The sequence below is a fragment of the Culex quinquefasciatus genome, chromosome 2 (genome assembly GCF_015732765.1).
Source record: "Culex quinquefasciatus strain JHB chromosome 2, VPISU_Cqui_1.0_pri_paternal, whole genome shotgun sequence".
In the NCBI taxonomy this organism is placed as follows: Eukaryota; Metazoa; Arthropoda; class Insecta; order Diptera; family Culicidae; genus Culex; species Culex quinquefasciatus.
In genome coordinates, this window is record NC_051862.1 from 192,289,140 (window position 1) to 192,361,228 (window position 72,089).

At 37.8% G+C, this 72,089-nt stretch overlaps 2 protein-coding genes across 2 annotated transcripts; both read right to left on the bottom strand.

Moving 5' to 3' along the window:
• Positions 1-23,000: 23,000 nt before the first annotated feature.
• Positions 23,001-26,402, bottom strand: LOC119766449. The gene is made up of 2 exons (XM_038251005.1): positions 26,001-26,402; positions 23,001-25,886 (listed from the first exon to the last, which is right to left on the bottom strand). Exons 1-2 carry the CDS (start codon positions 26,400-26,402, stop codon positions 23,001-23,003), a joined length of 3,288 nt encoding a protein of 1,095 aa, XP_038106933.1.
• Positions 26,403-26,419: 17 nt separating this feature from the next.
• On the bottom strand, positions 26,420-28,317 carry LOC119766450. Its single transcript, XM_038251006.1, has 3 exons — positions 28,083-28,317; positions 27,363-27,932; positions 26,420-27,291 (listed from the first exon to the last, which is right to left on the bottom strand). The coding sequence occupies exons 1-3, from the start codon at positions 28,315-28,317 to the stop codon at positions 26,420-26,422; spliced, it is 1,677 nt and encodes a 558-aa protein (XP_038106934.1).
• Positions 28,318-72,089: the final 43,772 nt, after the last annotated feature.

The following is a 72,089-nucleotide window of genomic DNA, read 5'->3' on the forward strand; positions in this document are numbered from 1 at the left end:
GTTTGATTGAATGTACGTACAAATTGGGTCCTGATTGATGTTGTAATTAAGGTTGTACATGTCCACAAATTCAAGTAATTAAATTAATTAGTTCTATTATTGTGCGATTCAGAGGAAAATAAATTTAATACAATTGGCGGTGGTCACCGTTGAAATCACATTCAGAGAGTTTGTTTCTTGACGAATTAAATTGTATCAAAATTTTATCAAGCGATATCAGTTCCTTTTGCCATCTCTAAACAAGGTCTACCTTGCCCTTGCTCAAACATCAATTGGCCAAGAATCAATACCATTCGAAGGCCAAGTGAAGATCAATGAGAGCAAAGTGAGCGTTCAATTTACATCAGATATATCATGGCAAGTGATATGCTGGATGAACGATGAGTTACCACGTGCTTTCTACACGATGCGAGATTGTGAGAGTGAGTGCAATCGGTGACGTCACAATGCTCACTCATTTTCTCGCGACTCAATCTTCTGCGAGAGAGAGTGCAAGAAAGAGTATAGAGTGAAAGTGGAGAAAATCGGAATGAACTCGGCGGAGCGTCACTCTATCTGGGCTCTCTCTCCAGTTCAGCTGGAATCGTTGCGTGCCTCGAAGGGTGTCATTTTGGAGACAGTTTAAGCGTGATGGTGTAAGCCTCCCCGACTTACTCAATGTCGCGTAATTGAAGCTCCGGCTGGTAATTACTCCTACCCAACGATAGAGCACCGTCTGTAAGAAGCAAAATGAAATAAAAGAAATGTAAAACCCTCGAACCAGCGTTTTTGCAATTTGGACCATTTTGAATAAAAGATTAAACCGAAAAAATAATAATCATCAGTTCCAATAGACAAAGAGCAATGATGATGTTGTATCGCATTTAAAACCATTCATCCACTTTTGTTGTTGTACGCTTGAATTATTATTTTTACTCAAATATTAGAAATAAGCTAAAATTGAAGCCCTAGCAATTCAGATATTCAATCCATTTTTAATTACAACACAAATAGCGTTGAACCACGGTATCCGATAGGTGCCACGATTCTCCCATTCACGCTGGAAATAATTACCGGAAAATATTATATCGATTACATCGCCTCGTTAGGTACAACACTTTCGAGGTATTGGTTCGTTTTATCGCTCGACACGATGTCGATCTTTGTCCGGGAATTTCAATGGTACATTTAAGCGATGTATTATTTGACTACAAAAGACCTTTTTTATTAACAATACCACAAAACAATAACAACACAAGATTAGCAAATATAATGATTTTGAACAACACAAATTCTAGGCCATTTTTGAATGTTAAGTTTACATCTCTCTGGAATTAAAACTTTGTCAACTCTCACGAAATCGAAAAAAAACAGTTCCATCTCTTCGAAATTTTTACAACAATCCTATTGATACGGTTAAAAGCAATTTTGAAATGGAACGTTTAACCTCATTTTCATGTAGGTGTAACAATTGGCAAGGTTCATCGATTGCAGTGACTATCTGATCACTTTCACGATGAAAATAATTATCGTAATGTTCGATAAAAATTGCATCGCATCATTGGATACAGCACATTCAAGCAATTAATTTATTTCAATGTTCAGCACGTTTCCAATGTTGATTTATGAATGTTATATGATGAAGAAAATCATTTTAAAATTAACCGCATTTTACACTCCCAATTCCAATTTTTATCAAAATTTTGCTGAAATCGGTTAGGCAATTGCAAATATTTTTTGAAATTTTTTTGTCCCTCGACTGTGGCCAAAGTTGAGGATAGGCAAAAACTAAAAATGTAAACAAACTGAAATTACAGACCACGGAGTCAACATTTGAATGGAAGAAGTGTTTAAAAATGCATTATTAAAAATTAATTCCGGGACCGTGGTGTAGGGGTAAGCGTGGTTGCCTCTAACCCAGTCGGCCTGGGTTCGATCCCAGACGGTCCCGGTGGCATTTTTCGAGACGAGATTTGTCTTACCACGCCTTCCGTCGGATCGTTAGCTCAGTCCAGGTGTAGGAGTCGTCTCCCTGGGTCCTGCCTCGGTGGAGTCGCTGGTAGGCAGTTGGACTCACAATACGTCAGTCGTCAGTTCGAATCCCGGGGTGGATGGAAGCTAAAGTTTAAAAAGAGGTTTGCAATTGCCTCAAAAATCAAGCCTTCGGACCGAGAACGCCAATGCAATGCTGTAGAGCGAATAATTTGATTTGGATTTGAATTTCCAAAATTTCTAAGTATTGAGGAAAATTTTATTTTTGCAAGAAAAAAGTTTATGCGGTGCTGTATAATGTAATTTTAAAATGTTTTTAAATGAGCCCAAACATGCTTAATATAATTAGACTGACCTACAAAAATTGACAAAAATTACTGCGCAGGTTCAACGAGAGGAGAAGCATGAAGGTTTTAATTTTTCAAAAATATTTAGTCAGGGCTGAATGGTTTTCTCTAAATTTTGTATGGAGAATTGGGTACTAAAGCCCTATGCCAATTTTTATGTACATGTAGCGACCCTCACCTTGCAAACCGTTGGTTTGTGTCGCTACTTGTTATTTAAATAAGTAGTTTTGTTTTATTTACAAGTTAGCCGGTCGTCTGCGCTGTTTACAGACAGCCTAGAGCTTTTATAAAAAGGTCTAGTAACAGAGTTAGTTGGAGAAGAGAGAAGTCCGGGCTGAGCAGCTCTGGAGGTTGTTCTAGGGTTCGTTGCCCAGAACGCGGGATTCCGGGTTGTCGCGTTCTACGCAGGGTACGCGTGCGGACGTAGTGACTTGGAAATAATATAAGCTGTATAAGTCAGTTTGAGTTTTGGTGTTGAATAGAATATCACAGTTTCCCTGAATTGAATTGTCCGCCCGCTCGGTCGTTAGCTACATACAACGGTAAAAAACACGATTAAAAACCATTTCTGATCACTATCTTTCATTTTAATGCAAAATTTTTTTTTGACAAGACAACATTTTTTCGATGGATCAACTATGGTCCCCTTGGAACGAGCTGTCAAGTAGAAGCTTTTCTGTCAAGAAGGACCGCGAGGTTAATTTTTCAAAATTGATTTAAAAATCAATTTTTAACTCTTTGTGGTCGTACAAAGGGTCATTGTACTCAGAAAAATAAGCTTTATCGCTGTAAACAATAATATCAGCAATCTAAGCTTCATTTTAGGACCCAATTTGGGCGGTTCGTCGCTGTTGCATACAAACAAAAAAATTGCATGCAATATGTGGAAGTAGCGAACAACACTAATTCGCCATACAAACTTTGGTTGGTTTGGTGGTTGGTCGGTGTTATCAATGCAGTAAAAGGCATTTTAGATTGTTCTCAGTTGATTAAACTTCTATTTTCATTGAAATTTTGATGTTTTATGAAAAAAAAAAAAATCCCTTTGATTTTTCGGATCAATTTTGATGGGAGAGGGGAGCAACATAAACTTTTCAAAAATATTTGCAATGGTCTTATTTATACAAAAGAAATAACAAATGCATTTATGTAAATATTTCTTTTTCAAAAAATTGTATTTTCAGCAAAAAAATGAAATAAATGAGATTTTGGTGTACTAAATGCGGTTCATTTGAAATGCCTTTTCACATAATGGCGCATACGTCACTTAGTCAAATACATGAAAATTATGGATTTTTTATATCAAATACTGCGACTAAAAAATGCAAAAGGTTTGGAAACGTAATCATGCTGACAGTAGCTGAATCAGTGAGTTTAATGACAAAATAGAGATTTTCTAAGGATTTTAGAATATTTGTTATTTTAATTTTACTAAAATGGCTTTATCTACTGGACTGTACTGGATTGACAAAAACTAGTTGTTCAGCAAAATTGTTCAGAAAGAAGTTGCTTACAATTGTTTTAGTTGGGTTTTAGAGAGATATTCGTAAAAATTTCAGGGATTTTTTTAACTTTTACATGTTGTTATATTTTTTTTATGAAAACCGGCCATTTTGCTGGAAAATCGCAAATAGCGAGTTTTACACGAATTTTGGGAATTTTTTGTTGTATGAAAACATTGTTTCTGAGGCAAAAACCTATCGAAAGCCGGATGAGCCCAAAAGTTTTCAGCATGCGCGCTGTGGCCTATCTACAATCACTTAAGCCTGATCTATAATCAAACTTACGCAAACTCTTGCGAAAAAAATCATCAAGTTGGCTCAAATGTTTGTAAAGTGGGGTTTCTTTTAAAAATCAAAACAGATTTACAAAGTTTAAAATCGGTTTTAAGGGTGCACAGCAACCAAGGAAGTTGTTGTCTTCTTATTCCAAAATTGTCAAACTTACGGACGAAGACGAAATTTAGGGGATGAATATAAAATTTTTGAAGATTCTAAAATGTCTGTAACAGAAATCTGGGTGCAAAAGCTATGGTTGATGTGTACCGTTAAAGGTTAGAGATTTCTCTATCAATCTGTTAAAACGAATATTTTTTAAAGATCGATCTACCTAAAGGCTAGGTTAGTAGAAAAACCCGTACAAAAAATCAAAAATATTAAAAAAAATTATAACGCGATTTTAACCGATTAAATATTTTGATTTATACAGATTCTGATATAGGCTGGTAAACACAACTTTTTCTCCTCCGGGTACCTTGGTTTAAAATATTTTGCTCCAGCCACACCGTGAGCCGGGATTAGAGGACCGCTTACGAGGTGGATAATTTCTAAATCTACGATAAGTTGACGTTTCAATACCAAAGGTAAACAGAAAAATGCATAGCAACGTATGACAGTCCAGCAAGTTTTCTAAGTTGATTGTAGTTATAAGCCATAAGTAACGCACTTTTTATAATCAACTAATCTTACTGTAACTATTCTAAGCTAAGTGATTGTAGATAGGCCATTACGTTTCTTCGAGGGATGTCCTTCTATCGTTTCAAGTAAGTTTCTAGGTGGGTTCTACACTGAGCACCTTACAGGAAGGAAAGTTTACCTCCCAAGAGCATTCGCCAGCAAGCGTACACCGTGGTCGGCTATGAAACGGTTGGGGTGGGCGTTTTGTGAAAATTGCTCCCATGATTTATTATTAAAACAATTTCATTCTGGATGGTCTTTTGCCAACGCTCGTGGGATGCTACAGCTTACGCGGCTGTGCTCAGCCACGAAGGAGTAAGCGGATTAGGATGTGAGAAAATGATGAAACTTTGATGCAGGAAGACACCTTTTTGCTCATCTTCAAGGAAAGATCTCCGAGAAGTCTGGATGTGCTAGGCAAAGATTTGCACGTGTTTCGCGACGAGTTGGCACCGTACTTTATTTACTGTATGCAGCAACAGTCCTTGAAGTTGAAAAAGCTAATAAGCAGTTTAATTAGTTGGGGGTGTTGCCTCATAATCAGCGCATCTCGCGAAACAAGCTGGTTTCCGTGGAAATCTCTCTAAAGATCAGGAAGGATGTAGTTTCCACAGAAATGCAATATAGCCTGAACTTTCCATCTGGTGCTAAATTAATGTCGCCCGTGTGAATAGCTCTGAAAGCTCTCGTCAAGGGAGCTCGTTCCCAGCTTGTTTGAATGCTGCAAGCTGCAACCAACCCTCGAAGGAAGGGGACGTTACAGCGCGCGTTTTACAGCGCCGAAAGTGACTGACAGAAATGTTTTCCCACTTGCCACAACAATGGCAGAATGCTGCTCGACGCAGGCTGGCTGGCTGGTTGGTTACTTCCGGTGCATCTCACACCCCCGGAAGTGCACACTTGGCCCTCGGTAGCGTGACATTCAGGTCACGAACCAGGATTGTACCACTTTTTGCATGCTGGAAGTTGGCTATTTATTCAGTAGGGCGAAGCTTGCTTCTAATGTTTATTAAAACAAACGAGCCAAAAGGATGAGGACGTTGTAGGAGCATTTTTTTGTTCCGGAGGTTGGTGGTTCTGATTTGGTGGACCATTACAAAGGTTCTAGCTTGGACGACGGTGGCGATGAGGATGTACTAGGAGGAAACATCGAGGTTGGTTGCTGCTTGTTTATGCAGCTGGCCGGCTGGAAAATGCACAAATAACATTCTTTTGATTTATTACGGTGCACACGCTGCGAAGCTCGGGGACAGTCAGGAGCGTTATAAAGTGGAAACATGGGATTTTTTTAATTTTTTTTAAATATTTGAAGTCAGAAAACCATCATTAAATTTTTTCCCGCAATCCATAGCCTTTTCTCAAAAAAAATCAAACCATCCACATTAACGACCCCTGGGTCTTTTGTGGTCTCTATTGCAAGTTTTTGCTCGAACCTAGGAGTCCGAAGGCTTGAATGGGGAGAGCACCCAAACCTCTTTCTACTCCAAGGAACCTTCCACCCCAGTGTTTGAACTGACGACCTTTGGATTGCGAGTCCAACCGCCGCCAGCGATTTCACCGGAGTAGGCTTGGTTTGGTGTGTTGTTTGTACTTATGGCATGGAGACGACTCCTACACCTGGAATGACTTAACGGCCTAACAACCAAGGCCGGGACCGACATTTTACTTCCTCATCCGATGGTTGCAGCCTTTTTTATAATTGCCAAAATAAAAAGCGCTATAAATACATTTGAACAATGAACTTTGTAATTCAAATATTCCTCCTAAATTTTCAAGTGTACAACTCTGGGTAAATGTTTGTGCGGGAATGTTAACCAATAATTTTCTCGGTTTTGGCTAAACAAATTTTATCTCAATTACTCAGGGTGAATTCATCTGTTGTAGTCAATCTATCTATCTATCTATCTATCTATTTATCTATCTATCTATCTATCTATCTATCTATCTATCTATCTATCTATCTATCTATCTATCTTTCTATCTATCCATCTATCTATCTATCTATCTTAATCTATCTTAATTGTTATTGTTGTTAATGTTATTGTTGAACATTATTCTTGAGATTTTTTCCGAAGTTGCATTTACAAACTTCGGGTCTTAAGTTATACTATAATTGTGCTATTGAAATTTTGAGATTAAATTTATTTTTTAATTAACTCTTTATCTCAGAATAAAATATTGAAATTTGTTCAACTTATTGTTGAAATTGTTGTTAAATTGTTGAAAGTTTCAGACATATATTGAAGCTTTTTTTTTTTTTTGAACCAGAATAAATTCACTATCAAAGTAAAGTTGGAGAAAAGGTATCTTAAAGGTATTTGAAAAGAACGCATCTTTCTCGAAGTGCTTCGAACGTCCCTGTGTTTAAATAACCAAGAATAAAAAATGATCTGCAAACGGCAAAAAAGGGTTGGCTTTACATCGGAGTAGCAGCAGCATGCTAGTACGTGCTTGCAAAACATAAAACATCCCGAAAGGGTTCAGCTCGGGTAAGTAGTGTAAAAATCCTGGGATGTTTTTGAAATGCTGAATTGAATATTTTATTTTCATGAATTCACAATTGCGTCTAATTGAACTTAAAGAAGCTTTTTCTTCTGAGCATCTACTTTGAAAAAATCGTAGGCATCTCCTCATTTTTTTTAAATATGAAAAGTATCTTTGAAGAAACACTTGGCAAACACTTGTTCAATCTCGTGGTAAACAACAGCTTTCCCCGGCAGCGAAAATAGTCAAAATGGCAGGCATATTTCCACGGAAACCCGGTATTCGCTCTGGAAAGAACAACCGACAACGGTGGAAGGAAAGTTTTGAGTCCAGCCGTGAGTGGAAACAAAGTTTCTTCTCCGAACTGGCTACCAGATGGTTGCTGCCGCGTACAAAAAAAAACTGCCTGGAGTAAAAAATAAAACATGAATAGCAAATAATCACCGGAAAGTGCTGGAAGTTACCTTGAAGCTGGATGAACTGTAAAAAACTTATTTTTAGAAAAAAATGTTTTTTTAAAATATTTTTTCAAATTTTTACAGCAAAAAATATTCAAAAAGATTTTTTTCTGGCATCATAAAAACGTAACTTCAAATGCTGTCAGTGCTGCGTGGAATTGAGCTAAAAAATGTAGAGGATTTCACAGTTGCTCCTTGCATTGACAGGAACTTTCTTTGAATGCGAGAATAATTTGAAAAGTTATTTGCTTCCTCGAACACAAATTGAATGGTGACGTCAGACTTGACCGGTGGCAAATAAAAAATCAACAAATCAAGACAAAGTTGGTGTCGAAAAAGTTTGCGACAGAATGAAAAAAAAATTAAATTAAATTTTGGCCTTGAGCAAAGAGTTGAGCCTGTTTCAAACTCACGAAGAAATAAACACGCCGTTGTTCTTGAATCTAATTCAACAGTCTAATCTTGTTTTGTCCTAATAAATGTGTACTTGGGAAAGTAGTTTCATCCATTAGTGCTAATCACTGTCCAAACTGGCTGTTGCATATCTAGCAACCTGCTTGTATTAGGTATTAGGCAGGAGCATAAAGGCAATTATGCTTGTTCACAAATCTATTCTGATGTCGTGCTATTACAAGAGGGGGCTAAAGAGAAAATCCTATGAGGTCTTGAAGAAGGGCTTTTTTAAATTATTTTTTTGAGGGAGCACTATGGTTTATCAGTGATTGTATTATCATAAAAATGAAATTATATTTTATAGAAACATGTTTTACTAAGTAATTGTTTAAATTTTTGTGGAAAAAATAGTTTTTAAATTTTTGGAAGTGTTTTTATTCATTTTTGAGCCGCAGATTTAAATTTTTCTGTAAGTCACGTATCTTAAAACTAACAATAAATGATCTGAACTGAATAAAGTTGTTTTAAAACGTACTGTCAAAAGATATCAAAATATCAATGAATAATATTCATTGAACAGGATAAAGTCGTTTTAAAACGTACTGTCAAAAGATATCAAAATATCAATGAATAATATTCATTGAACTGGATAAAGTTGTTTTAAAACGTACTGTCAAAAGATATCAAAATATCAATGAATAATATTCATTGATATTCATTGATATTTTGATATCTTTTGACAGTACGTTTAAAAACAACTTTATTCAGTTCAGCTCATTTATTGTTAGTTTAAAGATACGTGACTTAGAGAAAAATTTAAATCTGCGGCTCAAAAAATGAATAAAGACACTTCATTATCAATATCGTTATTTTTTCTTTGAATATACAAGCAAAAAAATTCTGCAAAGTTTGTAAAAAAATAAAATTGTCACAAGGATTTTGGTAATCTTTGGATTGATACGAACAATTTCAGAGTCATGTTCTTAAACATTTTATTTTGGAGGATTTTTGTAAAAAAATCATCGCACAAATTAAATATCACATGTCAGACTGAAATTCGGCGAAGAAGTGTCAATCTTCGCCAAACTTTTCACTGACATGGCATAAATATACGTACCGATGAAATGTTTCAAATAAATCCACCAAAATTGAATTACGGCTCACACAGCAAAAAACCGATGGTAAAATTGCATGCAAAAGCATGCACATCACCTTCGTCAAAATACAAACACACTGCATGCACATTAGGGCGTCTCAAAAAAAAATTAAAAGTTGTCAAATCTTTGGTGCTCACCCCTAGAATGATAGGTAAGGATGTCAGGAACAATGTTTTCATATAATAAAAAAATCCCAAAAATGGTTAACAACTCGCGCGCGGAGCTCGAATGAAAAAAGTGCATTTTTCGAGTATTTTCCTGAAATACGCGTAACAATCATACTAAAGTCATTCAAATTTGGTCGCCTTGGGCTTCAAGTTATAGTTCAAAGTTTTCTGAACAAATTTCTGTACAGACATAGTCCATGAAAGCATGTTTTAGGGCGTTTAGAGAGCAAAAATTGTATTTTTTTGCTAAAAAATTTCAAAAATCAATCCCCAAAACGAGCCAACTAAATTTTGCAGCCAGAACTAATGCATTCAGAAAATCTCATGTTTTTCATGAAATGTTATTAAAAATATCGGTTTTGAGCGCGCAAAAAAAATCCGAAAAATATGCTTTCCCGTTTGTAATCTTAATAGCCAATGTTTTATGATAAAAACGCTTACATACTAAAAATTTTGAAAATTCGTCACATTTCATTTCACTAAAATGCAAATATCTCGGATTTGCGTGGCCAAAATTGAATGTTAAAAAAAGCAAAATCATCTCCGTAAAATTTCATATAAGCTAAATGCATTAATTTTGGCTGCAAAATTTGTTGGCTCGTTTTGAGGAGTGATTTTTGAAATTTTTTTAACTAAAAATACAATTTTTGTTCACTAAAACGCCCTGCCATGCCCAAACACAAGCCTTTATGGACTATGTCTGTACAGAAATTTATTCAGGGGACATTAAACTATAACTTGAAGCCCAAGGCGACCAAATTTGAATGACTTTAATATGATTGTTACGCGCATTTCTGAAAAATACTCGAAAAATGCACAATTTTCATTCGAACTCCGCGCGCGAGTTGTAAACAATTTTTGGGATTTTTTTGTTGTATGAAAACATTGTTCCTGACATCCTAACCTATCATTCTAGGGGTGAGCACCAACGATTTGACAACTTTTCATTTTTTTGGGACGACGGGATTCAAACCCAGGACTGGCGCCTTAGCCCACTCGGCCATCAGACCGATGAAAAGTTGTAAGGATAAACGCCTATATGAGCTTGACATTTCGGTCAGGTAAGATTCCCATACTGATGGGCTACATATTTCAGGGTGTAAAATCACATAAAATTGCATAACATAATGCAATATTTATTTTACACCCAGGCCTTTTACACGCAGCTGGATTACTACTTTTTAAGCTGTGCAGGTATTCAAATAAGTTCATAGGGCAATATTGGGTATTGAGGAACACAATCATATTCATTCAAAAAACAACTCATTTCATTTTGACAGCTGATCAATTTATCAGCCGTGTATCATCTGGACTTACACAAAAAAACAGCAGATTTCCAATGAAAAACCCTGCGATGACAACGATTACCGGCTGTCACGTTTTCCTATATCCATCGATAAATGAGATCTCTCTTATCGCCCTTCCCGGGAGAGTCCATAAATCACTGCGTTTCCATCAACTTCAGGGGCACATCATGATGTGTTCCCATCAGTGTTGTCTCTTTCAAAGAACAGACTGCGAGACAAGTTAAATCTGCTGCAAATCCGGGCCGAAACAAAAGCCAGCTGGACCCAGATTCCAGTTAAAAAAAAAGAGAACAAAAGCTGTTTTACAACGCATAAATCATCGCGAACTGATGTCCTCCCTGGAGAAGAGGGTATTTCGACGATTGTCACCAACGACCAAAAAAAAAGGCCACGGATGATTGGTCCACCTCGAGGGAGCTTTTTCGAGCTTTGAGCCCCCTCTCAAATTTATGTGAAACTTTGGGCTTCCGGTCACGCATGGCGGCGGTTGTTGTTGTAACGGTTATAACCGAGAAAAGTTGCCACATCCTGGCGTTCAGACAGGCACGAGGATCTGCTAGACGTCGTCCCAGCGGCGAGAAGTTTGGATTCCACCAGCTCAGAATGATGATGATGACGACCCAACCCCGCAAGAATAAATCACTCTACACTTCCTGTGGGAGGGTGGTTGTGACCCAGGCCGAGATGGACTTTGGCGCTCTGGTGTGGTTTTGCAATTGAAAAAGTGTGATGAATAGTTGGAACGTTACAAATGCGCTGCGGTCTGATCTCCTGGCGCTGGGAGATTGAGAGATGTAACCTAGTTTGGGAGTCCGTGTCTTGCCCGAGCTAAAGTGGGTTCATAGAGAAGTGAAAGCGTCACCAAGATGAATGCGAACGCATTTATCAGTGGCAATTAGACAGGGTGGTCACTTGAATTTCAAAGATTGAAATGCTTCATTAAATTTAATTTTAAAGGAAATTTGATGTTTAAAATGGCCTATTTTAAAAAATGGAGCCTGATTATGATTCCTAAAATATCAGATTATTGAAATTGCTTTCAAAGGAATCCTTGATTCAGTCAAAAACATTTTCAAAAATATGACTTATCCAGATAATTGAATTGGGTAAATCTTCTCAAAAAATGAAAAAAAATGAAAGAAACATTCGTGAAATATTCAAATGATCATCAAGCCTTATTTTTGAAAATGTACAAAAAAAGTTGTTGATATATTGGATTTTTCTTTTCAAAGAAAGTGCAATCCACAAACAGCGCTGGGAGCAGCCACTCTAATAATTATTTCTTAATTCTCATAAAAAGCTCAACATTTTAAGATCCTCACTACACTGTCCTCCACGCTGCTTGAAGGGAATATTAACGATAGAAAGATGATTTTGCGATCTAGGAAGGACTTTCAAGTCAGAACCAACAACGTTGAAAAATCTTTCCAGGGAGGGGAAATCTCATTCGCAAACATGTCACGCACACCGACTCGACACAGCTGCTGCTGCTGCTTTCGTTAAAAGGAAAAAAAAAAAAAGATTTTCCATCATCGACTTCAACTAGCAACTTTGATGTCTCCCCCTTCCCTGCAGCAGTCAGTGTATGCCGGTGCAGGAATTCGCAATTTTGTCGCTGTCTGCAGATTTCCTGCAAAGTGATTTCCAAACATCTTTGATCGTCTGGACTTTTTCATTAGACTAATCCATGTGTGAGTGCCTTAAGTCTGGAAATTTATCACCCTTTCAGCGGAAAATCGCAAACTTTTTGAGACAAAAATCAAGTGTGGCAGGACTCGCCAAAAAGCATCCCATCAAATTTTATCTCGGCAATATTCATAAACGGTCCATTAAACCCGTCGCCAACGCCATCAGACGAAGATTCTGCCGTCTCCAGGATGACCTGCCGCTGGAATGTGTCGTCAACGAAGAGGTCAATGCAATCACCCACCGTCCAGGATGGCCACAAACTGCCATTGTCCTTGAAGGAAAGGGGCCCTCTAACAATAAAATTAATTTTACGACGCTCCCAGGAAGCATTCCGATATGGGGATGGTCTCTATGGAAAAGCATACTTTTGGATCACCACCCACCACCAATCTCCATTGTATCGGCCCAAGCACTTTGGGAACGAGGAGTGAAGTTTGGAGTGACGGCAACGGTAATGTTATGGTGATGGCACCCGACAATGTCGGAAATCGTTTTGGTTGCACAATAGGGTGATTGCAGAAAAAAACTGTTTTTATTTCAGTTAGAACAAGCTTGGCAAGAAATTCTATGCCACAATATAGCTTCTTAAAAAAAACAAAGCTAAAAAATGAACCACCCTAACCACATAGGCCACTGTAGCCAGCGGCGACGGAAAGCATATTGAAATCTTTTAGAAGGATCTACAACAATGATGAGGAACACAACACTCCTTAAACATCCGGCCAGAACAACGATATATTAGAACAACAAAGGCCTAGAGCGAAACTGTTAGCGGAAACTGATTACTGGAAATAATGAATTTAGATGGATAAACTTTAAATTGGATGTAGGTTGTTTACTTCTATTTTAACATGTGATTAAATGAGGTGTTCATTAAATTTTTTTCTTCTAAACTATGAAGTGAAAATAAATTTGAATGTTGACGCTAGAGTGAACTTGAAACCATTCTTTCAAATTTAGCCACGCATGAAGTGAAGAGCTGCAATAAGCACAACAAAACTTGTTCGAAGGCTTTCCCATGAATAATTCAGTTGATTTCGTGCGCCACTGAATTCGACGGAAAAAGGGTTCAATCGAGAGTTTTTCAGAATAAAACTAACAAGCCACGTGGATAATTTCTAAGTGAATTCTTCCCAAGCCTCAATTTGGATGAGACGGCATGTTCCGAGTTTTCCAGGGAAATGATTGAACCAAACATGTGAGGGCCAACGCCAAAGGGCGGGGAGGTCCTTCTCGTTGAACCGCGTGACATGGCAGCACTTCCGGTCGATTGATCCCACCACAACCCGACAACAGCGTCCATTGCTTAGCGTCCGTGTGTGATCCATCACGTTTGCGGCTTATGATCCAACCTTTTTGGTTCGCACACACACCACGTGGTTAATGGTGATGGCTGCTGCAACCGATGGTTCTTTCTGATGGGGGAGTGGACCTTCAGGCCTCAATGGGGCACAAAATCCTTTCGCACCTCGCGTCAGCTCGTTTAGTGATGGGTCATCGAGATGACCAACCCTATTTTGCTCCACTTGAAGGGTGAGGAAAGAAATGGAGTTACAGCATATTTCTTGCTGAAAATTTGGAAAAGGATTGACTTTTAAAGTGAATCGATTGTTTTCAAAAATGGTATCATTTTATCGGATGTGTGACAAAAGGTCAAAAAACATGAGACGAAAATGGACAAAAGGTCGATTGTGAAAAAATGAAACAAATAATTTTTATTATAAACTTCTAAAACACTCTTGAAAAAATATTTTCTTACAAACAGATCTGATTTTTTTCTGTCAGTTAGATCTTTTTTTTTAAAAATAAACAGAATAACTTCCAAACAATTGTTTGAGAAGATTTCCATTCCTTAAAAATGAGCAGATCTTCCAAAAAAAGTTCGACTTCTTAAATATTTGTTGATTTTTTGAGTTATTTCATAAATGATAAAATTTCAGTGTACAGATCCGTAGAAGGTCAACGTTCAATATTTTCTGTGTGTGCTATGTTTTATTAAAAATAGGTTGTTTTGTTTCCGTTATTTTGAAATTATTTTTAAATCCAAATAAATGTTTATGAATAATTATTATTCTACAGGTGCTGGCATCATGAACAATCATGATTTAAATTCTAAACGGATACAAGATTAACATTGCAGCCATTCCACGTCAAACAGGAAGTCTCCAAATCAAAAGATCTCCTATTTGGCTCAAATTTGGAGTGGGGGTTCTTTGGCCCAAATAATTAGACCCGTATTTTTTGTTTGGCGATTAGGGTGGTCCTATCCGAAATAGGGTGATCCAAAAAATTGCGTTTTTCGTCGATTTTCGCAAAAACCACATTTTTCAAAAAATCATATCTCCGGAACGGCTGAACCAATTTTGGAGCGCCACAATTCGAAAGAAAGGTTATAAGTAGGGCTTTCGAGGAAAAACATGTTGAGGTCCAAAAAAATTAGCTGAATATTTGAAAAGGTCCTTTGCAAATTTCATTTGCCGATTTCAAGGTCTCGGGATCAAAGAGCCTATGTCTGAAAATATTTTTCCTTGATTCCTTGTAATATTTTCCATAACATATCAAAAAATTGCGAATATCCATTAACACGTTTCGGAGATATGATTTTTTGAACATATAAACTGGGTTTTTCGACGCGCCGCGCGCAAAAACTGAAAAATGACGAAAACGGGTAAAAATCAACTTTTTTCACTAAAACTGCGATAACTTGAAAATTTCAGCGATGACCTATACATGTTAGGGTACCAAAATTTTCATAATTAAAAGACGCAACTTTTGGTACCCTAACATGTATACGTCATTGCTGAAATTTTTAAGTTATCGCAGTTTTAGTGAAAAAAGTTGATTTTTACCCGTTTTCGTCATTTTTCAGTTTTTGCGCGCGGCGCGTCGAAAAACCCAGTTTTTATGTTCAAAAAATCATATCTCTGAAACGTGTTAATGGATATTCGCAATTTTTTGATATGTTATGGAAAATATTACAAGGAATCAGGGAAAAACATTTTCAGACATAGGCTCTTTGGTCCCGAGACCTTGAAATCGGCAAATGAAATTTTCATGGGACCTTTTCAAATATTCAGCTAGTTTTTTTGGACCTCAACATATTTTTCCTCAAAAGCCCAACTTATAACCTTTCTTTCGAATTGTGGCGCTCCAAAATTGGTTCAGCCGTTCCGGAGATACGATTTTTTTGAAAAATGTGGTTTTTGCGAAAATCGACGAAAAACGCAATTTTTTGGATCACCCTATTTCGGATAGGACCACCCTAATCGCCAAACAAAAAAAAATGTGGTTTTTGCGAAAATCGACGAAAAACGCAATTTTTTGGATCACCCTATTTCGGATAGGACCACCCTAATCGCCAAACAAAAAAATACGGGTCTAATTATTTGGGCCAAAGAACCCCCACTCCAAATTTGAGCCAAATCGGAGCACTTTTGATTTGGAGACTTCCTGTTTGACGTGGAATGGCTGATTGACTAGGTATCGTATTTATTTTTTTTATTATTAGACATTTTCAAAGACATAACACTTTCCTTGTTTAAAGGTTTTATTATAATACAAAAAAAATTGCGGTGGTATTAAAAAAAACAGCAGTACCGTAAAACGGGGTGACTTTGATAGGTTTGCGATTTTTCCTCAAAATGAAGAGTACAATTAAAATACGTAAGGAATGGTTCAGAAAAATACTGACCGTGGTAGAGAAGTGTTCAAAGTACCTCATGAAGAACTTTTCATAAATTTTTGAAAAGTTTATAAAGTTAGTTAACTATAGTTAAGAAAATGTGGATGAAAGTCATTATTTTAAACTTCTCAAAGTGTCATGATTTTCTCAATGAACATGATTTTTAATCGGAAAACGGAATGCATTTTCGGATTCTTTGGACAATTTTCCACTAGGAGAAGGTTAAATAAGTTTGTAAATAATAAATAATATGTGTTTTTGAAACACAATTAAAAAAAATCTCCATATTTATAGACAAATTCAGTTGAACAAATTTCATGTAAAATGAGAAAACTTGTGATTCGTGCTTCGAATTCAGTTTAAAATGCAATATAAATCGATAATTTTATAAACAAAACTATTTTTAACAAATTTCAGGCAAAATTCCGACTTTTTAACAATTTTACCTAAAATTTATATGTATTTTGTTAAAAAGCTTATAAACTTAGTTAACTTAATATAAACATTGATTTTTTTTCTTACAAACTATATCAGCTACCTTAGTGATGGTACATTTAACGTACAAATAAAGTTTGAACATCTTAAATATGATTTTAACAAGAAAAACTATGACTATCAAAGTCACCCCGGAATTAAAACCAAGAATTTTTAACGTAACTATTTTTCTAAACACTATTGAAAAAACTTTTTTTCCAAAATAGTGCATGGACTTTGTGTGGCCTACCCCAGTACATGTTTTAAAAATAATAATCTTGAGAAAAACCTTGCCTGTTGGAAAATATTCTAAAAACAAATTGAAATCCTATCAAAGTCACCCCGGTTTACGGTACTCTACGAAATTGATCTTTTTTTGAATTATAATTTTTGTATTTTTAATCCGGCTTAAAATTTGTTGGTGACTTCGGTATGCTCATAGCAGCCATTTTGCATCATTAGTTTGTCCATATAAATTCCCATACAAATTTGGCAGCTGTCCATAGAGAAATGATATATGAAATTTCAAAAATCTGCTGGACGCTCTAACCAGGCTTAATAAAAAAATCCAGGGAAACGAGAATTCCCGGTTTTGGAAAATTGACGGTACAATTCAATGTGCACTTTATGGATTATGGGATATGAACATTTGTTGAGGACTTTGCAAATATTTCTCAAAGTTTATGTAGCCCTCTTTCTTCCCCCGAAAAATCAGGGGGCAAAACAATATTTTTTCGAAAAAATTCAAAATTTATATGAGAATAGAAGTCTATTCAATTGAAAACAATTTGAAATGCATTTTCCGGCTTTGAAAATCATATTTAGCGATCCAAAACAAGGTCGTTTAAAAATGTTTTAATAATATAATTTTCGTCAATACTTTGATCTTTTAAAAACCTCCCCCCCCCCTTCTTTACTTTGGCTAGAGTCGAGCGACATTAACTTCAAAAAATATTTGCAACGGCCTGACGTTGATTTGCTGAAAAAAAAATTTGCATAAGTTTTGATAAATTTGAGATGCCATTCATTCAGAATATTCAAAAGGGCTATAGAAAAGTAAAAAAGTAATAAAATTTCAAAAAATATGTGCACCATGTGCAGCATCATAAATAAAGTTTGAAAATCAAAGCATTTTTAAATAAAATTTAAGTTGATTGTAGTACAAAGATGAATGAAACATCCTGTCATAATTTTCTAAGAATCCATCCCTTCTTAGCGTTTCCCTTCTTCGGGCTTTCACGAAAGGTGCACAAGTCGTGACTTGCAGTTTGCAACAATCACGGCAACCCGCCCGAAATAGCCGCCATTCTTCCTTTTACTAGCATGACTTTCATGTTCACTTTTCCCCCCTTTAGCACAGGGAAAGGAAGAAAAATGTTCCGTTTAACCACTTTTTCAAGAACCTTCAGAAAGCAGGTCGGGAAAAAAGGCAAGATTTTGCACCTCGTTATGCAAATTGATCTTTTTCCCTCAACTTTCTGACCGCAAAACCATCAAAAGTTGAACTAGGATTAAATCCGGACGATGCAAACTTGTTCTTTCGATATACTACTTTGGCCCGGAGCGAAAATCAACAAGTTGCGGCAGAGTGTGGCGGTTTGCAGATTTGCATAATTTGCTTATTTGATTCCAGTTTTTCGGGTAGGATGCTTTCTTTCCTTCTATGGCCCTCTAGTGGACGAATCAATTTTGGGCAGCACGTTCGTTACGGTTTTGCTTCCGCATTTTGTCGATTCTAAATAATTCAGTTTTTGTTTGGATTGAAGCTAGATAAGAAGAAAAACATTCTAACACTTGCCCAAACAAAAGGGGTCCCACGTCCACGTCTTAAGAGCATTAGGAAACCTCATATCGATCGAACCCAACTCGCTTCACTAATCTCCGCAAACGTTTGTCAGCGAACTTACTTTGTGGGTCGGTTTGTTGGTGTCGTCCCTTCAGGACGTTGACCTAGCACCCCCCCCCCCTTTTTTTGGGTCACTGATTTCCCAAACACTCACTCTTCGTGTGTCCCTCCCATAAAGAACTCTGGTTTTCCTCGCACTTTCGGTTGACTAGTTTTGTCATCTTCGTTTTGTGGTTCAGCTTTGCTTGCTCCAAGTGTGTCACTGCTGCTGCTGCTGCTGTGGTCAATTTGGAACGGATTACTCTACTATACTTCTGCCGGTGCTGGAGAAGGTCCTTTCGAAAAGATGTCGTATCCTTGGCCCAATGTGGCTGATGAATCTATACATCAATTCTCCATTTTCACTTTGAGCAGAGGAAGCCTTTTTCCAGTCGAGTGATTTCCTAGAATCAATTGAGAGATGGTGATTCGATTGGGTTGGATAAAATTACCATCTCGGATGATCCGATTTGTGAGTGTGGTAAACAATGTTGATTATTTTCTGCCAACTGGAACTGACCGATAAACTGCTGTATTACCAACTACTAGACCATGGTCAAGATTTTTGGTTATTCGATGTCTTTTGGATAAAAAAAATTGAAACAAAAATTCAACGATTTTTTTTTGTTAGTGAGCCCGTTGAAAATATTTTTTTACGATTAACCCCTTAACTCCTCAACTCCTCAACCACTCAACCCCTCTAAAATATCCTGAAAATATGGAGGCAAAGTTATGTTTCCAAAAATAAAACAACACAATTTTAATGGATACTAAAGCGTTCAATTTCTATTCCCTTAAAAATATTTACCGTTTCCCGAGATTTTTTTAAAATTACCGAAAATTTCCGAGATTCAAGTGGTGGCATTTAATTTCTTTTTGCACCAATGTTTTGAAAATGTATTGGATTGAAGTTAGGATTGTTATCAGTTCGGAATCAGAATTTACGTTATTATTTTGTAATTTCGTGATTTTAGAAATTATTCCAAACAACAGATAATTTTTTGAAGATAGCAAAAATCAGCTAAGTGGTAAGTTCATTAAAAGCTTTTTTAATGACTGGTATACATTTTATTGAAATATGGCTTTTTTTTGGAAGGGGGGAGGGCTTCAACATCGGCCTAAAAAAACAAGGAGCAAAAAAAATTATTTTGAAATATAAAAAATATTTTTTAATAGTAGTTTATGCAACAAGTTGCAAAAAGAGGATTTTTTCAGCACGAGTCGTACATTTATCCAACGAGGTTCACAGAGTTGGATAAATACGACGAGTGCTGAAAAAATCAAGTTTTGCAACGAGTTCCATACAACATTTTTTGCAATTCCGAAAAACACGCATTGAGTGAAATTTTAAGTAAAATTTCCATGTATTTAGTTTAGAAACCGTTTAAATCAAAAAAATGTTGAAAAGTGTTACATTTCGAAACAAGTGCTGAAAAGTTCAACTTTTGTTGAATGTACAAATCACCAAAATTGTTTTTTTGCAAAAAAAATTACATTTTTTGAAAGCATATGATTGCACATCAACTAAACAGGTGAATAATGCATTTTCCAAGGTTTTGAAGATTGCCGATAATTCTAAAATCGACTTTAACCAACCATTCAATGTTAAATTTTAATTGCTTTCATCAAGAATTTAAGTATCCACAAAATACCGTTTTTTCCGAAAATAGATTCCCAAATTTTCATAATTTGCAGTATGGGTATCAAGCAAAACGAACATTTGTATGCTTTTTCACATTTTAAAAGAATTTACAAAAAATTTCATAAAATACCGTTTTTATCGAAAATCGAAAATTTTGTTCATTGATGGCAGGACAGATATAGGACGGTAATTACTCATCTGTGTAGGATCACCCCCCTTGAAGATAGGGTGAACAATCGCCTCCTTGAGATGTTCTGGATAGGTACCACTCGTCACAGAGTCGTTGAAAGTTGAAGCTAAGATCTTGGAGAGCTGTTCAGAGTGTTGTTTTAGTGCTGTTACTGAAACCCATCATGGCCAACAGCTTTACTCGGGTCTAGAGTCTTGATTACACGTGCAATCTCCTCGGGTGCGGCAGGGAACAGGAAGAAAGACCCACCCATTCGAGGTAAAATCTTGATCGTGTTGAACTCGTTGATATTCCGCGTAGACGTCAATTGTTCAGCGAGTTTTGCTCCGATTGTCGTGAAGTAGTCGTTAAAGTGAGTTGCAACCATGGTTGGCTCAGCTACCTCGCTTTCGTTGACCTTCAAAACGACCTCAAAATTTAAAAATTTGGTATATGGTTATCAAAGGAAGCGAAATTTTGTATGCTTTCATTTCATTAGATTTTTTTTGTTTATAAGTAAAATTATTACAAAATAACGTGTTTTTCGAAAATACTCAAATTTCAAAATTTGCCGTATGGAATTTGCAAACGAAGCAAAATTTTTATGCGTGTTCACTTCATTAGTTTTTTTTTGTAAAAAAAAACTAAATTGTAGCAAAGTACCGTATTTTTCAAAAATAATAAAAAATTTCAATATTTGCAATATGGGTATCAAACGACGCGAGTTTTATATGCTTTTTTATAGTTTCCAAATTAAAAAAAAAATGATTACTTAAAAAAATACGGTATTTTGTGAAAATTTAAGTATTTCCCAGAAAACTCTAATAATTTGAAAATTCATATGCAATCGTTCGAAAAAATCGTTTGAAAGCTATATTGCAAAATTTAAAAAATCATAGTATTTTCGAAAAAAATATGGTATTTTGTAAAAAAATTAATTTTCAGCAATAAAATAACTCTAATAAAGCATACAAATTTCGATTTGTTTATTACTCATATTCAAAATCTTGAAACTACAATATTTCTGATTTTTTTGTACTAAAAAAAGAAAAGTGAAAAAGTCTACAAAATTTCTACCCTGGATTTGTAAAAGAATTACTTATAATTCAATTTCCTTACAAATTTCGAACCAAGGAAAAAAATCATTTTCATTGTGCAATTCTGAAATGGAAATTTTCAAAATTTCTTCCTTGTTTCCAGTTTCTTGATTATTTTTTATGGCGTAATATTGAAAGTTTGACCCTTTTGATTCTGAGATATCGACATTAGAAAATGGTGTTTGGGTGAGACAGGGTGAGACTTTGAAAACATCAATTTTCCTGTTTTTAAATCTTTGCATGGAAATATCTCAGCAACTAAAGGTCGTATCAACAAAGTTCAAAAGAGCAAGATATAGATAATTTTCTCAGCTATTCAAAAATATTTTTCAAAAGTAGGCAAACATGGCCACTCATTTTAGAAAAGGGATAACTGCGAATATTTTCAAAAAAGTAACCTGTAATTGGCAATAACATGAATCAAAATTATACTAGAGTACTTTTTGATTGCAAATTCGATTTTACATCGAAAAATGAAGTTGAAAATTTTTTGCGATCAACATTTTGATTTAAAAAAAAATAATATTGATACAAAAATTATAGCTCGGTCAAAGATTTTTTGCTCGTTCTTGAAAATTTCTGAAAAGCTGGCAAAAAATAAAAATAGTGTTTTTATTCAAATCAAGTTTTAGTGACAAAAAATGATTTTTTTTACCGTGTATATTTTTCTTCAGTGTAGTCCTTATCCATACCTACAACTTTGCCGAAGACACAAAATCGATCAAAAAAATCCTTCAAAAGATACAGATTTTTTAATTTTCATAAATCATTTTTGTAAAGGCAGCTACCAAATTTGTATGGAAAATTAGATGGACAAACTTTTGATGCAAAATGGATTCATTGGGCATACCCAAGGCACCAAAAAAGTTTCAGCCGGATTAAAACATACAAAAATTATAATATAAAATAGACCGATATCGTAGAGAATTGCTAATATGAATTACCTTCACGTGAATGGTGGTGAAAAAAAATTTCAATAAAGTTTTTTGTAGTGGTCCTCCAAACTCACCTTCTTCGATAGCGCAGAGTGGATCGCCGTTGGCGGCGATGGCGGACGTTGAGTGCGTTGGTGATTCCTCGGCCGGGTGAAAAACCTCGATAATTCCGCCGTGTGTGGCCGGATTGGGCAGGAAACAGGTTCGGCCGATGCGCGGCCAGCAGGAGCACCGATGGGCTCAGTTTCAACCCGGTTAAATAAATTAAACGCACAACTTTGTACAAAAACACTTTTTATTACACTAGACTACATTAACATCTATATTTCTTCTTATAACTAGGTACAAATAGAAATTGAACGGGGTCCTCCTTTGAGGCCCGACTGCGGGTATGGTCGGCGCGGAACTGAACTACAGCTCCGATCAGTTGCTCGCTCGTAGTCTCGATCGCCCTCTCGATCGTTCGCAGATCGCTCTCAGTCGCTCCCAGTCGCTCCCAATGGTCGCTCCTTGCCAAGGTGATTAGAAGAGATGGGAAGTAACCTCGGCTAATGGCTCCAATCGACTGACCCCTGGTCAGTGGCTGCGTCTTCGTCGCACTCAGACATCCTCACCCACCCTGAAGTTGCTCGAACACTTCTGAAAATAAAGAAACAGAAACCCTCTCGACGCTCGACTGATTGGACACTACTCCTCAACCGCTGTTGCTTCTGGCTGAGCTGAAGATTCTTCTTCGTCTTCTTCTTGGGATGGCAGGATGCAAAGTTTGGCAACTGGACGTTGAAGGAGATTTGTTGCTGTTTTGACCGTCACGACGCGCACAACACCGTCTTCACCAGGATGCAGCTCATGGATACGACCCATTTTCCACCGCATTGGGGGTTGGTTGTTGTCAACGATGACGACCAGCTTGCCCACCTCCACTTTCTTAGGATGCTGCCAGTTCTTCGTTCTGCTCTGTAGTTGCGTAAGGTACTCCGATCGCCAGCGTTTCCAGAAGTTCTGCGTTTGCTGCTGTACCATCTGCCACCTGTTCAGTCGATTCCCAGGGATGTGACTGTAATCAGGTTCCGGCAAGGCTTGCAGCGATGCCCCGGTCAGAAAATGACCAGGTGTAAGTGGTTCGAGGTCTGTAGGATCGTTGGAGAGTGCAGTAAGCGGCCTTGAATTCATGCAGGCTTCAACCTGCGTCAGTAGTGTGTTGTAGTCCTCAAACGATGCTGAATTCTCGCCGAGAACTCGCAGGAGGTGATGCTTGGCCGACCGCACCGCTGCCTCCCACAGGCCTCCAAAATGTGGTGCACTGGGTGGGTTAAAGTGCCAACGGATGCCTTCGAGTTCGCAAACCCTTGCGATCTTCTCGTGATGTGAGACATCCTTCAGCTGCTTCAACAGTTGCTCCAGTACATTTTTAGCCCCGACGAAATTTGTACCGTTGTCACTGTAGATATCAGTTGGACGGTTTCGCCGAGAAATGAATCTACGAAGTGCTTGTAGAAAGCATTCCGTAGACAGATCGGTGACAAGTTCCATGTGCACTGCCTTTGTAGCCATGCACACGAAGAGTGCCACGTACGCCTTCGTTGGTTGACGCCCTCGACCAGCCTTCACGTACACCGGACCAAAATAGTCCACTCCGGTTTGAGAGAAAGGTCGTGACACTGTCACCCTCGCCTTGGGCAGATTTCCCATCTGCTGCTGAATAGAAGTTGGTTTTGCTAGGTAACATTTCTTGCATTTATGAATGACCAGTCGCACAAGGTCCTTGCCACCTAATGGCCAATACTTTGCTCGAACCGATGTGAGCACGAGTTGGGGCCCACCGTGCAGCAGTAGCACGTGGTAGTATTTAAAAAGAAGTTCTGTAAACCTGTGCTTTGCCGGGAGAACCATAGGGTGTTTCCTCCCCGGCGGTTCCTTCGAGTGTTGCAAACGTCCTCCAACTCGAAGCACACCAGCTTCGTCGATGTGTGGGTTGAACCAGCGTAAACGTGAATGAGCAGAGACTGATTTCTCAGCTAACAGATCTTCGATTTCCTCAGCAAATGTGGTTCTTTGAACTAATCGGACGATGACTCCTTCCGCTTCCCTCAGCTCCTTCAGTGTGACGTATCCATACGTTTGCTTCGCTTCCTTGTTGAAACGACGGGTGAACCGTCGCGCCAGGGCCACAGCTCGAATAAGTGAGATGTAAGAGGAGAATCTTGAGAGCAGAATGTCGATGAACTCGACTGTTGCAACGCATGCCACCACGACACGTCGCCTTTCTGGTGCTTCCTCTCCTGACAGATCAGGCTGCGCTGGCCAACTGCTTGGCTCCTCATCGTCCCAATCAGGACCTTCCTCCCACATCTCATTACCTTCTAGTTCTTCCGGTGGAACACCACGTGAGATGAGATCAGCTGGGTTGCTGACACCTGGTATGTGGTTCCAAACAGCATCAAGTTCCTCCGTAATCCGTTGAATTCTAGCAACCCTGTTTCCGACGTAGGTGTGCCAGTAGCTTGGTGGTTTCTTGAGCCAAAGAAGAACGCAAGTCGAGTCCGTCCAGAAAAAAACTGGAAACCGTTTGCCAAAGACTCGAATGACCCACTCTACCAAATCTGCACCCAGATCCGATCCATTGAGCTCCAGGCGAGGTAGAGGTTGTTGTTTGAGAGGTGCGACTTTTGATTTGGATGTTAGTAGCCGCCTTGCTAGCTTCCGCTCTACATTCTTGGACCGAATATAGACACATGCCCCGTACGCCTTCTCCGAGGCATCCGTGTAGCAGTGAATTTGGATGTCGACTGCTCCCTTGATTACCGTACATCTCGGAATCCGGATGTTGTTGAGTACGCCTAGATGTTGACTTAGCTTCCGCCATTCCTCACCCACCGTAGGAGGCAATGGATCCTTCCAATCGTACCGAGTGCCATCCACTCGCTGCAACGTCCACAGTTTTTGCATGAACATCTTCAGCAGAACCAGAGATGCGCCCAGGAGTCCCAAGGGATCAAAAAAGGTTGCGATGATGGACAAAATCAGCTGCTTAGTTAGAGGTTGTCCCGGCGTCACCGCTGGATTTTTGAACTTGAACCTGAAGCAATCAGTTTTGGGCAGCCATTTAAGACCCAAAGTGTTGACTGACGCCTCTTGATCCCAATCGATCTCGTCAGGAAGTGCTAGATTCTCCCGTGCTACCCCACGTAGTACCGATGGCTCGTTGGACGCCCACTTCCGTAGCTTGAAACCTCCCGAACCCAGCAAACTGTCCAGTTGTGCCCTCAATTCGGTAGCGGTTGCGACGTCATCTGCTCCAGAAATGACATCGTCCATGTAGACGTCCGTTTCCAATGCTTGAGCTGCTAGTGGAAACCGTTGCTGCTCGTCCTGAGCTAGCTGCTTTAGTGTACGAGTGGCGAGAAACGGTGCCGGTTTTGTACCGTACGTCACCGTCGTAAGTTCGTACGTCGCGATTTCCTCCTCAGGGTTGAAGCGGTACAAAATGCTCTGGTAAGGTGAATCCTCCGGCGCCATGTCTATCTGGCGGAACATCTTTCCACATCCGATACAACCATCACCTGCCGCATTCTACTCCGTAGCACAATATCTCGAAGATCTGGTTGAATGGTCGGTCCAACAAGTAGAACATCGTTGAGAGAGCCCGGTCGACGTTTTGGCCGACGCGTCGAAGACTACTCTCACCTTCGTGGTAGTACTTTCTTCTCTTACTACTGGATGGTGCGGTAGGAAGCACCGCGGGGAGTCGTTCGCTGGCCCCGCCTCCACCTTCTTCATGTGACCAAGCTCCAGATACTCCATCATGAAGTCTTGGTATTGCTTACGAAGTGCTGCGTCCTGAGTAAGTCTTCGTTCCAGGCCTAGAAGACGCCTGGTGGCCATCGTTCTGGACTCTCCCAATTGAGCCCAGGTTTGTTCGTTTTTAGGAAGTCCAACAGTGTACCGTCCGTTCGCTGCGCGGCTAACTGAGCGTGCATACTGGTCCTCACAGCGCGTTTCCTCTGGGGAGTAGATATTACCAGTTCCTACTTCCTCACAGGACCAAAATCTGGACATCAGCTCCTCCATGCTGTCCGATATCGCCATGTTGCAAGTGATTTGCGTCAAGCTACATGGTGACGACACTTCTCAGAAACAACCCAACCGAATACCGAGTCGGTGAGTCGCGGCAATTCGTTGCCCAACGGAATCGCCTTTCCCGTTTGGAAGAAGTTGAAGAAATGTTGAATGCCGAGTACCAGATCCACAACCCGTGAATGGAAGAACGTCGGATCAGCGAGTTCAACATTGTCCGGAATTTTCCAGTTCGTAGTGTTGATGGAAACTGTGGGTAGGTTCACAGTAACCTTCGGTAATACCAGAAAACTCATCTCCTGATTGTAGGGAGATGTCCGAGACTTTACGACAGCTTGTATACTCCGCTTGGACTTCATGGCCGCTTGTCCAATGCCAACGACCGAAACGTCAACCTTTTGCATAGACACGTTCAACCGTTGATAAAGTCGTTCCGCAATAAAATTGCATTCAGAACCAGAGTCCAGCAGCGCGCGTGCGGTGACGGTGTTGCCCTCGTTGTCCTCGACAAGTACAACCGCAGTCGCGAGGAGGATGCTAGACGACTGACCGGTAGCCGCGTTGGATGACACCGAGTCCGTATTCGCCGAGTTTGAAGAAGTTTCAGTAGGCTTAGCGGTCGACGGACCGCTCCCATCAGACGAAACCCGTTTTCCCGTCTGATTCTGCGTGGCAGCTCCCTCCGCATGGAAGCACAGCATCGTATGATGACGTCCCTTACATTTCCAGCAGGAATACTTGGATTGACATTTCTTGGCGAGATGTCCGCTTCGCAAGCAGTTCCGACAGAGCGAGTGGCTTCGAATCAGTGACTCTCTGTTGCTTATCGGCATTTTCGTAAAGGTCGGACACGTGTGAAGATAGTGCGACTCGAACACGCCTGACACTTTTGTGTTGTCGACTGTACCGCGTTGTTGCTCACGTGTACTGAAAACGGCTTTTTCCTGAGTCCTTGGGATGATTCTTGTTTACTCTCTGAAGTTCCAGTGGATAATTTTGGTGGAAGTGATTCCAGAACCGAAATGCGACGCTGGATAAAATCCGTCAAATTGACCAGCGTGTCATTCTCCTGCGTTGAAGTGTACTCCTCCCAACCCCTTCTGGTGTAAGGATCCAAACGAGAGCTCAGAATCTCGACTAGCAGCAAGTTCCGATAGTCCGCAGGTTGGACAATCTGATCCAGAGATTGCACCGTCCTCTGAAAGCTGTCGAGCGTCCTGTGCAAGTCCGTAACCGATTCCTTGGTGAGAACAGGTAGCTTGAAAAGAGCTTGAACCTGTCTCCTCTTCAGCAGCTTGCTGTTGTTGTACCGCTTCAGCAACAAGTCCCAAGCAACTTGGTAGTTCCGTGTGGTGATCTTGATTGGCTCGATTAGTGATCGCGCTTCTCCCTCCAAACATCCCTTGAGATAGTGGAATTTCTCCACCTCAGGTAGTTCCTGCTTCCAGTGAATGAGAGATGAATAGAGATCCCTGAAGCTGAACCATTCATCGATGTTCCCGTCGAAAGTGCGAAGCTTGATTTGCGGTAGGCGAACGTGGTCTTGAACAGCGTGAAACGAAGAATCAGCAGTTCGAGTTGTTTGATCTAGTGTAGACCCATCTTGCATGTCCTTGATTTTATCAAGCAAAAACGACTTGACCTCGAAATAGGTCTGCTCAAATTTCAACCTTTCAACTGTGAATGGATCACCTTCCACCGCAACATAATCGTCATGGCATTCCACTTCAGAAGAACATTCAACAATTCGCTCCCACAATTCATCGAACCGCTCAAGCCGGACAGTGATCTCGTTGGCAGTGGTGTCCTCCTTAAACTCATTCTTGAACTTTTCGATGATGTTGAACGAGCTCTGCAGACTCTTCAGTTTGGTTTGAAGTTGTTTAAGGGTAGCCTTGGAGGTCGATGGCACGATCTTCGGCGGCATTGTTGTTGTTGATGATAGTAACGAGAAGAGAATGTACGGTGTAGTATTCCAAAAACGTCCAACTTCGACCGGACATATACTGTAGCTTTACCTAGACAACTAACAGCAGTGCTGGCCGGCTCGAGTTGAATATCCAGTACAGTCCTCTCCAACAACGAAATGATCCACAAATTAGTGTGTACGTGCGTGCGTGGGCGTAATGATCTCTCCAGCCAATCAACCAAGTAGTGTGGCAAACATCGACAGAGGGAAACTTATGTAGTACCACAGTATGAAGCTTCGGTAGACATATACTTCTAGCTTTACCTGTGGGTCTTACAGGTGTGCCACCCCCAGAGTCCACGTTGCAGAAATCGTGTTTGAACCTTGCCAAGAACGTCTGTCAGTCTCCAAAGCGAGTGTATTTCAGCAGAAGAACGTAACGAGAGAAAGTGCGGATGTAGTATCGAAATGGTTGGCTTCGGTAGACATATACGTGTGCTTTACCTGGACAACCAGACACGTCACCAAATCCGAAGCAACCAGCCAGATGAAACGACCCTCAATTGATTGAGTACAGGGATTGCTCGCCAAGAAGTAGTACCAACGCAGATTCGTCGAGAAGTGAAGTTTATTTTTAGGTGCAGCATACAAAAAGTCTTAACTTCGACAAGACATATCTATTTTTAAGTTTTTACCTGGACAAACTGCCTCATCTGCTGATGTCAAGTCGAAGTCGTAGATCAGCGTGCGGTGATCCTCAATGGCCGTAGTCGATGGCCAGCCTCGTGGTGCAGGCAGTGAACGCTCCGGGAACCCGTCCTGTCCCTCATGCGTTACAGGCAGTGAACGCTCCGGGAACTCGTCCTGTCCCTCATGCGTTGCTTCCGTTCCGCGACCGCTCGTGAAATCAGCTCGAAACGGCGAGTTCGCCCGATTCCGCCGGGTGCTCCAACCCGATGGCAGTAGATGGAAGTTTGCGACGGTAGTCGACCGTCCGGATCGTAGAGAGGTAGTCGAAGTGCGTGTGTTAGTTTATGGCTGTAGAAGGCTTCGGCATAGACATACACCTGTGCAGTTCTACTTTACCTGAACGGAAGTGAACAACTCCGGTTGTTCGGTGATGTCCAGCGATGAACCAATGGCGAAGTCCTTCCTCGCGGGTGCGTGTGTGACCGCGTGCTGTTGGCGCCAATGATGCCCGCGATGGCGTCCGTGGACAATAGCCCGATGATGACGCACAGACGGTATTGTTTGAATCCGCGATGGCGGCGAAGCGATGATTTCCTTTGTCCTCCAGCGACCAACGCGATCCTAGTCCCTTTGTCCGACACCAGATAGATCCTCCTGGTACCGTGGAACGTTGATCCGGTTCGAAGGACCACTAATGTAGTGGTCCTCCAAACTCACCTTCTTCGATAGCGCAGAGTGGATCGCCGTTGGCGGCGATGGCGGACGTTGAGTGCGTTGGTGATTCCTCGGCCGGGTGAAAACCTCGATAATTCCGCCGTGTGTGGCCGGATTGGGCAGGAAACAGGTTCGGCCGATGCGCGGCCAGCAGGAGCACCGATGGGCTCAGTTTCAACCCGGTTAAATAAATTAAACGCACAACTTTGTACAAAAAACACTTTTTTTATTACACTAGACTACATTAACATCTATATTTCTTCTTATAACTAGGTACAAATAGAAATTGAACGGGGGTCCTCCCTTTGAGGCCCGACTGCGGGTATGGTCGGCGCGGAACTGAACTACAGCTCCGATCAGTTGCTCGCTCGTAGTCTCGATCGCCCTCTCGATCGTTCGCAGATCGCTCTCAGTCGCTCCCAGTCGCTCCCAATGGTCGCTCCCGTTGCCAAGGTGATTAGAAGAGATGGGAAGTAACCTCGGCTAATGGCTCCAATCGACTGACCCCTGGTCAGTGGCTGCGTGCTTCGTCGCACTCAGACATTTTTTTTATTATTCGTAATTTTGCAATTTTCTGAAACATCTCATCTACAAACAAACATCAAAGTCACCTCATTCACCTAAGAAAAAAAGGGCTCCCCACAAAAAGTCAAAATTGTTTAGCAAACATTTGCACTGCTCAAACAAAAACTCATTCATAGTAAAATGCTGCTCCCCCGTGGATGAGGCAAAAACTGATGGACAGGAGCGCATCGCGCTGACTAGATGCCTGTGCCCTGCTCCCGTCAACATTGAAAGCCATCGAGCTGGGAACCGTGTTGTTGCAATATGCCCATGCTGTCTCCCCCGATTCCACCCCCACTAACTTGATGCCAGGCAGAACGTGGGTGGTAGTTTTGGTGAATGATGCCCATTGAAGCCATCAGCCGGCGGCCATCGAGAAGTTTATTTACATTTATAGCCGGCTGCTCTCGGGGATCCTCTCCTCGTCGGGATTAAGCAAGTAGCAGTGGAACCTGTAACAGGGACAGGATGCACTGTGAAAGTTGTCTGCTTGAAACTAAAATCAAGTTAAAGGGCTTGAATGGGAATATTTTGATAAGGAATAATCAAAATAAAAATAAAAATCAACATGGAGTTCAAGAAACAACCAAAAAACTTTTTTGTTGCGTGTATGACTAAAGATGGGCCCTGGCTTTAACGTGAAGCTGGTGGGATCCAGATCTGTGGACCGAGTGGAGAGTCCCAGCGGCGATAAACTAAGCGTGAAATTGTTCATTTCGCTAAGCTAGGGTGACTTTCCATGGCTTGGGTGGGCTGTGGGAGGTGAGGATTTGATCGCCACCGGGCCTGGAAGCCTGTTCACAAGGGGCGGAAGTTCCAAGAGTGTTTGGTTTTGTACGGGAGAGTGTTTTGTGCTCCCGAAAGGCCGGAAATGGTTTTAATTTCATTTCCGTGTCATGGCTATCTCTCGACACTGTCCGGTAGCTTTATTTCATCGGTTTCGGTGGAGTGGTTTTTAGAAACTTATCGGCCGGAAGGGCCAATTGGGTGGGTGGAAGCGTCCACCTTTTTGGTCTTTTCTCTGTTGGAACAGTTCGGTTGAACTTCAAAGACTTTCTTATTTCTGCTAAATTAATAAAATCAACAACCTTTAAAAAATATGTTATCTTTAAATAAAAATAATTGTTAAAATTAATTAGAAAATTTTTCGACTAAATCAAACAATAAATGAGGTTACAAAAATGTGTATAGCTTATAGTGACTTGTAAGCAAGTAATTTTATTCTTTGCGAACTAATAGTTTACGATTAACCCTCTTCGACACAATCTCCAAGGTGCCAATCCCAACGTGCCAATCAATAGACAATGCACAAACCCATCAATCAAGCTTTTCATCGTAACAACAAGCGCCTTTTTGTCCTACGAGATTGGTCCCCCTTTTTCCTCTTAGGAACTACATACTTCTATCGTTTTTTGCCATACAACAATGTTTTTCCTTTCTTCGAAAAAAGAAAGAAACCATGAAAGTTTCTCAATCATCCTGGAAAACGAAAAATACCCTCCTTGGTTTAGAGAAAGCGGTTCTGTTAAGGGATTCAGCGGGATAAAGTTTAATCAGGAAAGATTATTCACAAATTGCCACATGGGACTCACGGTGGAAGGATAAGGTTGCGTGGTTTGTTTGATAACATATTCCTTGAGACAGTTTTTGTTTAAAACATGTTTTGCTGCACATTATTGCTTCTATAAGTACTTATCACATGTTGTATTGAAACATTTGCCAAAAACAAAACAAAAAACTTAATTTCAAACTACTTTTAAGCAATTTATAATATAAGTTTTACAATCAAATAGAACATAAACTTACGCAGAATGCTTTAGATATTTTTGTAACATTGCATTTTTATATTTTTAGTCTGGTATTTTCACTATGTTTTTTTTGTAACTTAATATTGTTTTTTGTGTTTTTTTGTAACTTAATATTCTTTATGAGATGTAATGCACATTTTTTCATTGCAGTGTTGAAACCGTAACTTGTAATTTTTTTTCGCATTCTAGAGAATAATTTGAATATTTTAAATAAAGAAAAATCATCCAACGATCACTTTTGTAAAAAATTGTGTTTGATAGAAGTTATGTAAAATCACCTTCGTCAAAAACGACACTTAATATTACACACTGCATGCACAATTTTTGTAGACCCAAAAAAAAGTTATAACCGACGGGATTCAAACCCAGCACCAACAGTTCGGACTGGCGCCTTAGCCCGATGGAAAGTGGAAAAAGGATAAACGCATATATGAGTTTGACATTTCGGTCAAGTAGGTTTCCTATACTGATGAGTTACATGTTTTAGGGTGTTATATTACATAAAATTTCATAAAATAAAACAAAACTTATTGTACACCCAGGCCTTTTACACGCAGCTGGATTTTTTGCTGTGTATCCAAGTATTCATTTAAAGATATTTAATGTATGATAAAAGGTCGAAGGACGTAAGGTCAAACAAAAAGGTAAAATGAACAAAAAGAGTCGAATGGAGAAAACGTCAAAAAGACAAAAAGTTAGTTAATGGCATCCCAAGTTTTTTTTTTCAGGAGTTCTACAAGAGCTTTTCAAGATAGCTACAGCATAGCAGTTTGGACCGCGGTAGGATAAAATTCTCTTCAAAACTTCTTCAGGAGTTGGGAAGAGTACTTCAAGAGAGTTTTATCCTATCGCGGTCCAAACTGCTATGCTGTAGCTATCTTGAAGAGCTCTTGTAGAACTCCTAGAAAAAAATGTTACTTGGGATAAAATCTGAAATAAATATTTTTACCAAATAATCTCGGATTTTTTATGAAAATACAGGCAAAATTAACTGCCAACCGTCCAAAGCACCTTTTCAAAATAAAAAGAAACTCAGAAAAATATTATGACCTTCAGGGATAGAATAAAAAAGGATAAAAAACAGGCAAAGTATTTAAAAAGTCGGACTTTTCCCTTCTTTAACTGTTTATGTTCAAAAGAATGGAAAAATTTACAAACTTATTCCGACCATCAAGAACGATTTGTTTTAAAAGAATGAAAAACTCACAAAATTCTTTAGATGTCATTTTTTTTTAAACTGCTGATATTTGAATTATTTCTGAGAAAAAAAATACTCTAGTGAGTTCATAATTTAAAAAAATCTTTATGGATTTTTTTTTTTTAAATGTTTGGTTTAGAGTGAGAACGGCACCATACACAGTGAAGGGATAAGTTTGTTTTTTAAATTTAAATAATTTAATAATTTTATTTTTTTCATGTTTTTATGTTGATTGCATCATCAAAATGTATTCCGGCTTTGAGATTAAAAATATTCATGTTTTTATTTTTTGTCTTCAGCAGTGCTTTGATATTTTTTGATAAAACTGTTTTGAAAAAAATGTGTGGTTTTCTGATTGCATTCCAAAATATACTTTTCGTTTTGTTTGTTAGCTTATTTTCTAATCGAGTATTTTTTCATTAAATAATTTATGCCTTCTTTCAAATTTAAGCTTATATTTTAAGTTAAATAAATATTATATGAAAAAAAGTTAATTAAATATTGAGTTATCAATCTACCTAACGTTCTTTTAAAATATTTATCATTTGAATTGCTCTTCCTGGAAAACTTCTTTCATAAATTCAGATGGCTAGAAATTGGACTGAAACTTTCGTTCAATATTATCCTATTAAGTTGTTATATTTTTTTGCGTCGATTTAATGAGATTGTATTTATTGATTTTTAGATTTATCAAAATATATTTGCCGATTGATAAAAACATTCCAAAAAAATGGTTACATTTTTAAGACAAACAATAATTATAGTGGCCACCACAAACCGATAATCGATGAAACCAATTTGTCAGAGAGATGATTCGCTTTGAAGCCAATGTTTCTGGTTCCGCTCCATTGCTTGTTGTACAACCGTGGGGACAGCGCCACCGAAGACGACCATGGCAACGGGCCAAGAAAAGTGGAATAATCGAAAAAAGGGGTCCAATCCGTGCAGCAAGCAATTACAAGGCTCCCAGATTGTTCGCCGCCCGCCCGGCATCTGTTTGTAGCTGATTGAGCTTAATTGAACGAGTTCATTAAACGAGGAATTGATTTAAAGTTGACCGTTTATCTTCATTGGCCTTGTTGGGGGGCGGGTTTGGGATGAGAAATGAGGTGACAATTTTGCCCAGGGGGATTATTGGTTCCATTTTGCATCATTTTCTTGGGAGTGTCTCAGGTTTGAGAACTGAGTTATGTTGGATTTACTTCAATATGTTGGAGTCAGCGTGCCAGGTCTAGAAAAAAACACAACACACAACACTCAATTGAAATCTAGAGAATTTACGTAAAGTTTGTTTAAAAATCGTAGCAATGGTAACAAAATAACCATCAGTTGAGGTAACTACCAACCTCATATACTATTCCTAATGATATTGTAAATAATATTGTGCCGAACATATATTAGTCAGTAATTTGATAAAGTTTCGCTCTTTGCAATCATTTCACCTCTGCAAGACATCCCACACCGTAAAGACATATAATTCACTTACAACACATTGTCAATCCATAAGTCAATCGATGGCCGACCTTCCTGGACTCAGTTAGCACCTTGTTGGACACTGCGTCTGGTCATCACCATATTGACCGGTAGCGTAGGTACGTGGTCCAAAGTGTGTGACACCAGTATGTTGGACCAATTTGAATAATCCAATTAGGTAACTGATTTATAATGACACACACACACACATCGAAAGTCCCAGCAGTCGTCCTTTACTGACCGACTGCTGATCCGATTGAAATTTATATGCAATGGTGAACGGTGCCAGTGGCAGTGCTCCCAGGGCTACCTTTCAGCGCAGGTCCTTTGTCCAGCGGAAGCTTCCGGACGGTTTCTCGCAGCGGTGCGGTCACCACACACCGTTCCCGGCCCTAAATGAAGCATGAAATTGGATTTTGTCTTACACAGTTCAGATGGTGCCTGATGCCACATGCCCATTACTGTGTGCGGGCAGCTAAATGTCCTTTCGCCAGGATCATGGCCATGGCCACCAAGCGGTGGGGCCAACGCCAGGCGGATTCGATTTCCTGCTGCGCGTCGACAGACATCGTGTTAAATGGTGTAAACCAGGCCCCAAACACTGATATAATGGATGGTGGTGAGCTCCTCCTGTGCGGCCTGGGATGTCCCCGGGAATCGCTTCCGATGTGGTGGGAGATGAGTTTTTTTTTGAAAATGAGTTTTTACGAAGAAATGACTCATTTGTAAGGCTGGATTGATTCTTTTGTTAGGAGCTGGGTACGGTTCAGTAAAAAAAAGAGTAGAAATAATTGGTAGTATCTAGTCAGTTTATCTATATATATATGAAAAAAATCTATTCAACACGAAACGTCGGATCTAGGAGCTCTTTGTTGCGTTGTGTTCGTATAAGTCCAAGGAAGTTTCTTACGCCAAAAAGTTACAACTTTGGCCACTCTGGAACCTATTCCGGAAAATCGGGAGATTGTATGGCAAAAGTTACGTGAAATCAAATTTTGATCACAGGAGGCTGGATAAGCAAAAAATTTAAAAACGTCAACAAACGAAAAAAGGCAGAACGAAGTTTGTCGGGTAAGGGTTGTAGTTTATTGTTAATATTTCCAAACTCTAACTTTCTATTAAGGCTCGTTTAAAAAAAAATCTGACATTTTTATACAATCCTCTCCGAGAACAATATTAACCAAAACCGGAAAATAGTTATAATTATATTTTATGAATTGGCTTAAACATTCTGGGGGCATTTTCTAGGCCAAAGAAGCCATTTTGTCTTTGGTTCACCCATATAAGGCTCCATACAATTTTGGCAGCAGTCCTTACAAAAATGATACGTATATATTCGAAAAACTGTATTTTTGAAGGATTTTTTTATCGATGTGGTGTCTTTGGCAAAGTTGATTATATTGATGAAAACTTTTCAGAAAAAAATGTTTTCCCAACATCCATATTTTTTAACATCGAATTTTTTTAATATTTGTTATTCCCATACTGTTTTGGTCACCGAGAAATGATGTTGAAAGATGATGAAATTTCAGGTGAATAGATCGACTAAGAGTCATAGAAGAAGACGGAAAACTAAGTCAGCGAAGGGCCATTTGAGGAAGTATGTGTGTGTGATCAAGTCTTTTAGCCTTCTTATTTGGCTCTGTACAAGTACTGAGTGAAACACACTGTAAATGTACAGGGACAATTTATTCCACATACTTCCTTAAATGGCCCTTCGCTGACTTAGTTTTCCGTCTTCTTCTATGACTCGTAGTTGATTTACCCTCCTAAAATTTCATCATCTTTCTTCTAATATTTGTGTCAGTTTTCACCGAAAAGTCCGATTAAAATTTAATTACACAACACACAACACTCGGCTGTGGAAACATAAAACCAAATAATATTTATTTATAAAATGAGGTGTTAAACGCAATGCTGCAATGATAGCGTAGTCTGATTTTTAATGATATAATCATTTAGTTCACAAATTTGTTACGGAATAGACGCGATGAACTCAACCATCAAGTGCCTTCCGATCTTCTTTCTGTTAGCTAGATAAGGTATTGATTTTTGTTGCCTCTCGAGCTACGATGCTATGGAGATGGCTTAACACACAAACAACCGACGTCGTTAATTAACAAATGTTTTAGGGGAAAACCGCAACTTTCGAGCTATAGCTCTAGTTGAAAGAAATAAGTGCCAACTTTTTTTTTTTTTGAAAAAAAGAAATTTGAATAGATTTTTTTTAACTTCAGTTTTAAATGTAAAATCAAATTGGCAATCGAAAAGATCTGTACAGAGTTTTTGATAAAGAGCATCGTTTTCGAGATATTGCCACCTAAATTTTAATTTTAGATTAGAAATTGCAATGTTTTGATTTTTTTGAAAAGTGTCCACAAATATTTGAAATGAGCGCCATATTCGATACCCTTTTGAAATATTAATCTTGATAACAAATTTTCCAAAAATAAATAATCTAAATCAAAAGGATCAAAAAAATAAAAAAGGATCCTAAAATATATAAATTATCATCAGATTCAGGCAAAAAAACTAACTTAATCCACCTATGTGGTTGGAGCCTTCCTCACTCATTACCAACAATGGCTGATTTGATGGGGTTGTACACAAATTTCATCTATTTTTTAGATCCGGAATTAAAAAGTACATAAATATCACTTAAGTGACCATATCTCGAGACAGGGTAGCCAGATCTTCAATGTTTTGGACTCGTTGGAAAGGTCTTTTGATAACCTAACCAACGATGGGTCGGATGGTGGAGCCGGACATAGTTTACATACATTTAAGTGAGATCCGGCTACAAAAAAGTACATAAATATCACTTAAATGACCATATCTCGAGACAGGGTTGCCAAATCTTCAATGTTTTGGACTTTTTGGAAAGGTCTTTTGATAACCTATCCAACGATGGGTCGGATGATGGATCCGGACATAGTTTACATGCATTTAAGTGAGATCCGGCTTCCAAAAAGTACATAAATATCACTTAAAAGGCCATATCTCGGGACAGGGTTGCCAGATCTTCAATGTTTTGGACTCGCTGGAAAGGTCTTTTGATAACCTATCCAACGATGGGTCGGATGATGGATCCGGACATAGTTTACATGCATTTAAGTGAGATCCGGCTACAAAAAAGTACATACATATCACTTAAATGACCATATCTCGAGACAGGGTTGCCAAATCTTCAATGTTTTGGACTTTTTGGAAAGGTCTTTTGATAACCTATCCAACGATGGGTCGGATGATGGATCCGGACATAGTTTACATGCATTTAAGTGAGATCCGGCTTCCAAAAAGTACATAAATATCACTTAAATGGCCATATCTCGAGACAGGGTTGCCAGATCTTCAATATTTTGGACTCGTTGGAAAGGTCTTTGATAACCTATCTAACGATGGGTCGGATGGTGGATCCGGACATAGTTTACATACATTTAAGTGAGATCCGGCTTCCAAAAAGTACATAAATATCACTTAAATGGCCATATCTCGAGACAGGGTTGCCAGATCTTCAATGTTTTAGACTCGTTGGAAAGGTCTTTTGATAACCTATCTAACGATGGGTTGGATAGTGGATCCGGACATAGTTTACATACATTTAAGTGAGATCCGTCTTCCAAAAGTACATAAATATCACTTAAAAGGGCATATCTCGAGACAGGGTTGCTAGATCTTCAATGTTTTGGACTCATTGGAAAGGTCTTTTGATAACCTATCCAACGATGGGTCGGATGGTGGATCCGGACATAGTTTACATACATTTAAGTGAGATCCGGCTTCCAAAAAGTACATAAATATCACTTAAAAGGCCATATCTCGAGACAGGGTTGCCAGATCTTCAATGTTTTGGACTCGTTGGAAAGGTCTTTTGATAACCTATCCAACGATGGGTCGGATGGTGGATCCGGACATAGTTTACATACATTTAAGTTAGATCCGGCTTCCAAAAAGTACATACATATCACTTAAATGGCCATATCTCGAGACAGGGTTGCCAGATCTTCAATGTTTTGGACTCGTTGGAAAGATCTTTTGATAACCTATCCAACGATGGGTGGGATGGTGGATCCGGACATAGTTTACATACATTTAAGTGAGATCCGGCTTCCAAAAAGTACATAAATATCACTTAAAAGGCCATATCTCGAGACAGGGTTGCCAGATCTTCAATGTTTTGGACTCGTTGGAAAGGTCTTTTGATAACCTATCCAACGATGGGTCGGATGGTGGATCCGGACATAGTTTACATACATTTAAGTGAGATCCGGCTTCCAAAAAGTACATAAATATCACTTAAAAGGCCATATCTCGAGACAGGGTTGCCAGATCTTCAATGTTTTGGACTCGTTGGAAAGGTTTTTTGATAACCTATCCAACGATGGGTCGGATGATGGATCCGGACATAGTTTACATACATTTAAGTGAGATCCGGCTTCCAAAAAGTACATAAATATCACTTAAAAGGCCATATCTCGAGACAGGGTTGCCAGATCTTCAATGTTTTGGACTCGTTGGAAAGGTCTTTTGATAACCTATCCAACGATGCGTCGGATGGTGGATCCGGACATAGTTTGAATGCATTTAAGTGAGATCCGGCTTCCAAAAAGTACATAAATATCACTTAAAAGGCCATATCTCGGGACAGGGTTGCCAGATCTTCAATGTTTTGGACTCGCTGGAAAGGTCTTTTGATAACCTATCCAACGATGGGTCGGATGGTGGATCCGGACATAGTTTACATACATTTAAGTGAGATCCGGATATATGTGAAAACACATTTTTATACATAACTTTTGAACTACTTATCGAAACTTCAATCTGTATAAAACTCGATCTATGGGACCCTAAACCAAGTCGAATGCAACAGGTTCGGGTCAAATCGGTTCAGCCAGTGCTGAGAAACATGAGCTAGTTTGTTGGTCACATACATACATACACACACACATACACACACACATACACACACACATACACACACACATACACACAGACATTTGTTCAGTTTTTGATTCTGAGTCGATATGTATACATGAAGGTGGGTCTACGACGTTTTTATACAAAGTTCATTTTTAGAGCAGGATTATAGCCTTACCTCAGTGAGGAAGGCAAAATAAACAGTCTAGACTCGATTATCCGAAGGCCTCGGAAAGATTTTACTTCTGATATTCGAAACATTGGATAATAGAATCATGATTTTTTTTTCTTTGTCTAATTCTTGGTTGTCGAGCTTAAGTTTGACCCCTAATCTATGCTAATTGAATTTAATTCTTTTAAATCCAAGATGGCGGCTAACATGGCGGTGACGAAATATTGAAAAACTAACTTAATCCACCTATGTGGTTGGAGCCTTCCTCACTCATTACCAACAATGGCTGATTTGATGGGGTTGTACACAAATTTCATCTATTTTTTAGATCCGGAATTAAAAAGTACATAAATATCACTTAAGTGACCATATCTCGAGACAGGGTAGCCAGATCTTCAATGTTTTGGACTCGTTGGAAAGGTCTTTTGATAACCTAACCAACGATGGGTCGGATGGTGGAGCCGGACATAGTTTACATACATTTAAGTGAGATCCGGCTACAAAAAAGTACATAAATATCACTTAAATGACCATATCTCGAGACAGGGTTGCCAAATCTTCAATGTTTTGGACTTTTTGGAAAGGTCTTTTGATAACCTATCCAACGATGGGTCGGATGATGGATCCGGACATAGTTTACATGCATTTAAGTGAGATCCGGCTTCCAAAAAGTACATAAATATCACTTAAAAGGCCATATCTCGGGACAGGGTTGCCAGATCTTCAATGTTTTGGACTCGCTGGAAAGGTCTTTTGATAACCTATCCAACGATGGGTCGGATGATGGATCCGGACATAGTTTACATGCATTTAAGTGAGATCCGGCTACAAAAAAGTACATACATATCACTTAAATGACCATATCTCGAGACAGGGTTGCCAAATCTTCAATGTTTTGGACTTTTTGGAAAGGTCTTTTGATAACCTATCCAACGATGGGTCGGATGATGGATCCGGACATAGTTTACATGCATTTAAGTGAGATCCGGCTTCCAAAAAGTACATAAATATCACTTAAATGGCCATATCTCGAGACAGGGTTGCCAGATCTTCAATATTTTGGACTCGTTGGAAAGGTCTTTTGATAACCTATCTAACGATGGGTCGGATGGTGGATCCGGACATAGTTTACATACATTTAAGTGAGATCCGGCTTCCAAAAAGTACATAAATATCACTTAAATGGCCATATCTCGAGACAGGGTTGCCAGATCTTCAATGTTTTGGACTCGTTGGAAAGGTCTTTTGATAACCTATCCAACGATGGGTCGGATGGTGGATCCGGACATAGTTTACATACATTTAAGTTAGATCCGGCTTCCAAAAAGTACATACATATCACTTAAATGGCCATATCTCGAGACAGGGTTGCCAGATCTTCAATGTTTTGGACTCGTTGGAAAGATCTTTTGATAACCTATCCAACGATGGGTGGGATGGTGGATCCGGACATAGTTTACATACATTTAAGTGAGATCCGGCTTCCAAAAAGTACATAAATATCACTTAAAAGGCCATATCTCGAGACAGGGTTGCCAGATCTTCAATGTTTTGGACTCGTTGGAAAGGTCTTTTGATAACCTATCCAACGATGGGTCGGATGGTGGATCCGGACATAGTTTACATACATTTAAGTGAGATCCGGCTTCCAAAAAGTACATAAATATCACTTAAAAGGCCATATCTCGAGACAGGGTTGCCAGATCTTCAATGTTTTGGACTCGTTGGAAAGGTTTTTTGATAACCTATCCAACGATGGGTCGGATGATGGATCCGGACATAGTTTACATACATTTAAGTGAGATCCGGCTTCCAAAAAGTACATAAATATCACTTAAAAGGCCATATCTCGAGACAGGGTTGCCAGATCTTCAATGTTTTGGACTCGTTGGAAAGGTCTTTTGATAACCTATCCAACGATGCGTCGGATGGTGGATCCGGACATAGTTTGAATGCATTTAAGTGAGATCCGGCTTCCAAAAAGTACATAAATATCACTTAAAAGGCCATATCTCGGGACAGGGTTGCCAGATCTTCAATGTTTTGGACTCGCTGGAAAGGTCTTTTGATAACCTATCCAACGATGGGTCGGATGGTGGATCCGGACATAGTTTACATACATTTAAGTGAGATCCGGATATATGTGAAAACACATTTTTATACATAACTTTTGAACTACTTATCGAAACTTCAATCTGTATAAAACTCGATCTATGGGACCCTAAACCAAGTCGAATGCAACAGGTTCGGGTCAAATCGGTTCAGCCAGTGCTGAGAAACATGAGCTAGTTTGTTGGTCACATACATACATACACACACACATACACACACACATACACACACACATACACACAGACATTTGTTCAGTTTTTGATTCTGAGTCGATATGTATACATGAAGGTGGGTCTACGACGTTTTTATACAAAGTTCATTTTTAGAGCAGGATTATAGCCTTACCTCAGTGAGGAAGGCAAAATGCATGTTATTATTTAATAGACAATCAACTATTCAAATTTCGAATTTTATGTTTAATACAAGAAAAAAATGTTGTTTTTTTCGTGATTCGATTATTCGAAGTCCCTACAAACCTTCGGATAATCGAACTTCGGATAATCGAGTCTGGACTGTATCTGTTTTTTTTTGCTGTTATTCGCATTTCATTAAATGAAACATTTGTGATATTTTATGAGCTATTTGACAAAAAATATTACAAAAATGTTGGGATCAAGACTTTCATTGAGTATTACGCCAATTTAAAATGGTTGTGGGCACTATTTTGAAAAATCGAAAAACTGAATTTGAAATTAAAATTTATTTGGCTATATCATGAAAATTGTGCATATTATCATAAAATCTGTTAAATTTGATTATAAATTAAAAAGTGAATAAAAAATAAATTCGGGCAAATTTTCTATTTGATAAATAAAACACACATTTAAAAAAATCATTGTAATACGGCGTCAGAATGCTTACCAATATTTTTCTATGGTTTCTGGTTTGCAGATTGTTTTCCCCTAGAACATAAAAAAAATCAAAAAATTTAAGTAAGTATTTTGAGAAATTGATTTTTTGTGAAAACAAGGTAATTAAAAATTCAGCAAAAATAAAATTTACGAATACCAATTTTATTTCTAAAGTTTTTCTAAAATACCAACAACTTCCCTGCATGACTTACATTAATTTCGATTAAGCATAGCATTACGGGTCTGTACCACGCAGTAGGGGGTGCCACAATGGTCAATTCAATATTCTTAGACAATTTGATTGATGTAAAAAAAAGTAAATCTTTCCCAGTTAATGAAGAGTGTCGGGGCCGGCATTTACAAAGCGGATTCAGTGGCAGTTTTATTCTAAACTTAATGTTTACATGTTAAGGTAATGACATTCCATAGGTTGCCTCCCTAAGGTGTCGTGATAAGGTCCAGTTTGTGACGATACACTACCTTCCCTTTACTAAGCAATCGATTTCACCAGTTGTGTTGGTCCGAGCCGGGATTTGAACCCCGATCTTCCGCTTACGAGGCGGAAGCGTTACCACTGGGCCACGTGGCTCGGTCGATGACTTGAATTTATTTCGATTTCATGCCAAACCTTGACCTAATGGAAGAATTTCATTCGGGACCATCCACAAACCACGTGGACACTTTTTTGGACAATTGTCCATACAAAAAAAACTATTTTGTATGGAGCGTGGACAATCGCCATATCCCCCCCCCCCCCCAAGTGTCCACGTGGTTTATGGATGGTCCCTTCATAAAATCAACGATAAAAAAGGCCCTTAAACCTCGCCGTTTTGAAAAGTATTCTAAACAGTTGAAAAACTCGGCAAAGTTAGCGAAAAGGCGCTCTGGCTTTCACAGTACCGATCCTTCGGTAGATTTGAAATTGCAAACAGCATGCTTCTTGCTGTGCCCGAAGCTGACAAAAAAGGGGTTTCCTTTCTGGAATCAACCACTTACTTACCCTCTTTGACCATTCAGAAAATGACGAACTTCAAATGGAAGGCAACTGTTTCTAGTAACAATATTATCACAGCGTTTGAAATGTTTCCCGTTGAGTGAAAGAATAACTTTGAACTGCCAGCAAAATTAACTGTTCTTCGAATAATTTGAAATTGATTTTCAACTAAAATTCACAGCGCTCTATGGTTTTGAAATTCCTCCCACATTGAAATCAATGTCCAAGAAAATGAAGAAAAAAAACTTCCCTGGTCTTTCAACAAACTTTTTCCACTTCCGGTGAAAAAGGCGGAAAAAGTTTCAAACAAGGGAAAATCCTCACTCCATTTCTCGCTCGTTCTTACTCTCATTTTCTCTGGAGAAGGCACCCGCGTAATTTATGAATCTGATCCTAATAAATCATTCGAGCGTGGAGGCGGCGAACGAATCTATTCTACTCGTGTTTCCGTTCGAGATTTCTACCTTGAACTCTGGGGGGAGCTCTGGATCTGAGCGAGTGCCGGACAAAGCCAAGGTGTGAATCTGCCTTTTGTTTCCGCGTTCTCTAGGAAGGGGGAGAGCGCAGAGGGGACACGTTCACGGTAACACGGAAGCAGGGTAGGTAAACCATCACCATCGCACTATCATTGATGTATATTTCGGTGCGTTCCTCGTCTCTTAAAATTTCTCTTCTCTTTCGCAGCCGAGTGATGGTCGGCTTGCTATCGCGAATATCGAAAGCCCATCACACCGACGAGAAATACCCTCTCGCTGGATCCGATGGAACTATCGTTCCAACCGGAGAGGCACGCACACGAAATTGCTGTATACATACACTGGAGCTCACGCACACAAATGAACTCATTTCTACAGGGCTTACGGGCGAGAGAATTTCACGATTGCTCTTTCTCTTGCTTTTTGAGTGAGGGGACTGGCTGTGTGAGAGATTTTTTTCCGTCTTACGCATCGGTTTGTTCGTTGCTCGCTATTTCATCGGCGTCGTTTTCGCTTCGCTCTCTTGATGCAGTTTTGGGAGAACGCCAAAAATTTGATGATTTGAGCGAGGGACGATATCTAAAAGCCCTCGCCATCGGCGAGGAAACGAGTAAATACCATCCCTGCACGGAAGTCACATCCAGCAGCAAGCGAGAGCGATTCATTGAATGTAGAGTAATTTTAAAGTTTTTCGTTTCAATTGAGGGCGATCGTGACACGGCGACTGGTACTTTTGAATGGTATGCTTTCAGGGAAAGGCAATCAATTGTGTTTGGCTCGTGACTTTGTAAGCTTGATTATTTTATGAATATTTGCCAATTTTAACTTCAAATCCATCCGAAATGTAATTGAACATAGTCGAGTTGAAATGAAAATGTTCTAGCAATTATTATTGAACATGTATTAACTGCTCCTCAGTTAGCATATTTCATTAAAAAATATTTAAATTTTTATACATTTACAAAAGTCAACAAACATAATAAAAACCACCCTTCTATTTCAATTTTCTCTTGTCACATTATCATGGCGATAATCGACAAGGTATTATTATTTACTCAGCTGTTTGAATAATCAAGATACAATCAACACGATTGGCTGGGAAAATTCTCCCCGGGACATGAGGTTTAGCCTAATCGGCTGGGCTATCTTGATTAGAACTTTGGTATGGACACAGCTAGCTAGCAAATTGGGACGGGGCCCCAACAACATGGAAAGTCACAGCCCCGCACATGTGGTCAGATGATAATCTCTGAAATTGCGCCTCTCAATCAATGTAATTCAATCAGGCTGGTCAGTTAATGAGAATTGATTGTCACAATGGTGAAGATTCGATTAGGGCGATAAAGTGCTGTGGTTGTGTCGAATTTGTTTTGTTTTGCTCATGTGCTCTTTGACATAATAAAAATGTCACAAACCACTTTTTTGTGATCCTAGAATTGTAACAATGACTTCTAGCTTAATCAAGGTTGGGAAGAATAAATACGTTCCATTTCGATTTAAATCCGTTATTCTTCAATTAATATTTCTAAATTATTTTTGTTGAGAAATGTAGAAAATTATGCAATGAATTTATTAAAAATATGTACGATTCAAATCTGCTTAAGCACATAGATAGCTGATTTAGGATTCATCTGGCAAATTTTTTTTTGAAATTAATTAAACTTGCCTAAAACATTGTGTAGAGATACTCAAAGCTGAAGGATAGATTAAAACCAAAACAAATATGATTGAAAATGTTGGACACACAAACATGGATAATTATTAAGGATAAGGGTAGTTCTCTACCAACTCTCACGAAATCGGGAAAAGTTGCCCCGACCCGATGTAATGGCTATTCAGAATTCAGAAAAAAAAACCTATTTTTCATCTAGAAAAAATCTTAAAAGTTTTAAAAACTCTGCCATTTTCCGTTACTCGACTGTAAATTTTTGAATGTTAAGGAAAATTTCATTTTTAATTTCCCTTAGAATTACAGAGTTTTTAAAACTTTTTTAGTGTTTTTTCGATGAAAAATAGGTATTTTGAAATTGTCTGCTCTATAACTTTGTAGAACATTGTTACATTTTAAAAAATAATCCTGCAAAGTTTGAAAAACACGAAATTTTAAAATAAAAATTTATTCTAAATGAAAAAATTATCCTTTCGGAGTCAATGTAGATTTAAAAAGTACATTAAATTTCCCTTAAAATGACATATTCCAAAAAAAAATACAGTCAAGTAACGAAAAATGGCAGAGTTTTTGAACTTTTTAAGTATTTTTTGCGATAAATAAAAAAAAAACACGGAATTCTGAGTACGCCATCAAATCGGGCGCACAATTTTACATAAAAGTCCCTTTGACACCAAATTTCTATCTCATCAACGTTTCAGACTGCAGGTTCAAGACCTGCAAGACCCGCTTGGACCAAGTAACCCTCGTCAGTTACATGATCTCCAAGTATGGAATTTAAGGAGTTTTTTTTTTTTTTTGTTATTATATATTGTTTTACTGATCCTCGGTCCCAACCTGGTCACAGCACCTAAAAGGACCTAATAAAAATAAGTTAAGAAAAAAAAAACGTTTCAGACTGCAAATTATTGAAAAACACTCCTTTTTTTGCGAGTTCAAAAATGAAAGGGGTCGTACCGCCCCTCTGTCACGAGATACCAAAAAACGGACCTCGGATTCGTTATCAGGGACAAAAGTTACCCCTTAGGACAAAGCTTCACGCAAATCGAAGAGGAGTCGGGGCAACTTTTCCCGATTTCGTGTGAGTTGGTAGAGAATTACCCTAATCATAACAACACGTAAGTTTTAGCAGTCAAATATAATGATGAAGTTTTAATTTATAAAAATTATAAAAATGCGAGTTCTCAGTGATTTTTTGTGAATCAATATTCTTCCGCGTTGGTATAAAGATTGTACAATGCCTGAATAAATGGATTATAACTTACTTGTTGTCTTGACTTTTTTTTGTATGCCGCATGAGGGGCATCAATGCATGCAGAAAAATTACAGAAGGTTCTTAAAGCATTGAAAAATAAAGCTCTATTTTTAAGGAATAATGTGAAATTGGTGATTAGACTTGGAAATAACAGATATGATAAGTTTTTTTCATTTTTATGATTAATATCCTTTTTAGTTGAAGTCAAAATAATTTAACATGGTGCTGACGCAAGATATGCCCACACTCTGTCATGTTTAATTCTTCTCAAAGCGTCATCTATCTTGGTAGAAACATTTACAAATATTTCTAAACTAAAACATTGCGGTGCGTTTTCCTTACCAAGAGACCATCTTGCGTCGTTAAATGTCTAAACAACGTCTTAGTGCAAATAACACTGACAAAGTTTCACATGACTAACAAACAAACACTGTAGTTAACAGTCACGGATGGGTAGAGAAAAGATCCGTACTACATAATGGGACACTTTGCGTGTTTCGGTCAAACCTTGATCAGAGACATTCAGATGTTAAGTAGAATTGCAATTGAATATTTCAAAACTGGTAGAAATATCAAATTACATATATAAATTTCTTATAATATATTTAAATTTCAAACTTCATCATTTCATAACAACAGACAAAATGTCAAATCCTCTTTAACAACATGTCAAATCCTCTTTAATAACTTTGGAGCAACTCTTCTCAACATCAAGTCCAAAAAGGTTTCCCAAGTTAATCTTTCTTTACTTTATCAACAGTACAAGAGAAGGAGATGCGACTCCTCCTTTGGATTTGGGTCACCTCCAAAGACGGAAGGATTCTGTGATGACGATGGGGTGACGACGTTTGCACAATGAAATGTAAATATGTAAAGTTACAGAATGAACACGGGGACCGTTTCCACATGAAGGTTCTGTTTGATCAACATTTTGTTGAATTTCCCGGATCCCTGCTTGTGGTCCCTGTCAACCCCGGAAGGACCATGTGTGAGTGGGCAAATTATAATCTAAAGGGGGAGGTACATAAGTTAAATTTATTTCTGGGTGAATAATTTACTCTGATTGTCTTATATTGCAGAAATATGTCGTTCCGAGACCACTTTAACAGTACATTGAGGTACATTTGATTCGAGAATTGCTGTTCCAAGCGACTGCATAACAAGCTCAACAAATAAGATTTATTCGAAAGAATGCATCCACAATCTTTTCTAGCAGCAGCAGCAGGTCTCTCAGTGCAATCGCTGCAGCCAATTTTGATTTATTTTCAAAAGCATGCAGCCATCTCGAATCAAGATGTAGCAGCAGCAATACGAATTTGATGCTAATGCATTGCAGACGGTGCCGCACAAAACTGCTCGGAATGAAGAAATATACTGTGCTTTCTGAAAGCTTTTCCAGAATGACAGAAAGTGCCGAGCGCTGCTGGTGTGGCGCTCAATAAAGCTTATGAGCTTTGGCCGGAGAGATAGAGCGAAAGTGAGACAGCGGAATGTGCATTTTTCGTATGATGATCTGATATCAAAATAATGTTGGAGTGAAAAGGACTCCTTCTCCCCCTGCTGGTGAGATTTGATGAATAGAGTGGCTGTCAATTTTGAAATGTGGTTTTGTTTGCAGCTGGTGTGTTGAATTTTAAGGTTATTTTGTTTCAAGATAATTTTTATTTTTTAACACGAAATATCACCCAAAATTTTAGCAAAATAAATTGACAACACACAAATTACGTTTTGAATTTTGGAGAAGCTCTTTCTTTGAACGAGTATTTTTAAAAGCAATGTTTGTGCTATTGGTCCGGTTATTTCTTTGAAAAATAGTTTGTTGGCTTTATCAATTCATGCATTTATTATCAGTCTATTTCAGACATGTGTGAAGCTAATCAAACTGGACATTTCTATTTAAAAATATTCTTTATAGAGCAATCCAGCCCAAAACAAGATTTTTTTAAGTACATTTTTTTCGACCCTCTCCGATTTCAATGAGACTTTGTAGACATGTTATCCTAGGCATATATAAGCCATTTTTGTGTATATGGAGTTAGTTACACTCGATATTGACATTTGAGAAGGGCGTAAGTGTTTTTAATATTTTTGTAATTCGTAATTTAAATATTGCTGTATCTCGAAGCCGTTGCATCGTATCAAAAAGTGGTCAAAGACAAACTTGTAGGAAATTTGACGGGCTTTCCGAAAAAATACACTGAAAGAAAAAAACACTCCACTTTTAAGAGATTTTTTGATTTTTAAGTTTGAAAGACAAATTTAAGGGTGAGCCCACGATTTTTTTTCGTTCAAAATTTTTGTGAGAATAGCCTTAGATGTTACAAAAAGACTCACGAAAAATGCAAGATAGAGCAACTCATCTAAAAAAATACAAAAATCATTCACTGAAACTGTTTTTTTTTTTTTTTTTAAGTGCTCTAAACATCAAAATTTTCAAAATCCCAACACGAGAGTCAATGTCCAATCCTTATGAAGCTACAGCGGTTTTAAAAATAAAAATGTTGAAAAAATTTACTATCTAGGTTACAATACTACACTGATAAAATATTAAATGTAATGTAATTAGTTTAAATCTATAAGCCCATACATTCAATTGAAATGTGATCAAAGACAAACTTATGGAAAATTAGACGAGCTTTCCGGTAAAAATATTTTCGAGACTGAAAAATCAAGTCTGTCATATAGAAATCGCCAAAAACTATCAAAAATCCTATTTTTTCATCATTTTTATTTTTAAAACCGTTGTAACTTCACAAGGATTGGACTTAGGACAATGGTCAATATGGAGACTTTCATGTAAAATTGTCTAGAAAATCGACTCTTGTGTTCGGTTTTTTAAAATTTTGATGTTTAGAGCACTTTTGAAAAAAACAGTTTCAGTAAATGATTTTTGTATTTTTTAAGGTGAGTTGCTCCATCCTGCATTTTTTGTGAGTCTTTTTGTAACATCTTAGGCTATTTTCACAAAAAAATTGAACGAAAAAAATCGTGGGCTCACCCTCAATTTTGCCTTTTTAACTTAAAAATTCAAAAATCTCATAAAAGTGGACTGTTTTTTTTTCAGTGTATTTTTTCGGAAAGCCCGTCAAATTTCCTACAAGTTTGTCTTTGACTACTTTTTGATACGGTTCAATGGCTTCGAGATACAGCAATATTTAAATTACGAATTACAAAAATATTAAAAACACTTACGCCCTTCTCAAATGTCATTATCGAGTGTAACTGGCTCCATATACACAAAAATGGCTTATATATGCCTAGGATAACATGCCTACAAAGTTTCATTGAAATCGGAGAGCGTTTTTCTCTAAACACTGATATGATTTACGATATCTTGAGATGGAATGGACCAAATTGGCTGAAATTTTGGGTGAAGATTCCCAAGACATATCCCGTGTGCATGACGAAGCCCGATTTTGAAATTACGATTAAAAAAATACAATAAATCAAAAACTGAGGATTTTTTATATGAAAAACATAAAAATATTTTTAATCTTTTTTTTAAATTAAGTTTTTAAAAATCGACCTTCGTCATGCACACAGGACCAGTTTAACGAGTCTTCACCAACATTTTGAGCCGATGTGGTCAAAGATATCGTGGCACCCGTTTTATGAAACTGCTAACTTAAAATAGCTATATCTCGGCAATGGTACATCCAAATGTCTTCATATTTATGTTATTAATAGAAGAAAATGTACATTTTTATGCCCTGCAAAAATGTTTTGAAAAAAATTTAAGTGTATACTCATACCAACCTTTGACATATTCGATGATTTACATGTAATCTGAAGTTTATATTTGATGGAAATAACTGAATGAAATTTTCACTTTCTAAAATTTCACAAAATCCAACCCAATGGTATCGTTCTTGAGATTTTTGTTTATACACCTGCTTAAATTAAATAGATTAAAAAGATTAGAATTCTGAATATGCCTTTAAATTATATTAAATATTTTTTCTAAGGTTGTTGCAGATAGTTTAATTTTATTTGAGTTGATTTCACCTACCCCTTCAAAATCGGTCCGAAATATTAGGGGGCAAAAATATATTTTTTTCAGAAAAATTGAAAGGCATTTTCCTCTATTTAAAATCGTTTTCAACATGTTTGAAATCGATAAAATATTAAAATTCCGTTGTACAAAAAAGGTACGTTGTACCTTTTTTCAGCGAAATCAAAATTTTGCCAATACTTAGATATTTTGAAAACTAAACATTGCAAAATATCTGGGCTGGTGCTAAATGTACTTTTAAACACTTTTTCATTCAAATGTTAAAACCATGCTTGCACTTTTGATTTGTATATTTTTTTGTCCCCCCTCCCCTCGGGTTTGTCCACAGTCGAGGGACATAAACTTCAAAAAATATTTGCAACGGCCTTATTGAGTTTCAAAAGTTTCCTGATACAAATATTTTCAAGCTTTCAGCTTCTTTTCTATTTTGATGCTGATTAAATTTAAACAAACAGTACTTTTTTCAACGCCAGTATATTTAAACCCATTACCGTCATTGTTTTCCTCCACATGAATGTGTTTCTACTCCACAAAAAGATGAAAACCCCCTTGTCATCACTGCGACCGACATCTCGCTGTCTTTTTCCCCGGACGGTATCCACCTGTTTGGGGCACAATGTTTTCCATTCGCTCTCTCTCTCTCTCTCTGTGTCACTGGAGCAGCCGCAAAGTTCAGTGCCTCGCGCGTCTAGACGTTTTTCTCATCGGTTGAATCGGTTGAACCATTCATTTGAGCGGCCCCGCCAGATGGATTCAATTACGGTGTTGTGGTGAAATTGGGGTGGGTGGAGGAAAGAATTTTCCTTTGTGCAATAAATTTCACATGACGAGGTTTACGCTTTGCCTTTCGTTGAGTGAAAATACGATGTATTTTTTGGTTAATTTGTCTCGCTTTGTGTGTTCTGTTTCTGAGCATTCTTTTTTCGTCGTAGTTGATAGATCGGAAAATATATAGTATAATAAATTTGGAAAATTTTCTTCGGTGCTGGAGCAAGAAAGGCTATTTAAAAGAAAGATTTGTTTGAAGGTTTAAAATTATACAAAATAATGCTTTATCAAAAGGCCAACATGTTAAAATTAATATTGTAGAGATAAACACAAGTTTTTTATAAACAAGCTAATATAATAAAATTTTGATTTTTTCATCAACATCACTAGCAGCATTAGCCCAAGGTTAAACACACTGCCGTTCAGAGGACATCCTTAATCCTCCATCCTTCATTTCTCACGGTCTTTCGCTCAGCAATGTTGACACTTGTGCAAAACGGTGTGAACAGGTAAATCCTTTTCTCCCAGCGGTAAAGTCCAGGTAAACAAGGACATCACTCATGGTGATCACACGACGGTGATGGTGGTGGTGCACCGGCACTGTTGTTGATAATGATGAGCAAGCAAAACACAACATCAACCATGCAGCACCGTTGGTGCATCATCGCGCCACACGTGTACACGACGTGAATTGCACCCTGCGGAGGTGCATCGCCACCTCGTGGCTTCGGTCTGGCCAGGGACAGCAGTATTTAACCAAATTACCATTCGCCGGCCACATGGCACTTGCCATCCCGCGTGGACGTCACCAACAACGGATGGACACCCAGCCGGGTTTTATGTAAAATTAATTGAAAATTTTATTTTCAACAATAATTTGCGAGAATGATTTAATGGAGGAATCACGTAAATTGCATTTGCGCGCCTCACCGTTAATGACCGTTTTCCGGTGATTTCACCAACCAAAGCACTTTTATGAGCGGTATAATTCGTCCCCGTAAACTGGTTGCTTCGTAATGCATGCTGGCCCGGCTGGCGAGTGCCATTAAGCTCCGGAATTTATTGCGTTAATTTCATCTTTTTTCTGACTGTTTCGTTTAATAAGTTTTATGATACATGTTGATGGGTGACGCCGCACCGCCGGCAGGATTCGGACGATTCAATGGTTGCCTATTGTAGCGGTACCTTATCGATGTAGCAACAAGGTAATTCACCCTTTCACCTATGGGGTTATACCTTTCAAGTGCAACAGCTGGGGAATCGATACATCAAACCGGCAAACGCAATGATTGGAACTAATTTGAACACTAATCACCATAAAAATGTCAGTTTTGATTCATCGGTCATAAACAATGAAGATTGGAAATGGAGGTTGACGTTGAACATAAAGCGTAGGTGTTGATTGTGGTAAAAGGACCATCAGATCAACTAAAGAAGTTCTAGAAAGAGTAGTCTAGTAAACTGTTTAAATTTTAGCTTAGAGCCTTGGTGATTGAATCACTTATATTTGTGGTATTTGAATACATAAATATTCGGAAGTAACAAAATGAATCAACTTTGCGGGCATTTCATGGCATGATACTGAGCCCGAATCCCAAATTTGGGCTTGACAGGACCAGGCGCTTTGGCTTTAAATTTTATATTTCATATATTACACAATAATAATAATAATTAAGCCGTAAGAGCCAACGTGACCACCGACACTAATATTCGTATTTCTCTAAATTGTAACAAAATATCCTTTATTTTTATCTTAGCACTTAAAAGACATGTAGATGAAAATTTTTAACAATTTTTGAAATTGGTTTTTCGTAAGTAAGTCGAATACCGAGGCAAAAAAGGCTTTGTTTGCGATTGGCTCCTACGGCTTTTTGAAAACTAATCCGATTATAATGCTCCAATATTATTACTTAGTTAATGTTTTTCTTCAAAATTATACATAAAGCGTTAAAAAATCTAGTCGTCTATTTCTAGTATACAACAATCGAAAGATCTCGAGAAAAGCTTTCAATTAAACGACAACGCAAAATATTGTATTCAGTTGTCGGTTTGAAATGATTTTTTGAAAATTGGCCGATCTGTAAATTGTTTCGAATATCTGGGATCCACCGTGAAAATTTCAAATTAAAAAAATGTTTTAAAATGCATTAAACACTTGTCCAGTTATTTTGCAATCATTAATTTCCCATATTTCTAAGTATTAACCCTTTTAAACCCAACAACGCCTTTAAACTGGCTTGGATCAAAAAAATCACCAAAAAACATTTTTTTTAAACAATTTTTTGACCTAAAACAAAGCATTGATAAGAAAAACTCTTTGAATTTAAGAAAATTTTAGGGTTGGAAGTTTGACTTGTTTCATGTCACTCTGCCAATGTTTTAAAAATTGTCCTTTTTCTAGGGGTCAACTTTGGCTGTGTGTTTTTACTAACATTTCCAATATTTTTAGTAAAAAAGAGTATGCAGTTATTTGTGTAGTGTCCTAGACTATGCCTCTATGCATTTATTTACAATTTGAATGATAATGGTGCCATTATATAACAGAAAATGTAAAAAACAAGCAAAAAAAAAATAAAAAAAAAGACTGTAAAAATATGAAAAAGGTAGGCAAAATGTAGTAATAGGAGGTTGTAGAATAGGTCAAATACTACCTAATACAAACATAAACTAAACAAGATGAATGCAAATTAAAATACTAAAAACTAACTTAATCCACCTATGCGGTTGGAGCCTTCCTCACTCATTACCAACAATGGCTGATATGATGGGGTTGTACATAAATTTCATCTATTGTTTTGATCCGGAATAAAAAAGTACATCGATATCACTTAAGTGGCCATACCTTGAGACAGGGTTGCCAGATCTTCAATGTTTTAGACTCATTGGAAAGGCCTTTTGATAATCTTACCAACGATGGGTCGGATGGTGGATCCGGACATAGTTTACATACATTTAAGTGAGATCCGGCATCAAAATTCAAGCACCCGATTCGCAACTCTGACACTTTTTTATACGTAACTTTTTAACTACTTGTCGGAACTTCAAACAATTCAATAGTGCAGTATGGGGCACCAAAACGGATCAAATGCAACTTGTTTGACTCAAATCGGATCAGCCTGTGCTGAGAAAACTTGGCAAGAATTTTGAGCACCATTACCGCAAACACATACACACACACAGACATTTGTTCAGTTTTCGATTCTGAGTCGATAGGTATACATGAACATAGGTCTACGAGTTGTTTTGCAAAAGTTCATTTTTTGAGCAGGATTATAGCCTTACCTCAATGAGGAAGGCAAAATAAAACAAGGTAAGTCAAGTTTTTCGTAGAACAAAAGTTGCTCAAAATGACCTCCTAAACACGGGATAAATAAGAACTCCCGAAAAACAAATTTGGTTAGTTGAGGGTTAACGAAAATTTTATTTTTGCGAGAAATATTTTTTGCGATGCTGTACATTGTAAATTCATAAAAGTTCAAAATATTTTCAAACGAGCTCAAACATGCTAAATATGATTATCAATGCAGAAAAAGGCATTTAAGATTTTTCTCAGTTAATTGGATTTCTATTTCCACTGATGCTTTTTGAAAAAAAAAAAACATTTTTTTGCCCCCTGATTTTTCGGACTAATTTTGAAGGGAGGGGCGACATAAACTTTGAAAAATATTTGCAACGGCTTTATGCTTTGTAGAGTACTTCTTCGGTAACTGGGCTGAGAACATAGCCCAGTCACGAAATGATGTTCGCTAACTGGGCTGAACGAAAAATAACGAGGGGACTACCGATGTATAATATTTTTTGATGAAATGCAAAGTTACTCAAATGTATTTACAATAATTACTTTGCATATTTCTTCAATCGTGACTTGAAATTACATAAAAGTTTGAAAAAGGTTATAATTATTAGCAGAACATGATTTTTGCATCCATTAACCTCTCTGTGATTTCGTTTTTTTGGTTTTTTACGTTTGTCTGCTTTTTAACTGGGCTACAGTTTTTTATATCTCGACTTAAATCCAATTGGGCCTTTTAGTTCTTACTGCACAGAAAACGCTAACAATTGCATTAGATACAATTGCCTCACTTCAATATCTTTGTTTCAAAAGTACCACGGATTACAACCTGCCTTAAATTGCCCAACTGGATTATCGCCGCACGCGAGCTGGAATAGTGCCAAGTTCAAAGGATAGATGTATCATGAAATAAACTGCTCCATTTCTACCGCTCAGTGCAATCCAAAGGATGAAAAAAACTTGCAATTGCTATCCATGCTAAAGCTTCCCTCCTGAATCCGGTTCGCGCGGAATTGCTTCCACGTGTAGCAGCAGTGCACGTGCACAATCATTTTGTGCAGCCATAAAACTTTGCCCCCACTTCCCCACCTTCACTATTCACTTCTCACACAAAGCGCTCTCTCGATTGGATTTGTGTACGATTGCTAATAAAAACGTTCAATTTTTGCCTCAGCACTGGTCGATGTTCTTCCGCTGGAGTCGTTCGCAGCCGTATTCTTCAACGGAGCTGGAATCCGCGCGCACGAGCTGCAGCTCCACAGCTAGAATGAGTTTATGTACTCGGCATTCTGCGCGAACGATCTGCTGCTGCAGTTTCGCGAAATTGGATGCACTTTCCCATGATGATGGCAGCAAGCGCAGTCGGTCGTCGGTTCTGATGGTGAGATTACTGGAACGCGATTGATTTCTACGGGAAGATTGTAATGCAGGAATGGTCATCCAGATATTGATTTCGGAGCTTGAATTGAACAGAAAATGAGATGGCTTTATGGATTTTTCTAAATCAATGGAAGTTTGGTATTGAAAAACGCAATGTTAAGAAAAGAAAAATGTAAAGAATTTAAAAAAGCAGGGCTGTTGAGTTGGAGCCTAGGTTGGTGGAGTCGGAGTTGGTGTACTAGCTGAAGTTGACTTGTTCTGAGAAGCCGAAGTTGAAGTCGCTCGATCTTCAGAAACTGGAGTCCAAGTCGGTTTTGGAGTCAGTACATTTTCAACAACCTTTTATGGACGTTGATTTCCATAGGACATTGTAGATTTCTGAGAGAATCGCTCTTCTGCTTTTTACATAAAATTAATTCTGTTCATCTTTTATGGATAAAATTATTTAAAAACTTCCCATTTCATAAAGTTTCTCCAAGGATTATGTCGCTTTTCGATTTCCACCAGAACCGGATAACTGCCGGATCCAATAACCGCCATGCGTCCCAAATCTCATGCTAATTTAGTCGTGCTCCTTACCCGGAAACCGCATAATTAAGATCACATTTGCAATTGAGTCATACACCGCACGGAACCACATGACAGCCATCCCAAGTGACCAAACTAAGTTCAAGAAACGGACCAACAGCCAATGCAAATGAGTGTTATTTTCCCATCACATCCCCATAAATCAAGCAAGGAGGTCTCCCCACCTTAAGTCATCGCGCGGTGGCCGCCCAAGAGTCGCGCCCGGACTTGGAGCTGCCAAAACGAGTTGATAATTAATCGAACTCAATCAAGTGAGCTGATAAACTTGGGCAATTAGTAACGGTCGTGGGGCACTATATTTGGTTGGCTTCAACGATTCGGTTTTTTTGTTTCCAGGCTGTCGGTCATTCAGGCAGAAAACAACTCCTGAACACCTGTCCGGAGGCGCGTACGACACATCAATTAAGCATTCACACGACGACGGAACGATGTCGAGCATCCGCGGGCCATGAATGTTTCATGGGTTCTGCGAAAAAAAAGAGGAAATTATAACAACAGTTATAAAGTTATGTTGACACTTGTTCATTGCGAGGTACGTCAGACTTTTTTGCTAGCTGTTTTGCAGCAAAAATTGTGTATTGAAAATATTGTATTTAACTTTGCCCTACAAACAAATTTCTTGAACTGTAAATTTTATTTTACTTGTTCTTTGAGAGACAACATTGAAAAAAAAACTTTTCTTTTATTTTTCACTGTTCGCCAAGGGTTATCCCCAAGGCATAGCAATTCCCCTCTGGCTATTGGTTCATTTTCACCTGGGTGCGGTCCTCCCCGTAGGAACGGAAAATCGATCACCTCGATCGATATCGGCGGGCGGTGGCTCGATAGCAGCCCGCTAACGATTATAAAGTAAGCTAATTAATGCTGTCGTCTCCGCGACGTGTTCTCGCGGTGATGTTCTCTCAGGAGGGGATGGCATGGAGGTTTTTTTTTTTGTTGCTTACTGATACTGGAGAAATGTATCCATTTCCACTTTGCTACACTAGCCGGGTGAACAAATTAATTGAATTTAATTAAGTCAAGTATGCGCCGTGCCACCGATGCCACCAAAGGAAACACTGCACGGTGATGGGAGATAAGAGTTTTTTTTGGAATAATAATTTAATGTAAGGGAAATTCTCGTATTTTTGGCGGGTTAAGCACTCTTTCCTAACTCCGTCCAATTTGCTGATTTTCACTATTTAAACAACTTATTTTGCAAAACTATGAGCATGAGCATGAGCATGGTTGATTGCCAATGAGCTGCTACTCCGTTATTGACAGATCAGCTGAAGTTAAACAATGAATCAAAGATGATCAGTGGGAGCCAACCATCCGTTCACTGTTTAACCTCTGAAGATCCCTACTTTATTAGTCAATACCGGCGCCCTCCCGAGAAGCCTGCAGTTCAACGAAAGGGAGGAATGTTAGTACGGTAGTTGAAGTTGCAGACTCATCAAGCACATAGTTTTTCGCTATATACGTGTTGATACTGCTTGAGACCGTTGAATCCACAGATCGATGCCTCCCGAGCTACGACGCTATGGGGAGGACTTTCATAACAGACCCGTCGGCGAGCCTTCCGAGCAACGACGCTATGGGAAGGTCTTTCTGGGTAACACACAAAATCACTCACACACAGTTATTTTGCTCCACTATTAACTCAACGATCCGAATTGTTAGTGCGTCTTTCGATCATTATATAGAAATGGCTTTTTTACTGCAAAAAAATAAAACCTTATTCGAAAAATTTAAACACAATCCACCCGACGCCGTGCCTTCCGATCAACGATACTATAGGAAGGGCTTTGAAAATCACTTTTCACTCCGAATATTTTTTACGACCACGCGCTTCCTTTGCCAATTATGCACCCAACAACGTATTTTTCAAAACTATATTTAGAAACTTGCTTGCTTACATCCTATTGAGCTATTACTCACTCAATTTCAGTTGAAAACGCTTTTTATTAGCTGTGATTGAATGTCAAAGCGCTGATACGGCAACATTAGAGGCAAGATTTGATTAGATCTGTTCCCCTAGGTTTCAAACAATTTAAAATCTATCAATAAAAATTCAAATTGTTTAAGCTAAGATAATTAAACAAATTATGTTCGAGTTGAAGTTATCTCCTGTTTATCAATAATTTGTTTTTTTAACCATTCGAGATTTTTCAGAAAAGCATATTTTTGATGTTTACTAAAAAAAGATTAAATATGAACAAAAATCTACACATTAGAAGAATTTAAATTTGAACATTTTTAGAAATAAAAAATAATGGTAAATATCGTTGAATTTCATTACTTTCTTAAAAATGTACCCATCTTTTGGTCATTCTGGCGATATTAAATATAAGAGGACGGAAACTTTGAATATTTGCTGCAGCTTTCATAATTAAAAAATCTTAAGTTTTGGTATTCGTTGTCAAATGATCTTTGATTCAGTATAGATTATGCGATTTAAATTTAAATTAAAATCTTTTTTTATTTTTATACTGCAAATTTACGTCTTATTTTGTACTTATGCATAAATTAAGTTAGATCATTAGGCTTAGTGATTTTTCACGCAAAAAAATTGCAATTTTCTTAGGGACCGTAATTCAAAAACACAATATTTCACAGAAACTTCACGAAACGTGAAAAATGTTTTAAAAAAAATATTTAATTTTGTTTAAATGTTAATGTTTTATTATTCAAAAAATATCATAACTGAACATTCAATGATAAATTTTTGTACGTTAAAGATAAAGTATGTTAAAGATATGTTTCAAAGACAAATGTATTTCATCGCTTTTAAAGTTCAATGTAAAAACAAGATTTTTCCTGCCAAATCGACATTCTAAAAGCTTTATAAAATATTTTCACATGTCTTAATTTCAAACTTCAAAAAGTCAATCAAAAATCATGAAACAAAAATAAATATTAGAGAAAAAAGTATTTTAAAAAATCATATTTCACTAACTTTTAGCAGAAAGATATCATAAATAATAAGTATCAAAAAATCGTGAAAATTCACAAACCGTAAAGATCATTTTTATAATTCATTTAGGTCCTCAAAACAATAGCTCGAATCAGATTAGTTTTTTAAGAAATAAAAAATAAAATTCAATTAAACAAAAAAATCAACAATCAAAAAAATTTACAAAGAACAGAAATGTATTTTTTGGCATTTATAAAAGCAATGCAATAATTTGGTTTTTTATTCAAGGCATAAAACTTGATTGTAATTCACCGTTGAATGGGTTAACTTAATTCTTTGTTTTTTTTTTTTGATGTTTTGTTTTAGGCTTTCAAAAGCCTCTTCTCAGCCAGAGTAAAATCGAGATTTTGCTTCGTTTTATATTATTAGTAGACAATAAAATGATCAAAATGGATGCAATTTTAAAGACTGTCAAGAAACATTCTACATCTACATAAATCAATGCGTTTAAATCAGGTTTAAAAATTTCTTTGTCGTCCAGATTATTCCTTTTAACTTTTAATTATTTTTAGAAAATTATATTTGGCATTTACATAAATTTGGGAAAACAATTCTTTTTTGTAGAAATGTGAAATGAGAGGAAGTCATTTAATTTGAAAAGAATTTAATGGAAATTAAACTTCTCAAATCAGGGTGAAAAAGCCCGTCTTTTTAAAAATCGCTTGTTAGTATTATTCAAAAACGAGAATCTTGGGGCCCATGTCTATTGATAAGAAATGTTCCAAAAGAAACTCAAATATCCCAGTTTTGCTATTTTTCAATGTTTTTGACACCGAAAAACGGGAGGCCAAACAATATTTTTTTGAATCAAAGTAAAAAGTTTCTTGTCGTAAATTTTTATTTTCGTCGAATCTTACATTTTTGTAAAACAATTGATCGCAAATTGACTAAACAGGTGTATAATGCATTTTCGATAATTTTTTCATTGAAATGTTGAAATTCTGCCTTTGAATACCATTTTTATATTACTTTATACATTATTTTATCATCACCCAAAATCCCAAGTTCAAGAAAAAGGGGCAATTTCCACAAATTTCCCCTTTTTCGCGAGCCTCTAAGTTTAGGTGATATTCAGCTTTCAAAATAAATCAGTCATTTCAAAAGCAATTGAAAAAAAAAACCATATGTAGTTTCAAATTGGAACTCCGTTCAGCGATGCAACCTACCCCACAAGATGCAGTTTCCCCTTTCCTCGCGTCAAAAGTAGTCATTGGTGCTCTAGAAGGAAAGCTGAACTAGGCGTACGATATCGTAGACCATGGTACATGAGTGGCATGCGACCGGGCGTCCCATCTCATCTCTCAGACTCATGTTTGTACTGTACAACATGCTGTTAATTAGTCACATCGCATTGCCACCGGATCGATTTGCCACCGTATGAATTATTAATTAGATGTGTGTGTGTGTTTGTGTGTGTGTTCATCTCGGCATCGCACCGGTTCGCTTGGCTGGTTGACTGACTTTCTAGACATACTAAGACACATTCCGGGAATGGCTTTGTGGCGGAGGGCAAATATCGAACCATCTTAACCATGTTATTTAATTTTCCAAAACCGTGTGCAAACTCACCCTAACGGTGTTGATTTCAATTAAGGTTGATTGTTTACTCCCCTTAATCGTTACAGAATGTTTTGATAATGGATTCTGAAGTTCCTTCACTGATCATCACCGTTTTACCGCTCATGTAACCGCACTGCAGAACTTTCTTCTATCTGATGTGGATTAGAAAGTCATCGCACTGGCAGACACGAACGAATCATTAATTTAGATCCCAATCTGAGCCACATTTTCCATTTCCATCCAGCATCACTCCCAGTGATACAGGTGGGTTCACCTGGATTATAGCAGCAAAGCTTCATCCGTACACAACACACTCAAAAGCCCTCTTTCGCCTAAGCCATTTGCAGTATTTGCAATTTTGCAAAGTGCTCTTCTTTGGGTCCTTTCAACCCTCCTGGCCCCGCAAAAAGCCACCGTCGCAATCCTGGGATCGTTATATCGTGGCAAAAATGAATACTTTCAGGCAAAAGCACTTTCCCATCCATGCCATATCCAGGGCTCCAGGGTCATCGAAAGCTCTGGGGGAGACCAGGGGTCAGATTTGTCGGATTTGTCGGATTCTGGAATGTTTTTAACGGAGCACGCATGCCACAAGTGTGTTTCGAATGCAGTCAGTGTGGTTGTGTTCTAGATTTTTTGTTTTGCTGGTGCAACTCATGTAGAAAAGCCCCAAAGTTAGCAACACAGTTTGTCAGTCGGTGTAGATTCTGCACAATCCGGAGATGAGCTTGAGCGGAAAGAATGCAGATTGGAAAGGATGCTTGGGATTTGGATGGTGGGGGATTCTAGTGAGTGGCAAGAACGACAATGTTTAAAATTGGGGGAAAACCAAAACCAGAATGGTTACAGTTTTCTGCATTCGTGCTCAAATATGCATAATTTTTAATAGAATTGCAAAATAACAGCTGGCTTGTAGCAACCGTGAATATGCAGATCAAAGTGTTTCAAATCTGACTTTTTGGCGTGCATTATTTTACGGATTTGTGCAGGTTAGTTCCCAAGTATGAGCTTGGCTGGTACAGATCTCAAGTAGTTCTGACAAAAAAAGTATTGAAATTATAAGGAGAAGTAGAGTTTTTATTATTTACTAATAATCTACAGTCGAAAAAGTACAATAAAAATTAAAGCATCTAACTTTAATAATAATTGAATTCTGCTGCATGATTTTTCACAACTCTTCAACTGAGTAATCAGATATTGCTGTCAAATTTGACACGAGCGTGCTTGGCAAACTGGCGGAAATCAAATATCACATTTCAGACATTTTTTTATCAACTTCAATAGCATTGTTTTCCTGCCACACTCTGTTTTCGCTGATTTCACCGAGCAAAGAGGATCGCGCAACAGCTGCGGTGGCGCCAAAACACTCAACATTTCGCCGCGGTGGAAAATTCGGAAAAATGAGTGTTTGTGCTGCACGCGGTATTGTGATATTTTCCCGCCCCCCTTTGGCGGGGTTTTCAGTTTCGCTGAAGAGTGCTACACAATTTATTCTACTGCTTGACATGTTTGACAGTTTCGGTGGCAGCGGTGACGGAGGCCGGTTGTAACGGATTGGCTTCTGCTCGTAGAATGTCTAAATATCACTTGATTAGAATTGCATAATTTATTGAATTGTTGGATTTTTTATGAAGAAAGTGATTTGTTACCAAAGTGAGACAAATTAGAATTTCGCAGTTTTTAAAAACTAAATTGAATCGCATAAAAAACTAGAATTAAAACTTTGAATAGAGAAAATTAAATTTATGTTACAACATTTAACCATGTTATACATTAACAGTGACTGTGCAGAGGAAAAAAAAAACTTTTTCTTTGCCCCAAAGTGTTCCAACTTTTGCCACCCTTCCACCAACCAAGCGCACTTCTTGCGCCGAACACAATTTCAAAGTTACGAGAAAGGATAAATAGTGCAGTGCATCATGTTTGTCGGGGGGGACTGGACTGCGTTTGATATACTTGCCATAGCTTTGTGCTACTTTTCTTTTATCTCGGTAAATCCACCCACATTTGAGCTCCCTCGAGCTGTTGCTGCTTCTACGATATTGATGTTGAAGCTGGCAGAGCTTTCTGAAGCGTGCTGTGGTTCTGCATTGATGTCTTCATAATCTAAATGAATACCATTAAAAAGTGTTTTTCTTTTTAACAAAATCGAAACATCGAAATAATATAAATTTTACCCCTTTCCAAAACAGGTATCTATACCACTAAGCAAAGCTTCCCAGCAAACTCATTTTACAGCGGCACATTGCAAAAATTTCTGTATCATATTGATGCCAGAAGCAGTAGTTAAATTCATGCACATATAAATTTTCCTCGGAAAATTTTCCACTGCAGGACGGTAACGAACGAAAAGTTTTTCATTGAAATGTATAGTTCATGCGTACAGTAGCAGAGGTTAAACGACATTCATTCAACTCAAAACCACGATTGAAATTTGCAGCCTCGTTCATATGCAGGAAAATTAAAAAACATTGGTTTGAGGTTGAGACCAGTTTTTTGTGACTATACTGTTCGTGACATTTAATTAGAAATTAATTTATTTTTTGATGGGAACTTGAACGTGCTAATTTTAAACAGTATTGTGATAAATTGACCAATTTTACAACTATCGTCAACTAACGTTAACATATAAGGCTGTTGCAAATATTTTTTAAGTTGATATCCTTCGACTCTGGTTGTAATCAAAAGGTGGGGGGGGGGAATGATTTTAAACGCAGGAAAATGCATTTCTAATCTTGTTTAGTAGGTTAGATTTCTATTTCCTTTAAAATTTTGAAGTTTTTTGAATATTTTATGTGCCCCCTGATTTTTGAACCGATTTTGAAGAGGGGGGGGGGCATAATGTTATATTATATGTTTTTATATTTGATTTTGTTTAAAATTATATTGTAATTATAGTTCAACTTCCTCAACACACCAATATATTAAAAAAATCAGTAAGACATGATAAAATTTATTTAATTAAAATATGTATCCAAAACTTCTTTACAAAAAATACCTTTTGTGCAGTGATTTTTATTTTTACTTTAAATAATTCGCGTTTTCAAGCTTTTATTTTAACCAAATTTTTAACACTGTAAAGTTGTTCTGAAAAATACACTATTTTTTACTCATTCATTTATTCAAAAATAAATTTCAATCAAGTACCTCAAAAAATTTAAATTTCAATTCGAAGTAAGCTTAGAAAAAAATATTTAGTGTCTTTTTGTAAATTTTTAGACAACAATCTAATTTTTCATATATTTTGTTTTCTTGCACAGTTTATCAGTTTGATAATTGATTCTGAAAATATCAATAAAAAAAATAATAAGAATTAAATTACTACATAAAAAATGTTTGAATTTCAAACCAAAATTGAAAAAGTACAAAGGCAAAATAAAAAAAAAAAACGTTGAAATAGCTACATTTTATTGCAAAAACAACAAAAAGTTTCTGTTTAATTTTTTAATGTGCAAAAGTTTTCTGTGAATCTTATTTTTTTTTATTTTGAAAAAATAATTAATTAATATAATATTTTTTTGAAAAGCCGTCGCGTGCCGGATAAAATGGCTTCACGGGCCGGATCCGGCCCGCGGGCCGGACGTTGGACAGGCCTGAGTTAAGTGGTCCTTAAACGCAAAATAAATACAATAAACATTGTTACTCTCTATAAAATTACCCTGCAATGTTAAAAAAACACGAAACTTTAAATTGAAATATTTTGTTCTAAATTTTAAAAATACCCCTCTGAGTTAATGCAGAATAAAAAAGTACATTGAATTTACCTTTAAATAACATGTCTTTTTTTTTTGACAGTCGAGTAACGAAAAATGGGAGAGTTTTTGAAATAATTATTTTTTGTTATTTTTCGATGACGCACACGTTTTTTTAGAGTTCTGGATACGACATCAAATCGGCTGTCCAATTTTACATAAAATTCCTTTTGACTTCAATTTTTTATATCATCAGCATTGCAGGCTGCAAATTATTGAAAACGCGTATTTATTTTTCGAATCTTCAAAATTACCCCCTTATCAAAGTTTCACGGAAATCGAAGAGTGGTCGGGACATTTTTTTTCTGATTTTGTGTGACTTGCACATTATAAAATTGTGTAAATTTGGAAGGTGTAATTTTTGAAGGTTGAATATTACATCTTTTATGATGTAATTTTACCTCAATTTAGACTGAAAATGCGACATTATACCAGGATACCAGGACACATTTTTCTGACATAAAAGATTCTCAGATGTAATTCATTCAGATTTATTTCCAGATGTAATATTACCTTTATTTTTTATTCTGTGTGGCGGAGAGTTACCAAAGTAAATTATTTTCCAGGGAATGTGATGTCAGAGTCAGAGTTTAACCCAGATTCGGTGGAGTCACGAGTCGGAATTAGAGTTGTAAAATTTCGAGAAGTCGGATACGAAATCACTAAATCTACAAAAGTTTGGGTCGTTGCAATTTTGTATTGAGTGTATTGGAGTCTGCTCTTTTTGGGGGACACTAGTTGGAGTCGGAGTTTTTTAAGACTTAGAAGCTGGATTCAACAACTTTTTTAGAATCCAAAGTCGGAGTTACTTCAAAGGTTTCCGACTTTGATGTTTGAAGTTTTACGTAGATAAACTGCAATTTTTACTTTATTTATAATTTGGGAAATAGAAGATGACATAAAAAAATAACAAAACATTAAATATCTGACACACATACGAGAAACAACCGGCCGATTTCAAGCAAAAAAAATTCCAAATAGAACCATAAAGCCATTCTCCCTAGGGCAGCAAAAGCGAACCACCAGAAAAGCCAGATTGGTTGAGTTACGATATTACAACGACGTCGTCGTGCTATCTTGTCGCACCCGCCATTTTGACGTTCCGAGAAAAACGCGTTTTAATGTTTGACCTTGAATATATTAAAACGAGAGCACGCAATGTAAACAATAACAAACACGTTTTGTTTGGCTGACCATTCTATGCATTGTCCCAAAGTTTGGTTGAAGTTGGTTGCTGGAGTCCCGAGTTATAATTACAAATGTTTACGGTAGTCTAGCTCGTACGTGCGACAAACGCATCCTGACTTTCCTGGCCTGAAATCCCTTTGGCCTTTTGTCGCACTTACATCAATTTTCATGGAGTGACAAGATAGCATGACAAGATTGAAACTACTTTCATATGTAAAGTGACAAAAATCCACGGAGTTTTTCGGTTTTTGTTGAATATCTCAGGATTGAAATCGAATTTTGGGGATCTGTGAAGGTCAAAAGGTGAGGCATTGTGAGCTGCACAAAATGGCGTTCTTAACTCAATTTGGCCCAAAATGCACGTACGACAAGTTAGCACGATGGCGACGACAAGAGAGCACTCAAAGTTCAGAGTGGTTCCATTTTTTCACTGATGAGGATCACACCACACAATCGCAGGGCAGCATCTGGATTCTAAGCACTTTTCCAGCAGTCTAATGTCATATTTTCACAATTTTCCCACACCACCCACATTCTAGTCGTAAAGTGAGAGTCAACTACCCCACTTTGGGAGATTTTTGGATTTTTTGTCATTCCTTTGGAATTCCCTTTTTGTGGCTGCCGGTCATGAATGAGGTTATTAAATTTGCTACACAAGCACACAGACACACACACACACACACAATCTTGAAAAAGTACGTAAAAATGTTTAAAGCTCCATCAGAGAGCTTTAGCGGTGGCGCCAAGGAGGGGGTGGAGAAAAATATAACATATGATTCGTATTCTCCTCCCCCCTGGGGAGAGTGAGTATAATTCAGATTTTATGGAATCCATTGTCGAATGGCTGGGGAACTGGAGAGAGGAAAAAAAAGCTCGAAGAACCAGCAACACATATAAAGCAAATGGCTTGAGTGGCGCAGCGGAAGAAACCGACGAAGAAACTCACGGATCGTATAATAAAGTGCAAGAACAGCTTGAAGCGAAAGTGCATTGTGGGTGTAATGGGATGGAAGAAGCGCTTCTGGCATTGTTGCGCAACAGATACCGCGTACACTTATTGCTGGATACTGCTGGTTCTGTCAAAGCAAGTTGGCAGCAAGTGGCAAACGCACCCGCGCAAGATATGCTTTAGAAGAGAAGCGGTATTGTGCGGGTGACATGTTGAATCCACTTCCGCTGGGGTTGATGAAAAGATATCACTTTGTCTGTTCTAAGCATGCTGGAGTTATAGTGAACCGGATTTACGCAATTGAAATAGTATTTTTTTTTTTACTTTTATGGCGTACTATATTTCAAACGATTAACGACTCAAGATTTTGTTTGAATCAAAGGATTTTCCAAAGAAACATGAAAAGCTGTTTCATCATTGGTAAATTTGAGGTAAATCAATTAAGGGGTTACATACACACAGAAAAAAATCAATTCTCGAAACCGTGAAGTCAGTTCACGATTATGAGAACCACGAAGGAATATATTCACGTTTATGGTGCAAATGCACCATACTCATGAATAAATTCCATCGTGGATCTCACATTCGTGAACTTAATTCACGATTACGGGAATTGATTTTTTCTGTACATCATGTAGAAAATCACAAAAATTTCATACAACAGAAAATTTATTTAATCAACTTAAAAGATGAATTTCAATCACTACTGAAAGTTTCATGAAGATATGTTATGATTAAAGTAAGTTACAGACGATTTAAGCTGAAATTTTTGCCATGCGCAAAGCGAACTGTCAAACTTTGCGAGCATTTTTTTTTTTAATTTTAGGTGGCTATAATTTTAAAATGGTGCATGATATCAAAATTTATGCAAGGCCTTTTTGATTTCAAATTTGATTAAACATTTAAAAATGAAGACATTTTTCATCATTTTTCAATAATCATGATTTTTTTTAATTTGCATCACTGCCAAAAGAGTTTTGACCAGCTTGTGCTATATCTTAAAAGATGGCTTTTTTTATCCAGAACACATCCAAAAATAAGAATTATCAAAATTTTACTATGCACATTCAAATAAAAAAAAATTAAAAAAGAATAATCGTTGTTGGAAATCTCAGAACCAGTGTTGCAAATGAGTGATAGAAAAGCTATCAATTGATTATCTCTGCACCAAAATATCCGAAAGTATAGCGGCCGTCACTATAGCTTGTGAGATCTCTTCACGTGATCACGTGATTCCCAGCGAAGGCATTCTCTCTCTATCACTCCTCCCCTTTTCCTCGACTATGCACTCTCACCGCTGAGTCTCTCAATCTCTCCGAAAACGGCAAAAGGAGAACGCGAGATGGCGATTAGGAGCCGACCACGCATGACGCCCCGTTAAATTGCGTTTGCGAAATTGGTTTTATGGCGGCTTTTGTGGTTAAATGCTGTTGCGGTAGCATGATCGTGGAAGCGCGAATTAGCATTAGCAATAAAGGTCGCACAATTCCGGATGGCTGCACAACGCTTATCTTGCTATTTAACTGTAATTAAACGTATAATAGCACTAGACTCTCATCCGGTTACAATATTCCAACACGGAGATACCAAGTTTTCATCTTTAGATGAGCGTGTAATACTATCCAGTAAGATGAGGGCTCCTTATTGGTACCTTGCTAACCTCGGGGATTGGAAGGCATGTTAGTAAACATCTATCTAGAATGCGCAATGATCTCTACATCACCTAGTGGTATAGATGTTTGTAGGGAGGTTTTGGACTCAATGTTAGTAAATTGAATGTCCTTATTATTTAACACCATCACCACCACCACCAAAAACAATTCCATCACCTAACACAAATACATTACAAAACGAACACGACAATAAAACCATCATCCTGGTATTGCCGTCAGTTCATGCATGGCATGAACATGAACACGAACACAGCACAAAGAGAACACCACAAAAATCCATCTCCCCATCACCACTGCTTGCACGATACTCGATCGTGGAAGCGGGAATGAGAGAGAAAATGAAAAAGCCAAACGCGAGTGTGCAAACACGAAAACGTGTTCGGCTATGTTCGGCGCTGAGAGTTTCAATGAGGAGAGAAGAGCAGTTGTATTTGAGGCATGAATATTCAGGCGGGATAATTGTAGGGGAAGGTGGGGCAAGACGACCATATGGGGCAAGAAGGACAATCGCTCGTACGGCCGTAATTTTTACAATTTTGGTTATTTCCAGTATGAGGAATTGTTGCTAGCAATGCAATTAGCTGATTCTTCTACCAAATAACCGCCAAAACGACGTAAACGCCATGGGGCATAAGATTTAATGAAGTTTTTTTCAAAACCTTTGTTTTCTTATAATATTGGGAAAGTACAAAATAAGGCTTAGGGCTCGTTTTAAGGCTCATTTTATCAAAGTGCTATTTTTCCTAGATCAGTAGTGTCCCTACCAATGCCATGCACCTATTACAAAGTATGATTTAACTTTTGGTTATTTTTGTTGAGAGCTTTCAAAAAATCTTATTCTGGTGGGGCAAGTGTACCATATGGATTTTTAGTATGGAAAAAAATACGGATTGCTGCAACATCATATTTTATTGGGAAATAAATACATGAAAGTACTTAAAAACTGATTAACAATCGTTAAAAAAATTGTCCATACAAAAATTAGTGATATTATGAAAATTTACTATTTATCATCTAAGTTATATTTTTTTTTCGCAAAAACGATAATTTTTTTAGTAAAACATTATTCAATCTAAAAATGGAAGAAACCTTTCAAATACATTCTAATCTGATGTATCTGAGGGATAACAGTTCAATTATTAGCAAATTAACATGTTTTTTCATGCATTGTTCCTCTTACCCCAACGGGTTGTTCGTCTTGCCCCACTAGTTGAGTAGAACGTACGGAAAATCAAAATTTTTAAAATCAATTTTTTACATTAAAAAACAGGATTTTTTAAAAACTTGCTTTGACAAAGTCTTAGTCAAGACCTAGAATAAGATGATTATAATAAAATCCGACAGGTTTTTTTAACTTTTTAATGGGTTATTACGAGCATTTCCTTAGCTTGTTACACTTGCCCCACTTTCCCCTAGTTGCTGAGGGCTGATATTTTGATATTTTAACAACCCTGCTCAGTACATTGTTCTATGTGTAAATATTAATAAAATCTTGAAAAGTTAAGAAGATTCATAATGATTACAAATGATGTTTTCGAACATAATTTTGGATAATTCGTATCAAATTCTGAGAAAACTGTACAGTGATAATCCATTATTTATTTGGATTAATTAATTAAAAAAAACGATTTTTGAACTGATATTAAATCACGTATTCAATAATTGAAAATGTTTTCTATAAAATTTGGTTAAAAAATGAAATGTGTCACGGGAATCCTTTTTCATTTAACAGCATTATGCGACCGAGTTTGTACGGTTCCTCTCCATCCAATGCATTATATTGAATAAAACTGAAGAGAATATTCATGTTTTTTTTATTTCATAGGATTTTGTAATAACTTTTAGTTCCGTCAACAGGGGTGACATTGAGTCTGAGGGTAAGATTGAGTCATATTATTTTTGCATTTTTGTACGACCCAATCTCACATTCTAGTTCTATTTTCTATCCATGAAAATAAGGCTTCATTTTTGAAAATGTATTTTCTCTCAAAAGATAGAATTACAACATTTCACTAGATTACATTTTGTGCAAATGTGTGCATAATTTAACACCATGTTTTGAATCTTTCGATAATTCAAATCATGATCATTTATATCATCATCATGTGAATGTTAAAATCATGCTGCTTTGTTTTTGAGTACATAATTAATCATATAAATTGTTTCATTTCCTTGCTGCTGAATATTTCATTACCAATTTTTGAGACAAACGGAAATTGCTCCGGACAGCTTTGAATTAAGGAGCAGCTACTTCCTGGAAGCACCCTGAGCGTCCGTTCTCACATCCTACAACACATCACATCACGTTGTACAAGGCTGAACCTTCGCCATAGTAACAAAATGTTGCATCAATGATTCATCTTATCCATATCTGGAGATTTCCACTTATTTTTTCGTAGACTTCCCCGGATCATCTCCCATAAGTCATATCTGGCGCAAAGATTTGTTCCGCCTTTCCCACGAACACCCTGTACCTCGGCCTACAAAGTAGTCAATTACCACCTCACCGTCGGCCATCACCGGGGCCAATGAATATAAAATCTTGATTGTTGGCCAGAAGCTGCCACAAACACCAGGGTGCTGCTCTGCGGCTTGGTGGCCCACTGTCAGTAACACGGAAAACTACGTTACAGTTTCAGAGAGGAAATTGAAAGCTTCTTGAGTGGAGGTTCAGAGTATAATTCAGACTTTCAATAAATTTCTTTATATTTATTCTAATCATATGGTGGTCAAAATCTACTTAAATTATCCATTTTAAAATAATTGCTTAATTTTAACC

Coding starts and splice junctions, on each gene's coding strand:
- LOC119766450 (XM_038251006.1), bottom strand. CDS start 28,317: ATGCCGCCGAAGATCGTGCCATCGACCTCCAAGGCTACCCTTAAACAA. Junction 27,933..28,082: donor CGATTATGTTGCGGTGGAAG/GTGATCCATTCA, acceptor ACGCTGTTCAAG/ACCACGTTCGCCTACCGCAA. Junction 27,292..27,362: donor ATCCACTGGAACTTCAGAGA/GTAAACAAGAAT, acceptor AACGCGGTACAG/TCGACAACACAAAAGTGTCA.
- LOC119766449 (XM_038251005.1), bottom strand. CDS start 26,402: ATGGCGATATCGGACAGCATGGAGGAGCTGATGTCCAGATTTTGGTCC. Junction 25,887..26,000: donor AAGAAAGTACTACCACGAAG/GTGAGAGTAGTC, acceptor GCTACGGAGTAG/AATGCGGCAGGTGATGGTTG.